Raw genomic sequence first — 72,089 nt, 5'->3', positions numbered from 1 at the left:
CTCTAACCCAAGGATAGACAGATACGAGGAGGCCAATCCTTCCCTATCCCCGGGTACTTTGTGAGGGAGCATTCAAATGTTATTAAATCATTGTATGATGATTGCACTATCGACCTCAATATGTAGACGCCGTGCGGCCTGGAAGGTGCACTGTATTAGCAGCAGGGCCTGCTACTTGATCAACATGGAGAAGGTAACAAGGAGAAAGGTGGGAGACACAAGGTTGTTCCCTCTCGGCCCCTTATATATATGTTTACATTACTGCACTATATCCATAATTTCAATCATGGCATTTGTTTGATTTAAAACAATTTTCCCAAAATAAACCTAATGGAAATATCTCAACCCACCCATTCAAATTTTAACTTAAAACCTTCATTTCACTTCCAATCCATTTTCAATCCTACCTATGTCAAATCAAATGCTCAATTCCATTTTATCCAGTATAGGTGAGTTTTGTTTTGTTCAAGTTATTTTGTGATTCATCAGAGATAACTAGTTCATATTCATATATATAAATTCAGTATTATAGCGTGTGAGAAGTGTAGAACAAGAATCTTAGTGTGCAAAGAACATTAACATTAAAGCAAACATTCACAAACTAAAACTATGTTCACATATGAGATTAGACAAAAGAAACAATTAGAGAATGCAAACCCAAAAAAGGAAAAACTCCATGCTTCCTTGATTTTGTAGATGTGTCCTTTGATGTGGATGTATGCTTAAATGCTCAAAGTTGCTTCAATGGTGGAGATGGATAATAGAAAATTGGTAGCTTTGTGAGCTCTCAATTTGGTATTATAAGGGTATGGGTATGGCTTTTGGCTCTCAAAAGGGGCATGGTAACTTTAGCTCAAAGATTGTTGATGAAATGGCTTGGGATGGGATTCAATTTATAGGCTAAGGGGTAGAGGGATGGAGGGCTTAGATGCAAGGATGGATGAAGGCTTAAGGAGGGCTAGGATGCACTCAAAGGAGAGCAAATGGATTGTGCTTGTTTAGCACCAATGAGAAGGTGACACTTGTCACAAGGAGGATGAGTGTGAGAGGGTAGGGTAAAGGATTGGTTAAAGGCATGATGAGTGGGGTTGAGTATGTAAGAGGGATGTAAGAGGAATGAGTGTGGAAGAGGGAAGAGTGTGGAAGATGGGTGTAAGAGTCATGAGTGGGCTTGTAAGAGTCTTTTATGTTTTGTAAGAGCACTCATGACTTAGTGGTCAGGTTTTTTGAGGGGAGACTTTGGTTTGGATTAGGAAAGTCTTAAACTTGTTTAAGGAATGTGACAACATTAGGGGGTGGATTAGGCTTGGGTTTAGGATTAGATTAGGGATGTTAGAGATGTGCAAGTGGATGGCATTAATGAGGGTGGGTGAGTTAGTGGCTAAACTTGGTTAGTATGGGTGGATGGGGTGGATTAGGCTAAATGGAGGATTAGAGATAGGTTAGGGGTTTTTGAATTTGAGGATTTCATTTATCAAATAGATTTATTTAATAAATGGGGATTTTTGGAATTAGATAGGAGAAAAGGATTTAATTGATAAATAATAGATTATTTGATTTATCAATTAGGACTATAGATGATTAATTAAATTAATCAACTAGGGATGGCAAAGGATTAATTAAATAAGAATTTAATTAATGATGCCTTTAGAGATGGCTAAATTAGATTACCAAATCAGTGTAATCAAATTTAGGTGTCTACAAGAAGATCCTGGAAATCTTTGGAAGAAAGAAGAGTGGGACATTTTAATCCCAACATCATTTCAATTGCTTGATATATTAATAATAGGTTCCTCACCATATATGTGTTTACCGACAATTTGGATGGGAACTTTCTTGATCTATTATCGTCACTAAGTCCTCGAATCAAATAAAACAATGAAGCATATAAACTTCATTAATCTGTCTATTGTTACATCAGTTTCTGCTTAATTTGGGACTGTAGAGCAGTACTGTTGAGTACATCATTTAAAGCAATCACTTACATTCTCATAAACAATCAAGATGCATGACAGTTACGGGTCTATCCTAGATTCAGCAATACAAAGTTTCAATGAGTTGTTGGAAAAAGAAGACGTTCATCCCTTAATTTTCAATTCTATCTTAAATTCATTCTTGATTTATTTCACCAATTCGAATTCTACTCATGGAATGATAAGATAATAGATACATATATATTTTAATTTTCCTATAACCAACAATATCATGAAATCTAAAGAGTCATTCACAAAGATTTATTCTACCAACACTAACAGACATGAAGAAGGTAGAAGGAGAGAGAGAGTAATAGAATATGTAGAATGATCATGGGTACTTAGCTGGACTCTGATGCTAAACCACTATGCCTTCGGAGTCCATAGGTAAATCCCCTCCTTCAACATTCACAATTCCTTCAGCAACCGAACCTCCTTCTGAGTACCTAGGAGTGCTTGTAGAAGCATATGTTCTTCTCGAATGCATATAAGCTTTGACGCTTGTCCAAACACACTAGGAGAGCCTCTATTTAAAGGCCTCTAAGATGCATCTAGAATGTGTCTAGAAACAACTAGAAGATTAGCATGACAACCAAGCATGAGTCTTCTCCAACCTTCTAGATGAGTCATAAGGTTGTAGACACCATGTGCTCAAATAAAATGCTAACTCCTAATTGTAGACAACTTATGCATTCTTAAAGTGCAAACTCCTGTGTTGTCTACATGACAACTCTTGAGAATTTGCAAACTCCTATGTGAGAAAACATTAAAATAATGCACATTAATTAATATAATATTTACTTTTACTCTTTCCAATTTAATTTATTAATTTATTAAATCTCATGCACTAACTTTAATAATTCCACTTTTCAATCTTAATATATTTATATTTAATGACATGAAATCTAGAATCTTTTAATAATTTTAAATATATTTTCCACTTTTAATTTTATTTTCAAAACTTAATTGCTAAAATATTTATTAGCTTTAATAATAATATCATTTAGTCATTTATTTAAACATGAACTCCAAATATATTATTATTATTAAAATAAATATTGTCACATTCCAAATTTAAACTTATAACTTTTATTTTCAAATTTAATTATTTTATTTAATTAATTTTTCAATTAATTAAATTAAATAAAAATTATAATATCATATTAATTTTCCATTAAATTAAACCATTAATTAAATCTTTTAATTAGGCTTAATTAATAGAAAATACATCAAAGACTCATAAAATAAAATACGAAAAATCCATCATAGCCAAAATACATGCAAAATCAAACCAAGGGTTAATATCATGAATTACATCATCTGATGCATTCGGAGGGTACTCAACTTAGATACTTGTCCTAATTTCTAATTAGGACAAATGGTTTAAAGGGTTGGAATTTGGACTTGAGAATTTATCTCCCCTCTCTTATCATTGAGATGATGTGATAGGGTACGCTCATCCTAGCAATTCAGGGAAGTTGATACTCGATACCTGCAACCTGCATAAAAACCATGCATGTACAAGCATAATATATACTAAACTAAACAGGCAATGGCAGGAAGTGGTGCATCATGTAGATCCTGACTAGCAGGTGACTATGACTCCCTTCCTTAACCACATCAGACATGCCATACATAATAACAAGCATGCACACCATACACATGCAAGTACGGGGTAAGTATCCATAAGAACACACATATGATAATAAATCATCAATAATTGAAAACACTGTAATAATCATCATGCATACATGAAATGTAAAGTACCAAGTAATCTCATCACATATCAACTGAATCCATAGCACATATCTGATAGTCTCAAAACAATGCTGCTAACCATCAACATAGAACTAGCCCTAAAAGAGCTTGACAATGATAACAAAAATGTGACCTAGGGGTAGGCACTACACTAGCTTCTTCATTGGAGCGGCTTTCACTTGTTAGCATTCTTCTTTTGGGGGGGGGGGCCTATTTTTTCTCTCTTCCTTCTTTTATTCTCTTATGTATATACATGATGTATGTCATAATGGGGGGGGTCTTGATTACTCCATCCATCGATGCATCCTTATTTATCTCTCTTTTTGGGGGAGGGTTTTTCCCGTGAGGTTTTCCCTCTTTCCCTGCTTTATGGGAGATTTGCATCTTCATTATGTACATGGGTACCTAACATGGCCTACTAGCCAAGACCCATTATGCATCTTCATCCTAGATCATAAGCTTAAGGGCATTCCCCTAAGTTTCACTTAAGGGGGGGTATTGGTGTAAATAAGTATTCAATTATTACACTTACTTAAGTTTACTTAGGTTAATGCATTATTTAATTATTTTGCATTATTTAATTATTTTTATTTGTGAGACACTTAGGAGTTTGCGCACCTTTATGAGTTGTCATGTAGACAACATAGGAGTATGCAACTCTATTTTACCACATGGTGTCTACAACACTGTTTTGCATGTCACACCCTTGTAGGCTTATCCTTTCATCACCACACTTACTTCCTTGCTTAATGGAGGATAACCCATATCTGGTGGACATGTGCTTGGTTGTATGACACATCATGATACTAACTTCTATGCATTCTAGAACCTCTCCTGAGGCTTTTATATTTAGGCAGTCTTGGTGTACTATAAGGAACAAGTTATTGAATACATTGTTATTCTGATCATACTCTCTCTCTCTCTCTTTGGTCTACTGTGTGCTTATGTTTGAGTTCTTAGTTCCTGGGTGAATTTTACCCCTAGGCAAATTCTTACACTCTTCTTAAATTCTTGTAGCTTTCCAAAAAAAAAAAATTGTTAAAATTTGGTGTAAAAGTAATAATTTCCTCAACAACTATTACCTTCTTCACATAAAAAGGGGGAAATAACTTCAAGATCTTCCATACTACATCTTTTGTAATGGTTCTTGCACAACTTTTTATCTCTATCGCAATATCTAATATCCTTTAAAACTATAATCTTATAGATTCATCTTCTTGCATTTGAGAACTATCAAACATGTATTTCCAATTTTGCAACATTGATTTCTTTGCATACTCATCACCTTAAAAAAGGACTTCTAATGTAACCCATATTTAATGAGTTGATTATAAACTATTTACCTCTAAAATTGATATTTAGGTAGTATACTAATGAATTCTTCCCTTGCATACATGTTAACCATGAATTGTTCCTTTTATTCAACATCACTCTTTTCCAAATTTTCTTTTTTCACCATAGTCTTTGCATCTCTAGTAATAAACTAATAGTCAATCCTCATGCATAGAAAATGTTTCTTCATCTTCTTCTTATAGTTTTCATATCTCTCTACATAACACTTCAAGTTTTCCTTGTTGAATTCCATGGATCTCCATAAGTTGATAAAATTCTTGATCAAGGTCATGATGCTTTGATATCGAATGTTAGAAAGTAAAGTCCACCAACACAAGTGAGAAGAGGGGGGTATGGGGAGGGGGTAGGTGGTGGGTTGAATCAGTTGATCTCTTAACTAACTTAAATTAACTTTTTCAAATAAAAAACTTATCACTAATATATGAGATAACAATAGGATAACAACCATGCATTATGATACAATATTTTTTTAAACTAGAAAAACACTTGGTTAGAAGGAAACCCTCAGTGGTATTGATACCCATAAGATGATGTTCTAATAGGAGACTCAAAATCCATAGTCCCTATTAGGAAACTCAAAATCCATACTAAGATAATCAAACCATATTAGGAGTTTCTTCAACCCTAATAGGAGCTAATAGGAAGTCAACTAAATCCACTATCTAAATGTCTTTAAAATTTCTTGCACTAAATAAATCTTAGGATGACATATCCAAGATTTAAATAACTAATAAAATAACTTTCCTTGCTAATATAATTTGTTTTAAGTTCTCAACACATCACAAACATCTTCCTCTTCTCATCAAATTTGCATCCAAAGTTTGCATACGTTCATGGCTACACAATGAGACAATTACAACCAATGGATACATCTTCCTCTATACCAAGTCCTAACAACTAATTAAGTCATCCTTGAGGCTTCCCCAATGTATAATTCATAATAAATGACCACAATAAGATTAAAAACTACACATTACATTAGAATTATACATCCCAAAACAAATTTGTACCCATAGTCGACCTATTAGTGAATATATAACATGTTACACTTTAATGAAAATGAAAAATCATCACCATCATTTTCTACCTCAAACATATCAACATGAACCTATCTTCAACTGAAATATAAGCCTACTCAACCATATTTCACCTCACTAAATAACTATAATCCAATTACCAGTAGACTATTCCCTGCATAGTAGCTTGCAACCAATCATCAAGAATTCTACCATAGATCACACAAACCTCCAAACTACTTTCCTTCAACATAGATATATCATCATGATATATCAAATATCATGAATATAAGATCATAGAAGAGAACTCTATACTGGCTGATTGCACTGAGAAAAACTCTCTTTGTGTCTCTATTGTTCATAACAAGAAAGCATATATGTTGACATTCGTTACAATCCATGTCATGAATGCAACACATTAAAACTTAATCATATCTCTAAACTTGCTAATAGACTCCCCTAATGGAATACCATTATCATTTATGTGAACACATCTTTGTGATAGTAGTGATCCCTATCAAATGTTGATAATTAGCCAAACTACCAGTGAGCATACAAACAATGATCCTAACCTATAGATTGAAAATGGAAAATATTCCATTTATATAAATCACCTTAACTAATTTTATTTTCCTCGATAGTTAGTTTCTCCATTTATTTTCCCATCTTGGGTTTCTAGTTAATGGTGTTTGGTATTTTGTTCCTCCATGTTCATATCTTGTATAGGTTTTTAATTCCTTGAACTATTCATTAGATTAGATAAAGTGAATAAAACTATTTAATTATAAGTAATTCACCAAATTCTTAGTTATATAACTTGTTCAATAAAGAGTTTGAATATGCTTACAATCATGATAATTATTTTGATACCTATATAGAAGATGAAAGCATGTGGATTCTATAGTTTATTTTTTTATTTTTTTATTTGTGAGCTCCAATCTCTAATTTTTTGTCTTCCTTGGATTCGTTAAATCTTTTGGACATTCTTCTACAATCATTTATTATTAAGAACTTTTGATGTTTAGTTTTTAGCTTATGGATAGGATATCTAGGACAAAAGTAAGTATGTGAAATATAATTGGTTTATGAATTTGATATTATCCATGGTAACCCAAGAGACTTGGTGACCAATATCCGTTAACCATCTAGGGAAATCCAAGATGAAGGACTAAATCATGACACTTTACTTAATGTGTTATAAGTCTCCTCTATTTGTTTTGGTTTCCTCTATAAATTTTGATTTTATTTTATTTTGAGAGCTTGTACCACTTGAATCCTTTCAAATTATGCTTTGATCACCTTGGATGGTTGCATAATAGTGTGCTCCACTTTTGCACCAAATTTGATAATAAAATGGATATTCTAGAAATATCTTCACATTCAAACACCTATAACCACAATTTTTTTGGAATTTGAACATGATGCAATGTATTGATTTATATAATTTATATTGTGTAGATTCTAAATATATTTATATTCAATATTGGGGATTAATATGTATCCAATTTTTCATCCCCAACAATATTTTTTAATTATAAACTAATTTTGAAAACAATGATACTTATGATATGAAACATATCATTTTTTATAAAAGGGATAAATTTATGATTCTTTTTATGTTAAATTTCTAATATAGATATCTAGTAATTTACATTTGGATTCTTTTAATTTTGTTAAATAATTTTTTATTTTATTAAGTTTTCAAATTGAGTAAATTATATAATTAAGATTTAGGTTTACTAGATATCATGATTTTTTTTGTATAAATTGAATTTTACTTTTTCTTTTTCTTTTTGGAAAGATAGCACCAATATCTTGTGCCTATATATTTTTCACATTTTTTGGGACTTAGTCTATTATTGTATTGTAAGAACATAATAGATAAATATGGAAAAAGCCTATGTTTAATTAAACTAAAAATATTAACCCCTAAAAAATTCAATAAATATTAAAATCATAAAATTGAAAAGCTCATTTCAAATAGCATTAGGATAAAAATTAAACATTAAAAACCAATCCATTCATTTCCCCAATAGATAGTATTAAGTGTTTTTCTTTGTCAGCATTTTGATAGGTTCATGGGAGACTCCATTGTAGGTTTTATTTAATAATATAGAGGTTCAATCGAAGAGATTTTTATCTGAGAGACTTTGATATAATTATTGTTAATTATTTCCTTAAAATGAGACCTTTCAATGATTGAATTATTGTGTATCCTCAAAATGTTTGATTTCACCAAAAATATAGATGTGAAAAAATGTGGGAGACACTATAATGAGACCATCCTCTTCCTTTTTCTTAATGTGTATGTCTATTTATCTTGACATCTATCTCCTTTGTAAGATGGTGTGGGCCTCAGGATTACATGCAACTGGGTGATAATGATTCTTCTTCTATTTAGGTGCAGTGGTTGTGTTCATGTTCATGGCAATTCATTATTATTTGATTCCTATTATTGGCTCTTAGAGATGTATCATCACATAATACCATGTCATGTATATTGTAACATTGTATTTATTGATGTATTGAGATATCCCTTGAGAAAAGATGTAATTTTAAATTTGATGGTTATGATGTTAAAAATGTATGTGATTGGGATAGCTAACTTTGATGTAATAATTATGATCATGTAATGAATAGGGTTTTTGTAGATGAAATCTATGTAAAATTCCATTCATTTATGATTATGTAATCAAATTGATATGTTGAAAATAAATTATTAAGGAATTTGAATTGGTGCTCTAAAATAATTTTAAAAATGTCAATTGTTAATTTTAATGGTTTTTTCTATATATAATTCTTCATATTTTTACTTAGATCAATGGAATTATAATTTTTTTTGTAGGTAACAATGTTGAGGGAACCCAATAAGCCATAGTTTATAAGGTGGTTTAATCTTTCTTTAATGACTAAATAATTTAGTGATTTTAATGTTATGTGTTTAATTAATTTACTTCCACATTCATTATAGTATACATGAAAAAATTTATGGCACTCTATTACATTAAATTTCATAATTTACAAAATAAAAAATTTATCTTAGTTGTTGGTTTTATAATTTTTCCCAATAGGTTCCCTAATAGGATATTACAATACTAATCTAGATCTTTTTTTACAATAAATCTCTTCCCTTGCTAGATTCTCATTCTTTTGAGTATGGATCCATCCCCCTTAGCTATTGAATATTCTACAAATTCAAGTTTAGAGATAATTCTCTTTTTCTAGTTTAAGATGTCACAAAAGGAAGATTTGTTCCAATATTTCATTTCATAAAATATCCAATTTTTGTGACACCTAGAAGTCTAGTGAGCCTTGCGTTGTAGTATTCATGCAATATAAATAAAACCTTTGAAATCAATATGAGATGCTTACATAAGTTTAAAGACAAGGGAAGAGGTTTACTTGGGGTTCTATCAATTTGATGCAAAATAATATTATTATGATCTAAGAGTACTTTTGGGAAATATTTAAGAGTGGAAATATCATAATTTATGTAGAATTTCCATTTTTATGAAACCTATCCAATTTAACCAAAATTAGGTTATTCCATTCCCTATAATTTGACCAAGTAAATGATTGTCTCATAAATTCAAAGTCAAAATCCTTGTATTGTTTATAAATTCTACCAAATTTGGCATGTTATCAGAGTAATATGTTGTCCCTGCCCTTTTTTTATAATGAAATATGATGAATCAAAGTATCTAACCAGAAATTATAGGAGATCAAGTTATCATGAATAAAGAAGATGTTATCATGAATAAAGCAGATATATCATCCAAAACATCCTTGGTTCTAGAGTGAGCATTAGGAGAAGACACATTAAATAAATACTATGAATTGTTAGGTGAGGTGAAACTAAAAATGAGGCTGTCAAAAAAAGTTAATAACTTGATAAAAAAAAATAGATGTTGTTTTCCTATAAAACTAGACACCCTAATATGCAAGGAAATCAGTCAAGACTTTGATAAGTTCCTTAAAAGCTTAAATTAATAAGTCAAAAAAATTCAAGATAATTTTATTTCATTTGTAGTCTTATATTAAAAAGAAATGAAAATATGGTCATTTATTCCTCACATATATTTCTCTATTAAAGATAAATGCAAAAATCGAGAAATATAATGTACTTCGAGTATAATGTGTTACACTATAATTTCCTTGTATTATGAACTAAAAGTTTCATGTACTTTACATTTGACTATTTATTAAATATAGTTAGTTATCTAATAATTTATCCCAAAAAATTACATTATAATTAATAGATGTTATAAATTATATAGTAGTTTATATTTTTTTATCTTTTATAGTATATATACATACAAATAAGAAATCTAGAATAATCATTTTGCTTATAGACCTATAAGTATCTTTTTAATGTTTCAAAAAAAGTGTTTCAATTACTATTTTTTATTTGATAAGAATTTATCTAGAAGTATATTGGAATATTAGAGTTGGCAAAAATAGATTTAATGAAAGGTGAAAACCCTTTACATGTCATTTTATATTTTTATAAAATTGCAATTATAATATTATAAATTTAATAAACAAAAAAATTCTTTTGTTGTTGGAATACCCAAAAATTCCATATGTGGACTTTCTTAATAAAAATGGCTCTTGTTTGGGTTAGACTTCCTTGTCTATCCTTAGATTTTTGGGATAAGAACATCTTCAAATGGGCATGTGACTCTTTTGGTCATTTCATCAAGGATAATGATGTTACCCTCCATAAATATTTCCTTGGATTTGCTAGATTTGTGTCAAGGTGGATATTAATAAAACCCTCACAAGAACTATTCTTTTAAATCAAAATGTAGGATGTGGAAGCAATCAATTAGCTATGAGAATGTAAACTTTTTCTGGCAAAAATGAAGGAAGTGTGGGCATGTTGTCATTGAATGGAAATCCTCTATGGAGGAAGATGGGAAAATGAAAGGGGAGGATGTTGTTGTTCTAGAAAGTATGCCTAGTGAAGAATTGGGTTACTCCTTCGGGATGGCCCAAGGACCACCTAACCCCTTGTGGGGCATGTGAAGAAGTAGATTAATCAGTTGGATGGCACCCATTTACAAAAAATATTGAGAATCTTGTTTTCCCTCTTGAGAGGAATGGGGAAAACCCTAGTGGTCATTTGGAGGAAGGAGAGATACCATCTAAGGTTGGTGGAGGAGATATGGTTTGGGATTTTCCCAATCAGGATTCCAAAGCATTATTGGGAAATCTTTATCCTTGCAAAAAAATGATAGGCTTCTAAAGGAAACCATTTCCTTTGCAACCCCATGGACTTTTGTAGAGAACACATAGTAATGGTCACATATGTCCACCAGATGGGCTGATTGTCCATCTTCGAAGAGTACTCTAATGGTCTTCATACTATGTGAGTAGGACTCTTTGCTAACCTCCAACCTCTCTCCACCAATTTCTCAAGATGGATGTTGGTAGGAACCCAACAAGATAACTTGCAGATAACCAAAGGTGGATGTGGGCCCTGAGATGAGAATTAGAAGGCTACCAACATGGGTGTAAACAATAAGGGAGACTTCTTGAGAAATTTCTCAGCAAAATTAAAGGACCTTGGAGGATATTCAAGAAGGTAAAAAATGAAATTTATCACATGGAATATAAGGGGCCCTAGTAACTTGAGAAAATAATTTTCTCTAAAAATATATGATCTATGATTATAAGGTAGATATTATCCTCATTCAAGAGGTGAAGATGAATAAACATAAATTTATAAAATAGCAAGATATATTTGGCAGGATGCTAAGTATGCCTATAGTGAAGCGATCAGTGCCTCTAGAGAAATTATGACCATGTGGAATCCTGATAGGATTGGTGAGGTTGAGTTCCATTGCCACCCTCATTTTTTGCCTATGTCCTCTGACAAGGTCGGTAATTGGGTTCTCATTAATTTGTATGCTCCTAATACTAGGGGGAGACTAAATTTTTGGGAGGATGTCTCTTTATGTATTGACAACTATAAGGGGTCTAAAGTCATATGTGGGTAAAAGCACAAACATGTGTCACCCTTTTACAAAGGAAAAGGCTAACAAAAGTATAACTATTCACCTTCAATGACATAAAACTGGTATTATTATTTAGAATTCAAAAGTGAGGTAAACTAATGAAATGTATAGAAATGGATGAAGCCTAGGATTATAATTTCTAATAATTATTTGGAGTAATAATTGATATATTTTCCTACTTTTTAAAGAAAACTTTTTAGTTGCAAAAAAATGCTAAAAATTAAGGGTCTAGTTCCCACCACAAAACTATATGGGAATAAATTTATTTCCCTTTGACCTTAGATTATGTTAAAGATAACATATTTATCTAGAAAAATCAAAAATAAAAATTGGATTTAGACCTATTTTTTCTCTTTTATAGTGATACAAATTTCAACTCACCTGAAATTGATAGTTTTCATCTCCCACCACATTTTTCAAAATAAATCTATTCCAAGCAAAAGAACAATTATACATACTTGAAGAGGACTCTCTCCTCTAGAATGTCATATAATTTTTAATTTTTTTTATATGATTCAATATTTTTTTCTTTCTCAAAATTGACATCTTCTCAAGTGTTAAAATACATGCTTGTAGAATTGTTTAATTACAATATACTATATCTAATTAAAACACTATGAACTCTATATGATAATATTCTTGACTTTGAGATCTATAAAATGATGTTTATATGTTATTAAAAAAATATTAGAAAAATAAGTAAGAGTTATTGAAACATCAGTTTTCTAAAATAATTTTATTTCTATAGTAATTGGATACAAACTAGTATAAAACATGCATTTAATAGACATTTCCAATTGGAAATGTGTGAGACCATATATAAATTAGCTAGATTAAATTTATCAAAGATCATATGTTTGAACAAAATTAATTTTTAGATAGAAATAGAAAAATGTATTCGTTCTATTAAGTCAGTCTAAATTGTAACACAACTTTGTACTTTTACCCATGTATGTGGGATTTAAATACTCCTCTATACCCCTCAAACAATCTAGGTGGACTTGATGACTTCTAAGAGAGTATGCACAATCCAGATGGGTTCCTCATGAGGAATGATATTTTTATATTAATTTACATAGAGTCTCATCCACCTGTCTAATAACTATCTAGTAAAAAATCTTATCAAGGTCAAACTTGATAGGGTGCTTCTATCAACTGACTAGGACATTCTACCTTACACCTCTCTTCATGGGTTTCCCAGAACTATCTCAAACAACTCTATGTTGTTTCTTAACTGATTGAGTACGCATGTCCCAACAAGATGAAATAATTTAGGTATGAGATAATGTTGCATTTCCATTCTTAATCTATGAAATGTATATCTCAATGGTGGAATATAAAGGTCTAGGGTATAGCTATGTTTTTCATAGCCAAGAAACTTGATAATATTAGAAGGGAAGTTATGCCTTGGAACAAGTTATCCTTTCAAGATATTTTCAAGAAGAAGAAAATAGATAGTAAATTAGAGGAGACTTAGCAGGGCATGGAAAAGAGAGACCAATCCCTAGCTACTCATGAGGGGCAATAGATTTGGTAAAGGAAATGGAAGCAAGTGACTAAAAGAGAAAAAATCTTCTGGAAATAGAGGTCTATATTTAAGTGGCTTATTGAAGGGGATAGGAATACAAATTTCTTCAACAAATTAGCCTATAAACATAAGAAGAGGAAAACCATTCTGAAGCTTTTTGATAGTAACATTGTTGAGCTTACCAATGAGGAAGATATTGGGGTTTTGAAAACTAGATATTTTTAGGAAATATATAACCTCCCTCTGATGTAGGTGAATCAAAATACAAATAATTCCTTATTGGAAGTTATCAATCCAATGGTTGATCATAGAACAAACAAGGATTTTATCATAAAACTATCTAAAGAAGAGGTTAGAGAGGTAGTTTTTTTTCCAAGGGAACATTTAAAGTACCAAGTTTAGATGGCTTCCCCTTGACCTTCTTCCAAGAGTTTTGGCACATCATTAAATATGATTGGGTGCATGCAACACATGATTTATCAGGATGAGTGGAATTCTAAAAGATTTGAATCAGACCTATATTGGTATGGTCCCCAACATTGGAAATCCCACTTGGTTGGAGGAGATTAAACAAATAAGCTTGTGCAATACCATATACAAGATTCTATCCAAGGTTGTGGTGAATCACATTAAGCCTATTTTAAACAAAACATTAGCCCCATTAAGAAATTTTTTTTTCTTTTGAGTCAAATTATGGATGTGGTGATAACCTTCCATGAGGTTCTCCATTCTATAAAAAAGAGCAGAAAGCTAGGTATGGAAATGAAACTTGATATTTCAAAAGCCTGTGATAAAGTTAGGATAGGGTTTTTACTCAAGATTTTGGGAAGGTTTGGTTTTGGGGGTAGTTTATTTCCTTGATTAAGGAAATGATTCATAAGGTTCAATTCTCAGTTCTGGTCAATGGATCTATAGGAGAATTCTTTAAATCAAAGAAGAGACTTCAACAGGGGGACCCTCTGTCACATTATTTTTTTTATTATGGTGGCATAAATTCTAGGGAGAAATCTTCTTTGTATGGCTTCTTAGGGAAAGATTGTGGGAGTTGAATTGGCTACAAATATTCTGCTAAAGGTGCTACAATAATTTTTTTATGATACCTTTCCATATTATTTATTCTCTATAAGGGAATCCAAATCATAGAAGAAAATCTTGAATCAATATGTGGAGGTCTCTAGACAACATATCAACTACAAGAAAAGCAAGTTATATTTGTTCAAGATGTAGATGGAGCTACAATAGAGAATAAAAAGATAATTAAACTATCAAGTGGCTACCATCTCTAACACCTATTTGGGTCTCCCCCTCATGATGAATGAAGTTACCACAAAAATATGGAATATGGTGGTGGAAAGAATGCAGAAGGAGATGGTGGGTTGGAAAGGTAAGGTGGTGAGTAATGCCAGGAAAATAAAACTCATTGTTGTCTCTCTCCAAGGGATCTTGATCTAATTCTTGTCCTTATTTAAGATATCATGTCATTTCAAAGACATTGTGGAAAAAATTTAGAGGAACTTTCTGTGGTCAAAAATGAAGGAAAATTTGAAAATGAGCATCTGTGTTGGGAGAAAGTGTGTAGACCAAAATCACAAGGGAGTTTGAACCTAAGGAGAATAGGGGATTTAAAAATGGCTCTCATTAGTAAAAGACGATGGAGAGTGGTACATGATTCTATTGGATGAAGCAAAATTATGAGAGCTAAATACCTAGATGGAAGGCCTTTTATCTAGGTTTTATATAATGAAAATCTCATAGTGGAATCAAGGATAAAGGCCAATATTATTAATATTAGGAAGAATATAAGAGGAGGGATTAGGTAGAAAATTGGGTATGGGAATTTAGTAAGATTTTAGAAAGATAGACGGCTTAGAAATTCTCCTCGAATCTATACTAAATTTTTTATTCTAAATAATCATGTAGTGGCTAACTATGGAAGCAAGGTGGTCAATTACACTAAAAGTGGAAAATGGAAAGAGCCCATCATGGTCAATCTTAAGCTAGCATAGAAAGTTCATAGATAGATTAATTTATTTGGGACAAGAAATTTTGTGGGGACTCTAGTGTTAAGTCAACCTATTTTAGTATTATCAATGAAGTAGGCTCCTTGGGTTGGAGATATGTTTGGCAGTCTCATCTCCTGCCCAAAATTAATTTCTTTTGGTGGTCTATTATGGACAATAGTATTCTCATGATTGATAATCTTCAAAGGTGTGGCTTCCAACTGGTTAAATGGTTTGTGTTGTGTAATTATGACAAGGAGACTATCCCTCGCCTCCTAATTTGTTGGTCCTACTCTATTTAGATCTGGGAAAAGTTATCTAATCAGATGGAGATTTCTTGAATCTTGAATAGTGATGCTTAGAAATTCATTTTAGGCTAGAAGTGTCCCTTCCATCACCCCCTAATTAAATTGATATCAAAAGTGATCTCCCCTTATATTTGTTGGAACATATGGAAAGAGGGTAATAACCATATACTCAAGGAGATATTTACCACACCCTATAAGTGGTCTTCCAAATAACTATGGCCTTAATTAGAGAGTGTACTCTAAATTGGAAATGGGGACCTCCCACCCACCCTCTAGTACAAGTGGACAAATACTAGAAGGAAGTATGAGATATATTTCATATAGTGCAAAGAATGGATAACACGAAGCCAAAAAAAGGAAGAACATTAGATGGAAGTCACCCCTCCCCCCACCCTTGAATTGGTGGAAACACAATTTCAATGGATCTAGGATAAACGACATGGTGGCTAATAGAGGGATTATCCAAGATGAATAGGTGAATTGCATAAGTGTTATACACACAACTATGGAAAAAATTCTATTAATGAGGTAGAAATGATGGTGCTTCTTATCTATGGAAAAGATTCTAGCAGTACAACAGATGTGATGGGGCTTCTTAGGGGTAGGATATTTCTTGTAATTTGGGCATTCAAAAGCTTGTGGTGGAGGGCGACTCCTTATTAAATAGGTTTATAACCAAAATCCAACATGTGTACCATGAAGGGAACCAAGTGGTGGACAGCTTGGTGGGGTCTGGACATCGAGTTATCAATAACCACATTTGGGAAAGGGAGTATGATCTACCAGTGTCGATTTTATCACTCATTCAAAAATATAGTCTTTTTAATTAATGATGGACATTTTAACTATGTGGTTTGTGTGAGTCATCTTAATTATGGAACCTTATAAGGTGAGGGATTTTTTGATAATGATTTTAAACTTTCCCACCTTTTTATTAATTATCCTAATTATGACTAGTCATGCTAAGCATAGGCATGTAACCCCAAACAAGATTTCAAATAATTTTTTGCAATCCTGAAGAATGAAACTTTCCAAATATCAATAGCCATTTTTAGGGAAAGGTTATAGAAAAGGAGATGAGGTGGCATGAAATAAATAAATATTATTCTAGTTTCACATATATAAATCCCAAGTGTAATCAATACACCATAGCCTATTTTATTAACAACTTGTGCTATTAGGAAAGAAACAATTTTTCTCTTCTTTCTCTATGCATACTTCTTGAACTTGTTGGTAGTATGGTTGTGAAGATGAACATAGTTGTGGATGATTTTGTGGGTTGAGCTTGGGGAAGAAGAACTAATGGAGAGTGTCAATGCTTCGATTGAGCCACCTTGAATTAAAGATTCTATTAAGGATGATAAGGATGTGTGGGCTTATTTGAAGGAAGGAGGGATAATTTGATTTACCAACTACATTGAAGGCCATGTTGAGAATGTTACTTGACAATTTTTTGGCTCTTAGAAGAACCAATGCATGAATATTAATGGGGTTTCATTTTAAATCAAACAAGAGCTAATAGAAAAAGAACCTAATCTTGCTTTAGATGTAAAAAAATAGAGAGAACAACTGAGAGTCATGGAGAAGATAAGCTTTAGATTTTTTTTCAAACTAACAAAGCTCTGGTTTGATTCCATGGCAATTTTTCTTGTGAGGATGTTCCAGAACCTTGGGATATGGTTTTGTATGTGATAATGAGGTATATTACCATCGAAGACTGGTAAAAGATGATTTATTATTACCAATTCCTCATTCTCAACCATTTTAGGAATATAGAATGTATCTCTTTTCCTTACTTGTTATTGCAATCAATGGAATATTTTGTTTGGCACATTTAAAAGAAGAGAGAATAGAGTAAAAGTTTCATTATTTTACATCAAGCCTTAATTGTTCACCTATTTAACTTTTGTAAAGGTCTGTGCCCTCATATTCCTAATCTAGCCCCCTCCCCTCTAAAAATTACTAAGGTTTCCCATACTTCATCCCCTTCTAGTAAAATCTAGATTGGTAAGAAGTCCTTTGTTATGGACAGGAAGTTTACAATGGAGAAAATTGAGATATTTGATTTAGAAAGTACTGGAGCTACAACCAAAAAGGGTACTAGAAATTCTAGAGACTAAGAGAGAAAAATCCCTCAACCACTCTTGGTAAAGAGAAACCCATTAATTTTGACTATATACAGAACTTTGAAAAGAAAGGTTTCCCTAGGCCCAAAAGAAAAGCCCCTAGGAGAAACTATGGAGATCAATATGAGGAAGAGATACCTAGTGAGGATAAAAATGAGGAGGCACTTGGTGGGTTTCTAGATAGTCCTTTGCCTTCTTGTGTGTCTGGTAATTTTAAAATAAGACTAATACCCCAGATTCTATATAAGGTGGTGACATGGGTGAAAAAGGGATGGTAACTTTCCCCTATTATGATGCTTAATGTGGAATGGATGAACCAAGGGGTGGACAAGAAAATGGAGGCTCAAGGATTTAAACTTATGGGGGGTGATATTCAAATGGAAGGGAATATGGTAGGGGTGATAACTAGATGAAGGGGAATACTATGGGGTGGGATATCATTGTCAAACAACCTCTACTTAATGTGGATCTTACCAAATTGGTGGAATCCATCACTAGTCTCATGAAGAAAAAATAAGGACCTAGAAGACAAATTCGACAAGGTGGCCAACTTTTTAATTCATGTGATGCATTCTACTATAAGGACCCTTGATCTCCTACATGTTGGGAAAGAGGAGAGAAATGATGCCAAGGCAATGGAGACAACCTATTTGCTATATCAATTTTTGGCACACGATCAGTTACAACTATTAATAGAGAATCCAAATAACAAGAAGGAGAGTTAGCTCCTAGTCTCTTTCTTTACCTTTTAGTTTATGTTTACTAGTTACTACCCATCTCATGGGGCTTTCTCTATTATTAAGCAATGAACTTGTTTCATGCCCATAGATGTTAATTGGGCTACTTTTCAACTATAATAAGTTATTTTTATGGAAATTTTTTAGTTTGGGGGTTTTTGATATGAAGAAAGGGGGTTGGTTAATCATATGGTAATTACTTGTGGCTGATCTACAACATCTTTTCTATTTTGGGTCAATCCCCATTTTGGCTGCTTATTAATATCAAAAACACTAATCTCATTTTTTAGTATATGTTGGAAAATGTATAGGAATCTATTCCATAACTTTTTCCAGATAGTAAATGTGACCTTTTGAGTTTTGGTAGAAGTAAAGGGAAGGGGAAATAGATCATGGAAAAGATGGAAGATATTACCTCAAAGGGGACCAAAAGAAAGAAGTAGACTATTAAAGAGGAAAAGGAAACATAATCAAAAAGTAGAAAGCATTGAAGAAGATCTTAAAGACACTTTTGCAGATAAGAGTTTGAAGAGTGTGGAGTAGACAAAGGTGGGAGTGTGGATTCTTTTGTATCCATGGAAAGGCTTTACAAGCCATCAAATATTGCTTAGTCGCTGATGTTTGTATGTTCCCAATAGAGGGATAACCCCTCCCCTTTTGAGGAGAGTGATGTTAAATTTTTTAAATTTTTTTTTTAACTAGATGAGAATTAAAAGGACATTGAAATAGAGGCCATCCACCAAGTTGATTATGTAGAATTTATTGAGCATGATATCTTGATTTCTCCTTATGCCTCTATAGAGAATGTAAATAAAAGTGGAGAATAGAAGGAAGTTGAGGAGGGTGGCGGGGTTAAGAATAAGGATAACAATGAGAAAATCTACCCTATGCTCCAAATGGTGGACCCAAATGAGGCTAACATTAAACTATTGGAGGATTATTTGAGGGATGTTAAGGTTGAACCTCCCCTTAAACTCTTGCAAATGGAAAAATACATTTCTCTTTACAGTTTTTAGATGGATAAGTCGACTTTAAACTCTATTAAGACTCTTAATCTAAAATGTTGAGCACTAGAGGTGAATATGGAAGAAATTCAAAGTTTTATGATGAATGGGAGTAAGAAGGATAAGGTAGGGGTGAGGGTAATATAGTTAAATGGTTTTAGTGCCTAAAGGAAAATGTTGAAAAAATGGAAAATCTAGTGAATTGTGCCACCAATAGTTATCATGCATTAATGGATGTGACTATGGATTGCCTAAATAGGCTTTTGCAAAGCTGGATCAAAATGTTAGAAAGTTTTTGGTTATGGATCAGAAGGTGTTTTATGTTATTGGGAACATATTAGGTCTAGGGAAATATACTAGAGTGAGCACGAGAAAGATGAAGTCATCTAGCCATGTTCCTAGTGAAGAAGAATTTAAAGAAGCCATTGGTAAAATCAAAGAGCTCAAGGAGGAGTTGGTTAAGAAATTAGTGTGACTCCATGCTTACTAGTAGATCTATTTTTCTTGTCTCTTGTGTAAGTTTTTGTTTTTGGTGCCCTAGTTGTTGGCTTCTTCTTGCTAGTTTTGGTTGTGCTTGTGTTGGTTTCATAAGGCACTAATTTTTTGGAGGGCTTAAATGCTTTATGAAATGTATTAACTCTTGGGGGTTTCAAGTCCTCTATTAAAAATAAAAAGTTATTTTAACCCTTAATCAAAAGGACTAATCTTATTTTTTCTGGTTTGGACCTACTTAAATTTATTATACATCACCCTAGATCATATATACACATTTTAATCAAGGCATTTCTACAATAAAATATTTAAATCTCACTCTCTAAAATTTTAAAAGTTAAATTTATCTTATGTCAACCATTTTATTAGTTGTTGTTATCCATTGTACTACACATTATGTTAAATTTTTTAATTAGGTTATTGTTAATAAGGAAACACATTGAATTTTATATTGGACATGTAAAAATAGATAAGAATCAATATATAATATTATTTCAATGGTTTAATTATATTCACACATGTTGGAACAATGTTGTTCAATAAAAAGAATGCAATGATTTAGTTTAGTCTTTCTGTGACATAAATATATGAGAAATAAAATAAGCATAACAAAAAATAATCATTTAATGTCAATTACAAGAATATTATGATAATTTATCAATCAAAATAATGTATAAATATGATATTTTGTGATCTAATTTAACTGCATTCCTCTAATGGTAAGTATGCTAGTTGATAAATTATAGAGAATAACATTCTAACAAATTGTATCAAACCATTCTTTACAAAAATGAAGCTATTCATGAAGGTGAAAAACATCTCTTAGTACAAATTGGAGATATTTAATTTAACATTTTTATGAAATTCAAAGAAGAAGAAGAAAAAATTTGATTATTTTATTATAAAATGACATTAATAATCTTAAATAGTGTATATGTAGTATTTGAAAACTATGACATCCCTTTCAAACTAGATCCTAGTAATATTCCTATTATTCAAATCCCAAACATCATGAGCGATATTTGTATAGATCCTATTTTGAGTAGGAGATGACAAGTTAACTATTGCATGCAAAGTAGATGGTACAAAGAGTTAGTGAGTGGTCTTCCCCAAGATTTCTTAAGGTAATATGGATGGTTTCTCTTGTGAAAATCTAGTGTAGGCAATAATTGGAGGCATTTGTAGCGATAGTTTTGAAATTTTGATCTTTAAATATTTTCTACTTATAAGGGGCATTGCAAAAATAATCTTATGTAAACTTTGGCTATTCTTATTGTTGTTGAATATGTTTTCACTCATGGATACTTGCATGAATATTTGTGAGTTTGACTCTAAAGTTATGATAGACAAGTTGAATAAAGAAGAACTAGAGCATATTGGTTGGCATCTAGATGTGGTAGGTAGATTTATTTATGTTTTGACATTTTTTTGGAGTGATTTATTTCTGCTATATCTAAAAGGAGAGGAATAAAGTAGTCAATTATTGGACTAAGTTGGCCTCTAAGAAGATGGTTGGTTAGAGTAAAGAGAGTAGAGATAATTTGCCTCAAGATTGTGCTTAAACTCTTGATAAGATTGTTGACCATAATATGAAAGGGTAATATGGGACCTTTGAGTCATATAGTATATGATTCTTGTTATGTTTGTGTATCCATGATCTTTTAAGATTGAACTTAAAATATACATATTTGATATTAAATCATAATCTACTCCATATTTAATATCAAAAGATTACTCATATGGTTGCCATCGCAAAATTTTGCAAATGTCATGTATAAATTACATTGTAATATATATTTATTAAGTCGATAGGCTTATTATGGGAGCTTTGCTCCCAAATTTTAGTTTTTTGCCAGAAAATTTGCAAGACTGTGTTAGTTTTTTAATTTTTTGATTGATTTTTTAGCATGAGTTTAAAATCCATTTTAAAATATTTCTAAAAAGAACTATTCTTTTATGATACTTTCCTTTTAACATTATAATTTATCTCATTTAAAAAACTTTCCTATATTTCAAATATATATTGTTGTAGTTTTTTTCAAAACATTGTAAGATAGGAACTCTATTAAAAAGGAATTTTTGTGGAGACATAACACATGAGATATAAAATATGTAAATTTTTTAAAATCTTATTAATATTATATTTTAAGTAACTTTAAATAAAAAAGTTTAATATTAAAATTAGATTTAACATTAAATATCATAGAGTTAATTAAATGTAAAAAGAAACAAATCATTTAACTGAAAGTTTGATGTAAAAGAAACTTTATTAATTTTTATGATAATTATATATTTTAAAAAATTATGCTCATTTTCAATGAATTTAGTTCTAAACTTTGATTTTCCCTAGAATTAATTTGTTACTTACTTCAAATTTAAGTAAATATATATGAGATATATAATATGTAATTGATTTTTTAATTTTATTAATATTATATTTTGAGTAACTTTAAAAATAAAAGTTTAATATTAAAATTAGATTTAACATTAGGCAAAAGCCTACAACACAATGGTAACTTGCGAGCCTCTCATGTGGGAGGTCTTGGGTTCAAATCTATCTTCGCTTAACATATAATAATAATTAATTCCACCAAATAATAATTAATCTAGGCTTCGACCGTTTACAGATCAAAATAAATAAATTAATTAATTGTTATTTAAATGTAATAAGAAATAAATCATATCATTAAGGTTTTGATGTAAATACAATTTTTCCTTTTATATGATAAAATTATATATCTAAAAAAACATGCTCCTTTTCAATAATTTAGTTTGAACTTTGATTTTCCTTAGAAAGAATTTGTTACATACTTCAATTTTAAGTAAATATATATGAGATATAAAATATGTAACTATTTTTAAAATTTTATTAATATTATATTTTGAGTAATTTTAAATATAAACTTTTAATATTAAAATTAGATTTAATATTAAATATTATAGATTTATTTAAATGTAATATGGAACTAGTATAGATATCTTGAATAAATCTATCTAAAAAAATGTCGATGGATATCCACTACAAAATAATTATAATTTGATTTACTACATCTAAAATTATTTATATTTCCTTTATCTCCATTTATTTATTTTTTACTAATTTAAGCTTTTTATTTGAATTCTTAAAAATGGATGATTTATATTTACAAATATTATTTTTAATGGATATTTTATGTTATATTTATTTAATTATTTTTAAAAATATATTCTATTTATAATAAGATTTCAACTTTTGACATGTAGATGGTTGTCAAATTTAATCTAGAAGAATAAAAGTTAACATTAACACACTCACACCATCCCACTCCGCCCATTCTGCCATTGTAGAATGACTATCGGCATTAATGAATTATATTTACAAATATTGTTTTAAACGGATATTTTATGTTCTATTTATTAAATTGTTTTTAAAAGTATATTTTATGTATAATAAGATTAAACTTTTGACATATAGATGGTTGTCAAATTTAATCTAGAAGAATAAAGTTAACATTAGCATGCTCACACCATCGCACTCCACCCATTATGCCATTGCAGAATGCTTATCAGCATTAATAAAACATATAATTAAAATCTTAATGTGAATGTGAATGTTAATTTATTTGTCTTCATAATAATTATATATAAAAAATATATATGATCCTTTTCAATTAGTTTAATTTCTAAATTTTTAGAATGACATATTTTTAACAATCATTTTACATGTAAATTCATTAAAGACGATAATCTTTAAAAGTTCTATGATACTTTTTATAAAATAAATTTGATAATTTGTATTACATGCCACAACCTATTGACTCATCTTTGCTCTTAGAGAAGACATTTAAGTCCACAAAGTCTAGTCCCATATCAGATAATCTAACAGCCCTCATTAAACTAATATGCTCGTGATCATTACCCTACTGAACTACCACAGTCATAATATCAAACCTTAACCTCGCATGCCCTATCATTTGGGAAAACTACTCTTATGTTCTCCACACTTCAACAGCCATTCTCTCAGCAATAACAGTGCTTAAAATATCAACTAGACATTACTTTACTAAAACTGGGCCCCGCAGCCTCCATCGCGGTATATATAGTAATAATACACGGTGAGTAGAAGCTAGGGGAAAAGCCTCAATTTGTTAGTGTGAGTTTGTAGGCTGCAAGGAAAAAAAAATGCAGCGAACAGAGTTGTTGGAGTTTGTGAGGTCTCAATTTGGCGAGACTAATGGCCTTTTGATGACCATGGGCTTATCAGCAGCACTGATACTTGCCTGGAGTTTGTTAAAAGCTAGCAATGTATCAGCTGGGCGTAAGAGGCTGCCTCCGGGACCTGTGGCGCTACCCGTGGTGGGAAGTCTCCATCTTTTGGGAAAGCTTCCCCACAGAGGACTCGCTCAGCTTTCGCGTAAATACGGGCCCGTTATGTTCCTCCGCATGGGCTCTGTGCCCTCTCTCATCTTCTCTTCTCCCGAGATGGCCAAGCTTGTTCTCAAGACTCACGACCAATCTTTCGCTACTAGGCCCGCGCTGAGTTTTGGGCGCAACGTCTTGTACGGCTCGAAGAGCTTGGGTTTCTCCTTCTATGGTACTTACTGGAAGCAAATCCGTAAAGTTGTGTCGTCCCAGCTGTTGGGTCCCAAGAGCCTCGATTCGTTGAAATATATGAGAGAAGAAGAGATGCAAGCCATGGTGGATGCGATTATGGAGCACTGCAATGGCTCTGCCGCTTCCTGTCCTGTGAATGTGAGTAAGCTGGCGATGGACGTGACGATGTATATGTCGTCGAGGATGACGCTGGGCAGGAAGTACTCGGAGGACGAGCTGATCAGTAGCAGCACCGGTGGCTCCATGTTCAATTTGAACCAGATGGTCAAAGAGTTTTTCTACCTGGCCGGTGTTTTTAACATCTCCGACTTCATTCCCTGGCTGCAGTGGCTGGATGTGCAGGGCCTTTACCGTCGCCAGAAGAAACTTCACCTGATGATCGATGGGTTTCTTGAGAAGATATTAGAGGAGCACCTGTCCGCCATGGCCACTGGTCAATCCATCAGAGACTTTACCGCGGACTTGGCCGAACTCCTGCTTAATAAAGGCAACGCCGAGGAGAAGTTCACAAGAGCAGAAGTCAAAGCGAACATGCTTGTACCATAACTCATTTCCTCTCCGTTTTCTATCTCATATTCCTCCATGTATCTATACCTTAATTTCTTAATTTCTTCCTCAGTGTGAGATGTTTAAGGATGGTCTATTCATATGTTCCATTCATGATTGTCAGGAAATGCTGGTCGCGGCAATTGACACGTCTAGTGTGACAGTGGAGTGGGCAATGTCCGAGCTGCTGTCAAACGATCCATCGATCATGAAGAAAGTCCAGGAGGAGCTGGAAAGAGTGGTGGGATTGAAGAATAAGTACGTGCAAGAGTCCGTTTTGGGAGATCTGGAATTCTTACGGGCAGTAGTGAAGGAAACGCTTAGGCTCCATCCGCCGGTGCCCTTGATGATTCCACGAGAGAATATTGAGGAGTGCGAGATAGGCGGTTATCACATTTCCCGTGGGTGTCGAGTCACTGTGAACGTGTGGGCTGTTTCCAGGGATCGCAATGCGTGGGGCGATGATGCTGACGTCTTCAGACCGGAGAGGTTCATGGAGATGGATGCTGATGTTGACGTGAGAGGGCATCATTTTCAGATCCTGCCCTTCGGAGCAGGGAGGCGACTGTGCCCCGGCATGCCGCTAGCTTTCAAAGTAGTGCCGCTTATGCTGGCCAATCTCTTACACTCCTTTAATTGGAGTCTTCCAGATGGAATCTCAGCCAATGATTTGGATATGGAAGAAGAATTCGGACTGTCGACGCCCAGAGCGGTTCCCCTTCGTGCTGTCCCCACTCTTCGCCTCCTTTCATAATAATTTCACAGACTAATCAAGTGTGTGTCTATTTTTTGTTGAGTGTGGCCCTTGTTGTTTTTCTTATCAAGAATAATATAAATTTGTGCCTGTTCAGTTTAGTTGTCAAACATCCATCATCTTTGTAACTTTCAATTATGATATAGGTAGTCTGAAAGCTGTGAAGTGATTTGCAACCATTGTGGCAGATTCGTAATGCCTCTCAAAGCCTTTAGTGGGAGGAATGAACATAGATTGTAATGAATCCGATTTTGCAATATAACTAACTATTTTTCCTCTGCTTTGGTAAAAATCTGAAATGTTTTCTTATCTTGTTGTTCATTTCTCGCGTCATTATGAATAGAACTTGATCACCATTTGCAGATGCTTTCAACCAATATTTTATGTTCCAAATTCATTTGTACAGAAGGAAGAATTAATTGTCCTCAAGAGGCATTGACTTGTCAAGTTTACATTGGTTTTAGTTTAAAAAATAAGTTGATCCATTCCACTCATGCGACTGATGTTGCTTCTGGAATGGATCCAATAAGTTGTATTATACGTTCTCTTGACCCTGTGTTTATAGGAAGATCATTTTAAAGGGATGGAGTTCATAGATTGCAATAATTTCATATTAATGAAGGGTATAGGTATATGGCACCAAGTATTGAATGTAAGAATTTCTCTTAATGAGTGTGTGATTTCTTGCTCGATTATGTTTGGAAATGTTTCGAAGGCTCATTTTGGGGAATCCATAGTTCCAGGTTCCTAAAAAGGAGTGTTTGGTGTTTGACTGATAAAATGGGAATGGTACCTCAAAAGGGTATGATAATATTTTATATAGAAGGTAAAGAAAGACTGTTTCATGATTTGCGGTCTTGGGAATAAATATCTCTTGTAGTTGTTTGGTAAAAGGGGCATAATTTGGTCTAATCCTAATAGAACAACTTGCTGGAACGATATATCTTTCCAAAATCACTGTACGCGGTTCTAAGATATACAGTTAATATTTTAAATGGGTGTCCAAATCTATGATTCTTTTCCCTAGTGCTTTGGAAGACGTTTGTGAAAAATGCAAAATACGCAATCTTAAGGGCTAATGGAGAATAGGCCTAATGTGGATAGTTTGGTGCTCGATGTTTGATTTAAGGTTTTTGGGAATGTAGAACCTCGTGACATGCTTTATTTGACATATTAAGATCATTACTCGGGTTGGATCTAGCCTCGGAAGGTGTAACCTAAGTTGGTCACTTGGAGGAGCCTACATAAGGTCTATGGAAAAGACAATTTGTGATCAAACTTTGTTAGATATTTCAAACCCATCATGAAAGCTTTGAAGTGAATGAGTTGTTTTTAATGAATCTTTGCATCATAGCGGTACCAAAGAGAGGGAATAGGTCTTTGTATGGGAAATAGTTGAAGTTAGAGTGAAGTTGATTCAAGATGTCTCCTAAGAATGTGGGCGCAGCTAGAGAGATGCAAGAGTTGAACGATTAGAATTTAATGTTGCATGAATCTTATAATACCATTTTGATGAGGGTGAGAGAGTTGGAGTCAAACCAAACAATGGGTGTACAAGTTCGGATGTGAGTAGTGATGAACCTGATGAGGAGAAGGAAGAATTATTAGGGGATCCTAAAGAACAAACTACAATTAGACCTCTTAGGGAACTGAAAGAAAATAATAAGAAGGCAATGGGTGAAATACCTATTTATGATGGGAGTTTTAAATAAGAAGATTTATGGATTGAATTGCATCCATGGATGTCTACCTTTAAAGTGAAGAGGTACATGATGTTCAGAAGGTCAGATTGGTTAAGAAAAATATCAAGGGACATGCACTTCCATTGTGGGACCATGAAGAAGCCAAGATAAGGGAGAGATGAAAGAGCAAGATTACTTCTTGGGATTGAATGGTAGCCAAACTCAAAGGTAGTTTTCTTCCTATAAATTATGATCTAGATGGTAAAGGAAAATGATCTAGATATCAAGACATACACTAATGAACTTTTTAAGTTGAATATATGATCTGGTTGGGAGTGAGATGAAATTGTTAAAGTTGAAAGGTACCTAAGAAATGAGAGATTGAATATATAGAACACACTTATTTCTTCTAATACAAATACTATAAGGGAATGTTATGTATTGGCTATTAGGAGAGGAAAAGAAGAAAAAAACATGAGAAATATTCAAGAAAGAAGAAGAAACAATAATAAGGGTAGAGGAAAATTCTCACATAAAAGAGAACCAATGAAGAATTTGGAGTCATGAACAAATGAAAAGAGAAATCATTTTCTAGTTCTAGAGATGCTTTTGGTAGGAATAGAGGCAAACATTTTAGAGATAATAATCAAATTTTAGAAAGATTTTATAACTGCAATGAATATGATAATCCTTCTTTTAAATGTCCTGAGAAGACAACAACTTCATAATCCATGACCATCTATAGATGTTATGCTAGCATAATCATGACCATGTATAAACATTTAGGTGACATAATAGAGAATCCATTTTTAAGAAAGATTCCCAAATCTATATGAACCACCTTTTGTAATACTATTACACTCCTATCCTCTTATAATACTATTACACTCTTACCCTTGAGTCTCTATAAAACACTATTGTTTAGGTCTACACAGTTATATTTTGTTCATGTGACTTGTTGTCCACTAGTTATGGTAATTATTTTGGGCATGTTGTAGCACTATTCAATTATATGAACTTACAAGGAATAAGCATTAGCATTATATTCCTTGTGCGCATCATCGTTGTATAGGTAATGAGAGAAGAATTAAGCTTGGAAAAAAAAGTCAACTTTGACTATTTAACACTTTTGGTCTAGGAATTAAGCTTTGTGTGTGATGTTTAAGCCATTCCTAGGTAATGTGACTATCTACATTAGAATGGTAGCGTGGGCCTAACAGTCTAAATGGGTGGCACGACACAGCACAATGGGAACCATTATATAGGTGGTAGCCCAGATTCAATGGTACACATCCAACATTTTCTACTCATTTACATCCTTAATATTTTACTTGCATTAATTATATTCTTATGATACCATGCATTAAATATAGATATCAAAAACTGCAAATGACCCCACGTTTCAACGATATTCTTGAATACAAACATTACAGAAGCTCTAATCAATATTATGAGTTTCCTGTCATATCTAGTACTAGAGGATGTAGCTGCAAGAATTAAGACAGAAAAAGAAGAATGGAGGCAGTTATAATTCCTTTCGGACATTAACAAAGACAGTCAAACAAGCAAAAAGAGAGGAACGAGAAAACAAATGGTAAGTAAAGCATAAAGCTGATCAACTTTATCTTCAATCAGATTAAAATCCATACTCGAGAAGCCCAAATTGGTCTCTAGAAGAGAATGAATGACGAGCTAGATGCGAATAGGATTTTTTAAAGTTTTCTTCTTCAAAGTAAGCTGTCTATATTTACCTCTGAAATAATCAAGAGAAAGAGCTACGGAGGGAACCGCTAAATGCTCGATAAGTTATCAGATCTTTTTTTCATAGTGTCCTAGTGGTGGTCTTAAATTAGACCAACTTTGTTTCCCTTTAAATTCTGCAAGATAATTGGTTGCATAATTGTTAGAGAAAGTAAGACAACCCACAAAGGCGGCTAAGTATTATTAATCCTATATTAACATAAAAACGAATCAAAAATAGAGTTACCGACCGAACCAACTACAAAATCACAAACCAGCCAAGCACCAACTCGGCAAAGACATGAGTATTCAGGTGCCTAACAAGAGAATGACCCACCATGCAAATCATAGAGATAGGAAACCAAGGAGAGAAAAAGCGAATGAGTATATTTCTAGAGCATAGTTTTGGTAGCTTTGAAAATAAAGGCATGATCAGAAACACAGAATGTTGTTTCACGAACACACAAAAGAAACCTGTGTCTCACAAACACACAAAAGAAACCTCTATTTATTTAGAACGGATTACAGTATGCCTCAGTCATGAGGTTTTCTCTCTGCATTTCAAACTTTAGAGTGCGTTCAAAACATTTCAAACTTGATGGATATAATCGATCAAGGAAAAACAAATTATCGAGATATGATTTTAGTGAGAAGGTGAAGCAGCGGCATCAAGGAGGGCAAGAAAGTTGTGAAGATTGTTAAAAGAGGAGACCCCGGCGCTCAACGCGCTCCTTCCGCTCTCCTTGAAGTACCGCGCTTGTTTTCTTATTTCCTCGGATATCGTTCCGGGCACCATGAGCCTGCGCATCTGCGCTACCACGTCAGCTCGAGAGATGGGGCTCTCTTGCATCTCCAATCCGATCTTCCAGATGTCAGTCACAAATCTGTGGTTGGTGGACTGTTCGGCGTGGAAGGGGCGGCAGCTCATACCCACGCCCTCCGCTATGCTCTCCAGCGTCGAATTCCATCCGCTGTGTGTCAAAAACCTTCCCACGGAGGGATGGGCCAGCACTTTCCTCTGCGCCGTCCAACTCACGAAACAGCTCCGCTCCTTCACTGTAGGATTCAAACAACAGCAGCAACACAAATTTTAAAAAGAATGATAATATTCAAAACAAGGAAGGTTCTGTTTTACTGCAGAGAAAAAAAAAACTGATATATTATTCCACCAACAAATTGTTGTTCAGCCAATACATTTATTCAAATAAAAATTGTTAAAACTAATTCCTAACACATAGATCAAAATATAGATCAGGAGTTCTGACAGTAGTTTTAGCATTATTCCATTCCTATGATTAAGGATGGGAGAAGAAGTAACTAAGACTAGACAAAAATGCATCCAAAAATATCATCTAATGCATGCCATATGTACAGCATGCTTCTTGTTTAAACTACTCCTAAACTGAAGTATTCTAAAAATTATTTATAGAATGGTGGAAATGGAGCAATGGAGTTGGAGTTTGAAGTGAAGATCTCAGCATCAATCTTCATACTCCCCCTTGATGCTGAGAGGACTCACAATCTGATCTCTGAGTACCAAAAACTGATCTTTTGTAACTGCCTTTGTGAAGATGTCTGCAATTTGCTCCTTTGTGCTGATGTACTTCAACTCAACCGCTTTATTTTGTACCAAATCTCTAATAAAATGTTGTTTAAGATCAAAGTGTTTGGTCCTGCTGTGATGAACCGGATTCTTGGCCAATTTAATGGCACTTATGTTGTCACAAAAAATCACAGTAGGCTGAACCTGTATCTCTCCAATTTCTTCAAGAAGCTTTCTAAGCCATAAAGCTTGTGTGCCAGCTGAAGTGACCGCAACATATTCCGCTTCTGTAGAAGAGAGAGCAACCATACTTTTCTTTTTTGAACTCTATGTAATTAAACCGGAACCCAAAGAAAAACAATTACCAGATATAGATTTTCGGTCATCCAAACAACCTCCCCAATCTAAATCACTAAAGACAACAAGCTCAAACTTATTAGAAGAATAGTGAATGCCAAAATCTACCGTGCTTTTCACATATCTCAAAATTCTCTTGGCTGCCTTCATATGTTCCTCTGATGGATTTGTCATATACCTTGAAACCAATGAAACTGAATAAGCAATATCAGGCCTTGTGTGAGTTAAAAACATCAAACTCCCCACAATGCTTCTGTATAATGTCTCATCAACAATTTTAGCACCATCATCTCTACATAATGTAACTCCATGAGCAATTGGAGTGGAAAGAGGTTTACAATCAGCCATATCAAATTTTTTCAACATATCTTTTGCATACTTTTCTTGACAAATAAAAATTTCATCTTTACCTTGATAAACCTCCATGCTAAGAAAGTACTTCATGAGACCTAAATCTTTCATCTCAAACTCATTCATCATAGCAACTTTAAATTCATCTTTCATCTTTGAACTACTACCCATATATAACAAATCATCAACAAACAAACTCACAATGAGAATATCATTACCTTCTTGTTTGTAGTAAAGGGTAAGTTCACTCTTACTTCTTTGAAAGCCATTCTACTGAAAATATCCATCAATTCTTCCATACCATGCACGTGGTGCTTGCTTAAGGCCATACAAAGCCTTCTTCAACTTGTAGACATAATCTTCTTTGCCTTGAATCTCAAAACCTTGTGGCTGTCCCACATATACCTCTTCTTCTAAGTACCCATTCAAGAAAGCACTTTTCACATCCATGTGATGAATACTCCATTTCTTTTGAGCTGCAAGAGAGATTAGCATCCTAATAGTTTCTTGTCTTGCTACTGGTGCAAAAGTTTCTTCATAATCAATGCCATACCTTTGAGTGAAACCTTTAGCAACCAATCTTGCTTTGTGTCTTTCAACACTCTCATCACTATTATACTTGGTCTTATAGACCCATTTTGTGCCAATCTTCTTCTTATGTGGAAGATCTACAAGCTCCCATGTTTCATTCCTATCAATGGAATCCATCTCTTTATTCATTGCTTGCATCCAAACCTCATTAGCACATGCATCTTCAAAACATGATGGCTCAAAATCAGCTTTAGCAAGTAATGCAAAATTTACTGTCTCACCTATTGGATCTTCTTCATGTGCTTGATTTTGACACCTCTCATAAATATCACTCAATCTTTTTACCTTCCTTGGAGGACTAGAGGATGGACTTGCTCTTGGTATTGGTGAGAGGTTTTTTGGTGGGCTTGGTGATCTTGAATTAGAACCATTAGCTAGCTGCTCATTATCATTATCAGCAATATCATCATCATCCAAAACTGATTTTGGCTTTCCAACATGTTGTTTTTGATGACCATAAATTCCCCCTTCATCAAAAATCACATCTCTTGAAACAACAATCTTATTTCACTTGCTCTAGAAACTCTTGCGACAGAACGACAGACTTGCCGTGGAGGAGATTGGGGCGAATGGCCCAAAGGAAGCACTGCTCGCTCGCCCCTAAACCCCACGCAAATTCCACCAGATCCTCCTCCAACATCACCACCACGCTGCCGAAACACACGTAGAACACCGAAGATGCCTCCCTCGTGTCCAGCCACTCCAAGCAGCTATTCTCTTTGCTCCATATGCTCTCCTTCCCTTGGTTTAACAGATACCCGATGCCCATTACGGGAAAATACGTGGACAACTGATCGAGGACGGGCTGCTCCAGCTCATCGAACGTGTTGATCACAACTGCGGTGGCTTTCGCCGTGGCCTGTGCTTCCTTGTTCAGATGTTGGAACATGAAATCAGACGCCTCTTTTGCCTGTACAAAACAAGGCAGATCTCTCATCCTCAACATTGGCATTGCTGGAATGCAACTTATCACTTGCTCCTCTCGCACTTCACCTATGTAGAATATATAATGACCTAATTAATAAACACAGGTTACAAACTCCTGCATTGGGACTCTTAGCCTGTCTCTGATACAAAAGAACAAACGAAATAAATGCTTTATTTTCTATGAGAATGTTCTATCTACTGAGCTACTGCCCTCTCTTCATCCAACTCCTCTATGACTTATACCCAACAAGACAGAAGCCAGACACTAAAAAGTTCATAAACTTTACTCTAAATTCTTAGGGCCCGTTTGGTTGCAAGCATAGGAATAGAATATTAGAATGCGTATGTGGAATAGGAATGGCAATGAGGAATGGGAATGTAAAAGAGTAATCCCACTCTTTTTTGGTTCACCTAGTATTTGACTAGGAATATGTTACTCTCCTGTTTGGTTGAGAGAAATTGGAATTAAAATACAGTTAAGTTTCAGCCAAGCTGTTGCCCACAATTCCTGTGACTCCAATAACGAGGGCTACTCTTTGCTTGTCAGATTGTATTTCTACCCGCCATCGAACCCCACTCAATTTAAACCATATTTACATACAGAGCAAGCCAATCTCTGAGATGCGCTGCTTACTGAATTTCGATTGCTCTGAGCTGTGAATAGAGGGAACATGGCTAAGCTAGAGGCCAAAGGAGCTGAATATGAGATTGTTGCAGAGAAGAAAATGACAGGATGGGCGTTTTGGGGTTACAAATATGATGATGCAGCCGACTTATTTCAAAAAGCTGCCAATTCGTACAAGCTTGGAAAATTCTGTACGTAGTTTATTTCAAGCCCTATGTGCTATCGCTGAAATCAATCTTAATGAGTTTCACCTTTTGCAATGTCGTTAACATATACGTCTTTGCACATTTTCTATATAAAGAAAACTATGGTTTTGTACCCATTTGTTTTGATTTGAAAACAATGTCGCCAGGAGTTGTTTCCTGTTCTCAGTCTACTGAGAATCGTCACGAGAGACAAACGCACCTGAGAATCGCTGTGGAGCCCGAAAAAACCCTGCCGATAAAATCTTGCCAAAATGCACACATATGCAAATGGACCCTGCCCTTATGCGCTCGCTCACGGACCTGAAAATTTATTAAATTTGAGATAATGGGATTGAGAATAGGAATGGTCTATTCTAATAATAGGTTTTTTTTTGACATAGACTTATGTTCGTTTTAGGGGTTAAATTGGAATTCGAAACCCTATTCTCTATTCCAATTTAGTCAACCAAACGAAAAACTGAAAACATATTCCGAAATGTCTATTCCTATTCCAACAACCAAAAGGACCCTTACATCTCAATTTTAATGAGTGCAGGCTCATCTCTTGCATTACCATTGAACCGAGTGCAGACCCAGATGAAAAACATTGAGAGATTTGAACACTGTCAAACGAACAACAAACAGGAAACTTTTGTAAGACTTTACAGAAAATTCCGAAATAGACCTAACGAAATAGATGACGAACCGGAGAGTGGAATATATCCATTGTCGAGCAAGAGTGGCATATGGAAATAAGCAGAAAAGCCGCAAGCGCTAGTGGTCCAGAAGGCGACTCTGGGAATGTTGTACTTGTCGGTGGTGTCCAGCGCAAAGGAGAGGACGCCATCAGCGACAATGAAGGTGAGTGGAGGGAGGGTTTGGGAATGCATGAGCTTGTGAACCATTTTATCGAAATGAGGTGGGCACATTTCTGCTACAGATTTCACAAACTCCGACAGTCTGAGGGTACGCCCATGGTCGGGAGGGAGACCATTAGATATAACCTCGTACCTCAACTCCGCCGCAAGACCAGATTTGCTCATCCGCCCGTGGGTGAATTCGGTGTCTACCAACGTTACCAGAAAGCCTTGCTCTACCAGAAGCTTCCTAAATTATATAATGGGATTAATGTGGCCCTGTGCTGGGAATGGAAATAACAATGCATGGTGTCTCCTTGTACAGCCTTCCATTGAATTTGATATCAAACTCCCTACTAAAATTCAGCTGGAGTATGATGTAGCAGAAGATTTAACCAGCACTCTAAATAATTGCGCGAGTTTTAAACATCACATACTAAGGAAGAAATTAAGCTTGGAAAAGTAAGTCAAACTTTGACTATTTAACACTTTGCACTAGAATCAAGCCTTAGTGCATGATGTTTAAGCAGTTTGAAATAAATGTAGTATGGGATTCATTGCTTTTGAAAGAAATGAGTAATTCTCAGCCATAAAACTGGAGAGGCTATTGAAGGCAATCCTCGGGTACCAAACATGATTCACGTGATGAACAAAACCTGTCGTACTGCAAAATGTCATCTAAAACTATTATTTTGTTTCCCTTCTCACACGATGGAAGGTGATGATTCATCATTGGGTGCTTGGAACGCACGCCATCCCCTCTTTAATTAGTACATTGTTCCATGTATTCATTTTTTTTAGGGAATTTATTTTCAAATTGGGTTATTTCCACATCCGATAAGAGTCATTCAACCTCAGATAGGGGAGAGAAGCCAATAAATGTGTGGGTGGCCAATGGTTATGGAGTTGATAGTGAAGAAACACATAAAATACCATACAATAAAATGCAGCAGAACACTTCAAATTGGAAGGCTGAAAAATCAGACCGGGTCATTGAATTTATAATTAAAGGTATGTACATTCTAATTTAAAACATTTATGAGGATAAGTGACAAAAAAAAACAGCTAGGTGGTGCTGAACATTTTTAATGTGAAATATATGCACTTTGAAAAGTACTTGGTCTATGTGATCTTATTTCTAAGATCTAGGACTATTGCATAGAAATGCTAACCAATTATATAAAGTTAATTTAAAACTTTAACATAATTGTAATAAAAAAATAACACATAATAAAATGATAGAGGGAGAAAAGAGAGATAGAGACACAACACATTTGATTTCTGAGTTCGTCCGATATGGACTACATCTCTCGGTCCAACTCCAATAGGGGGACCGATCTGATTAACTCCAAGAAATCAATTCAAGTGATTTGTAATAATTTTCTTCAAGCACATGCAGCAATATTCTCCAATGTGTAGGAATCATCACCATGCCTCCAACATCACAATCTCCTTCTCATCATCTAGTTGTTCAGACTAATTTCATGCCTTGAAAAGGCTCCTAACCCCTCTTTTTATACAAAACAATTTTCTAAAATAGGCCAAAACAAAATAATATAAGAATAGAGCCATAACTAATTACCCCTTTGAAAATACCCCTTTGCCATTTTACCATTTTGGCATTTATCAATTTTTGGGACTTAGCAATTAATATAATAACCACAAAACCTTATTTAATAGGGTGATCAGCTATTTAGTATAACTTAAATACCAACTTTCACCCTTGTATATTAAATTGATGCTTTGGTGTAACGGTGGCATGTCTTTTGCAAAGGCCCACTAGTTGGGGGTTCAAACCCCGCCAGTGGCCTTTAGCTAAGATTAGGCAGCAGTTGAAATTTAAATATTGAATTTATTATGTTTTTTTTTTTTTTTTTCCCACCTCATCATCTTGGACTTCGGTTGGGCATATCTTTCACATACGAGCTCCGTTTTCAATGAAACAAATGCCACTAGAAAGCTCTCGATGAGATCTTCAATTTGAAATCCATTGTTGACCACTTTTGAGATATTTTTTCACCTTTTGATGACCTTTGTATCGGGTTTGACCAAACTTTTACTTACCATAACTTTTGCATACAAACTTCATTTTCTCTCATTTGAATTGTGTTGGGTCCAAAATTTTGAGAACTTTAACTTGATACTGATTATTGGAATTTTGGAGATACTTCAATTTTGATGAAAATATCCCCTGGATCACTATGCTGACCAGAACATACAATTCCTATAGTTAATTAATTTCAACATCCCCCATGTAATTATATTATCTAAATACTCCCCATAATCTATAGATATGGTGGGTCCCAACATAAAGCCTTGTTAGGTACCCATTTACAATCATGTATTTCCTAAAAAGAATGGTTGGAATTCACAAGAATCCTCGCTGAATGACAACCATGAGATAGTCATGTCACTACTCATAAGCCCAAAAAATGTCAAAGAGATACAAACTTTACTTCACATAATGCCTTGGTGAATAAAATGATAATTTGATCTTTTGTTTTGCAATATTGTAGATGAATCACCTCTTGGTGGATCATATGTTAGATATAATGATGATAGACCTCAATATGTTTGGTGCGAGCATAAAATACTAGATTCTTTGACAATAAAATTGCACTTTGATTATCACAACGAAGTAAAATTGACCCTACATTATGTTGCTTGAGGATTGATAGAATAGCTCATAGCCAAGTGATGTCTTTCACTTCTTCATTTACCATAGGATATTAAGATTTTGTGGTAGATAAAGAAATGGTTGATTTCTTTTTATTGCACTGAGAAATAGGACCTGCACCAAGATAGACAATATAACCTGTCGTGGACTTATGACCATCTACACATCCTGCCCAATCAAAATGTGAATAACTAATGAGGGAAAGATCTCAATGAGATGAATAATAGATGCCCATTGTTAAAGTCCCTTTCGCACATCTTAGCATTATTTTGACTACTATCCAATGTGGGACATTAGGGGAACTCAAAAATATGAAAACCACACTAACTACAAAAGAAATATCTAGGTAAGAGTGCATTTAATATACAAGACTACCAACCAATTACCTATATAAGGCAGGATCAACATATTTACCTTCCATGTCCTTTATTAACTTTAATCTTGGAGCAACTAGAGTAGACATAGGCTTTCAATCTTCCATTTTAAACTTTCTCAACAAGTCTAGAGAAAACTTTGTTTGAGAAAGGTAAATACCATCATCCTTTTTCCATACTTGTATGCCAGGAAAATAGTGTAGAAAACCAAGATCTATCATCTCAAATGTATCTTGCAAGTTTAACTCTATGTTACCAATTTGATCCATGTTGTGTCTTGTAGTAATAAGATTGTTAACATAAAGCATAATAATAATGATACCACCATCATCCAATTCATTCACATACAAATTTGGATCATGAGGACTATTATGGAAGCCTTGAGTTTGAATTTTTTTTATCAATTTTAGCTTACCAAGCCCTTGGAGCTTGTTTCAAACCATATAGAGACTTCCTTAATTTGCAAACCATGTGTTCTTGTCCTAGAATTTTAAATCCTTATGGTTGAGGCATAGATCTCTTCGTCAATTTCACCATTCAAAAACACATTTTTGACATCCATTTGGTGAAGAGACCACTTGAAATGAACCACTAATGGAATAATAGTCCTCGCAATATTAATCTTTTCTATTGGGGCAAAAGTTTCTATAAATTCAATTTCCTCTTTTTGTGAATACCCTTTGGCCACTAGTCTTGCCATCTATTTTTCAATACTCCCTTCTGACTTAAAATTAGTCTTATAAACACACTTATTGTTAACCACATTCGTACCCTTTAAAAACTCTACCAATTCCCAAGTTTTGTTCTTTATCAATGAATCATACTCATTTTGCATAGCTTTCTCCCACTCGTGTTTTCCTTTAGCATCTTCATATGTTTGAGGATCATTGGTCTTCATTATGGTGGTCATTAAGGCATGGTTAATATGTTGATTCCTTTGATAAATATCTCGAATACTCTTGGTCTTTGGAGGAGGACTAGATTCATCAACTATATCAAAGGTTTCCTTAGCACTTTTACCAATTTTAGAATTATTAGGAGCTTGATGACTCTCTATTGGCCACTTGTGGAATAGGAGAAGATTTTTCCATATGATGCAAGAGCATCCAAAGTGGAAGAGCAATCTTGCATCACCCAAAAATATTTCATTTTAATTGTTTGAATAAGGATTGTATTAATGCAGAGTTGATGTTTGTGGAGGCTTGTTGCTTAGTAAGTCAATCATACAAGCTTGAAATGTCCTAATTTTAGAACTAGATGTTCATCTTGGATATATCAACCTACTAGTTGAGGTTCACTATCATATCATGAGTATTCATAGATTTAATTATAAATTTTTGGTGTGCAATTTTGGTATAAAAACTTCAGAATCACTATTTGAAGGCCTAAATGTACCTGGATGAGGCCCAAGAACTCTACTAATGGGTGCTTGTGCAAATTTGGAGCCTTAGATTAGAAGCCGAGGATTCCAAAATGTGGCTATGATAGCCAATCAGAGCAACAGTTCAAAATTTATGGACTTTTAAAGTTTGGCAGACCAAAACATCCAAAATAAATGTCAAAAATGTATATAGCCAACTCTATTTATATTGTTAAGGTCTATCCACCTTAGGTATTAAGTCTCATTGTCTAGAACCTCCTCAGGTAACATAAAATTGTCTATTTAAGAAATGCACATACATTGTCTAGGACAACTTTGGGTGATAGTTCACAATTTTGTTTTACAAATTACTATAATAAAGGCACCCATATAGGTTAGCATATTATAATTTTGAATTATGTAATTTCACATGTGTGGCAATAATAAGAAGCTGATATTTTGTTCTCACAAATTGTTGTTATTTCTTTGTTTTTGTTATGTGTTTATGGTATTAAGGGGAGCACCCTTCATCAAGTGGTATTAGAGATGGATGTCTTGAGTGTGTGGACCAATTGCTAATTGTGAGGTAGTTCGTACTAAGACCATGGTTTGGGCTAAGCATGTAGACCAACGATTGTGACCCAATTTGCACTAGGGTTTTAGCAGAAGCACAAAAATGCCTCTATAAAGAGATGATTGTCGAAGAGTCGTAGGTGTTACATCTGAGGGTTTTAGAGCCCTCTGGAGGAAAATACAAGCATTGCAAGAACAAATGCACAAAGGAATGAATCTTTTCGCATTAGATAATGAAAGTAAGTATGAAAGAGAAGAAGAAGGAAATGTTCATCAAGCAGTAGTAGAGAAAGTTCTTAACCCAGAGGAAGAGAGATTTTTAAGGCCATCTCAAAGATTGGAAAAAAAACCTAAGTTTGATGCTCACACATTTTCAAGATATCTTAACCCAAATTAATCAATCAATTGGATCAATGAGTTGGAAGATTACTTTGAATATGAAGATACTGAAGATCTAGACACGGTCAAGTTTACAAAGACCAAATTGAAGGGTCACACAAAGATCTGGTGGTAGGAGATCCAATTGGAGTGAAATAGAGGAGGAAAGGATAAATCCACCAAATGGGATAAAATGATAGCTAAAATGAAGTGAAAATTCATTACGATGGATTATGTGATTAATCTACCAAAGAAAATGCAAGGGTTGAAAAAGGCAGGAAGATCCATTCAAGAGTATACCGAAGAGTTCTATTGAGTTCTCATTAGAACCATCCATGTAGAAGATGATAAGGAGAAAGTTGTTCATTATCTTAATGGGTTAAGGCCAAGCATTCAAGAGGAGCTAAGTCTAGTTTGAATGACTAGTATTGAGAAGATGTATCATTTTTCCCTAAAATTTGAGGAGAAATTGAAGAAAAAGTTTAATAACAAGAATAGTGGAAGAGATCATGATGGAAGATCTAGTGGATGGTCTTACAGAGGCCAAAATGATTATTAGAACAACAAGGGTAAGGCTAGTAGTAGCAATCAAAACCAAAGGAGACATAATTCTAATTGTTTCCATGATCAAAAAATTCAAGATTGGTGAGGAAGAGGTAGAGGGCAAGGATATGGAAGAGGAGGCTTCCATGGGAAATGTTTTCAAATGGAGAAGAATGAAATAGAGCATTTAAATGTTCCCAGTACCAAAGAAGGATAGATGAAAGAACAAAGGCAATGCTAGAATCAAACATGTTGATGAAGATACCAAATCATCACATTCTAAAGATGTTGAAAGAGTAGAAGTCCTAGTTAAGAGAAGAGTCCTGCTAAGTGGCTAGAATGAACATGATAAAAAATGGAGCTTCTTTTGCACAAGTTGAAAATTTGAGGATAAGTGTTGTGATGTGATCATTGATGGTGGAAATATTGACAATAGATAGTGTTAGAAAAGATGGATAGATTTTTTAATCTAAAGAGAAAGAGCACCTGTGTCTATACCATATTTCTTCTATACAAGATGACCACAAGGTCACGATCAGTGAGAAATGCTCAGTGACGTTCAAGATTGGAAGATACTAGGATGAGATGTTGTGTGATATTGGGTAGGTAGTGGTGGTTTGACTAGCATGTTGTACATGATGGGCGTGCAAGTTACTACACTCTAACAAATGATGGAGTGAAACTTAAGTTGAAGTCATTTAAGGAGAAAGAAGAGAAGTTATGTAGTGTTGCTAGAATATGTTTTTATTGATGGAAATGAGTTTCTTCAAGGTATGAAGAATGAGAATATGAATTTTGTTGTAATCCCAAAAGATGGTAAAGAAGAAGTAGAGAAGGTACTTTTAGAAGTTGCAGATTTGTTGGGGGAGTTTCTTGATATTGTTTTAGATAATGTACCTAATGGATTAACCCCAATAAGGAAGATCAAGCACTAGACGGATTTGATTCCAAAAGCCAGTTTTCCAAAAAGAGTAGCACACAAAATGACACCAGTAGAAAGCAAGAGTTGAATAGACAAGTGCATGAGTTGTTGTAGAAGAGGTTGATTCGGGAGAGTTTGAATCCATGTGTTATACTAGTAGTATTAGAACCTAATAAGAATGGAGAATGCAAGACGTGCATAGATTCACATGCTATCAACAAGATCACAATCAAGTATAGGTTTCGATTGCCAAGGATGGATGACATTATGAACTATTTGATTGGAGCTATGTATTTCACAAAGATAGATCTACAAAGTTGATACCATTAGATTCACATCAGAGAAGGCCATGAGTGGAAGACTTCTTTCAAGATAAGGGAAGGACAATAAAAATGGTTAGTCATGCCTTTTGGGATAACCAATGCACTAAGCACCTTAATGCAGTTCATGAATGAGGTACTGAAGGAATTTCTAGGTAAGTTTGTCATTGTTTACCTAGATGGTATATTGACCTTTAATAAGACATTAGAGGAGAATTTGATGCATATTTGAAAGGTCTATGTTAAGTTGAGGGAAGAAAAGTTGTTGATAAACCTAAAGAAGTGTTGTTTTGTGAAGGAGTTGTGGTACCTTGGATTTCTATTTTTCAAAGGTCTCAAAATTGGCCCAGACAAAGTGAAGGCTATCCTTGAATGGCCTACTCCAAAGAGTGCTACAGAGGTAAGATATTTTTATGGACTAAGTAGTTTTTACAAAAAATTTATAAGAGGTTTTAGCAGTATTTGTGGACCCTTGACTTAAACAATGAGAGGAGATAGGAAAGAATTTAAGTGGATTGTTAAGAGCATATAAGAGTTTTAATATGTTGAAATAGAAAGTTACAAAATAGCTTGTTTTAGCACTTCTTGATTTTAACAAGGCATTTGAAGTAGACTATGTTGCTAGTGGTACTACAATAGGAGTTATTTTGAGCCAAGAAGATAGACTTGGTTCTTATTTTAGTGAGAAGTTGAATGATGCCAAAAGAAAATATTATGTTTATGATCAAGAATTTTATGCTATAGTTTAGGCATTGAAGAAGTGGAGACATTATCTTCTTCCTAAAGAGTTTATTTTTTATACTAATCATCAAGCTTTGCAATATCTAAATAGTCAAGGAAAATGAAACCCAAGGCATTTGAACTGGGTTGAGATTTTAGAGAGTTGCACATTTTTTTTGAAACACCGAAATGAAAAGTTTGACAAAGTTGCAGATGCTCTTAGTAGAAGATAACTTTTGGTGACATAAATGTAGACTGAGGTGGTTGGGTTCAAGGAACTTAGTAATTTCTATCCAAAGGATCCTGATTTTGGTAAAGTGTGGAAGGCTTGTACAAAACTTGTTACACTTGATAGGATGAAATGGTTGGATTTCATAATCCAAGATGGTATGTTGTTCAGAGGAAGCCAATTGTGCATTCCAAGAAGTTCAATGAGAGAGAATCTCATCAAGGAAAAGCATAGAGGAGGATTGGCTGGACACTTTGGTAGATATAAGACCATTTCTTTGGTTGCTAAGAACTATTATTGGCTACAATAGAGTATGCCATATGGCGAAATGAGTGAAGCAGAATATGGGGTTGTATTAGCCATTACCTATACCAGAGAAGTCATGGAAGGATGTCAACATGGATTTCATTATTGGATTACCAAGGACTTAATGAGGGCATGATTCTATTTTTTTGGTGGTTGATAGATTCTCAAGATAGTGTCATTTAGGGTTCAAATGAGGCAATCTCAAAACACTCGTTGATTTGAATGGTTGCATCGACTAATAATGATGGAATGAGGAGAAACACTAAAGATAATAATGGGATTCCTAATGATAAGAATCTATCAAAATATGTAAACTTTGTTAAACTAGCTTACTAAGCTATGGCTGTAGAACAATTCTTAACCATCCTAGAATCAACAAAGTTTGAGTGCAAAATTGATAAAGTGGGTCAGGGAGGAAATGACACAAGAGAGCCTGACTCCAATGGAAATAGAGGAGGACCTAGAAGTAGAAATGATACAACCAACACAATGTCTAAAATCAATGGGGAAGTGAAAGACCCAATAGAGAATATGACCCTTATACTTGATTCAAATCATGACAGGATTCAAGCCATTAAATATGAACAAAGTAGTCTAAAAATCATTCCAATCTTCTTTGTTTGTATGGGTATTAAACTCCTTCTGCCTAGATATTTTTTGGATAACTAGATAAATAATACAAAGGATAAAAAGATGTGCATTATTGTGAGTATTAGTCATATGGTTCAAAAAGGTTTGTTTTTTATTTTCTTTAAAAATCATGATATGCAAGAGAAAGTTTTAAAGGAAGGAAATTGGGATGTTGGTCAAACTCTATTTAACGCCATTTTGTGGTCCCCAAAGAGTATGGTGGACAATATTCTCTCCCATGTCTCTCCATTTTGGATTGAACTCAAATTTTGTAATCCTAAATTTTGGAATTTTATTTCTTCAATGCTCAAACCATTAGGGTATCTTCTTTAAATGGAAGACCCAAAAGTTACACTCTTTCATTTGAAATCTTGTATCTTGATTTCTTTAAACCCAAATAATGTTTTTTGTGAAAGAATCCCTATCAATCTTGAAGTTGACTACTATAGTTTGGATTTGGTGTAAGTGGGGGATTTACGTACATGCTCTCCTTTCTACCATAACCGAAAGATTTCCCCTCTTTCAAGAGCATTCAAAAAGACTTTATTTTCCAATACCCTAGTTCAGGATTAAGTGCTTCCAAAGGGAATACCTCTAACAAACAAAAAAACCATGCCACTAAATCTAGCCCAAACTTGTTGAATGATAACTCTCATGCTATCAATAAAGTTGATAAAAGTGAAATCTTTGATGAAATTTTGAAGTTTGTATCTCTTATAGTGCCATTTTTTAAATATGAGTTTGAGGTAAGGCCTACTAGTTATTCAAAGAATTTGGATACCTTGAACCCTTTTACATGCCAACCAGTATGTATACAAATTGCAGGGAAAAAAGCTAATTCAAATAATGACTTGACTCTTGATGCTCAATAATTGCCTCTTTCTAGCATAAATGCTAAAGCTCTAAAAAAATAGTGATAAATATAAGAAATCTAATGAATAGGAAAAGACATATATTTACACCACCTCCCATGTTGTAGATGAAAAATTTGTGACCCAACTAATTTCATTAGAATAGTTGAACCATAAAGAAAAGGATGATAATTTCATTGAGTTGGTTGGTAAGAAAAACATAAAGACTTATGAAATAAGTAACTACACTGAAATCAATGAGAAACATAACAAATTAATTTATTTTGATTTTCCTACTTTTCATAATAGATTATGCAATAACTCTACCCCCAAAAAAATATAAATATGATGTTTAATGTCCACAATTAGAACATAAGAGGGCTAGAAATGTCAGATGAGAAATATGTTTTTATAAATAAGTGTAATAAGCTTGATAAGAAAGACTTTGTTTACTTTGGAGTTATCAAGGTTACTAGATATCATGCTTTCCATAACCTCAAGTTTGTTTGGGACAACGCTAAACTGTATCCTTTGGTCATGATAAAGGAAGGCGGGGGGGGGATTGCTCTAGTTGGGCCTCTGTGAAAAAAAAGGATTATCAACAATGTTGTTTCCCCTTGTCAAAGAGCTATTTGCATCCTTCTAAAATGCAATAATATTATTATAGGTATTTGCAATATATATGCCCCCAATGACTACAAAGACATAACCAATTTATGGGACTAGTTAGCTTAAAATATCTTGAATGCTTGTTTGATTTTTAATGGGGACTTTAATATGATTGAAAATAGCCAAGAAAAATCTAGAGATAACAAACATGAATGGCAAGGTAACAATTTCTACTTTTCCAACAAATTAAAGAGGAAGATTAACATCAATGACTCCTTGAAAAGGATGAATAAGGAATATGACAATATTTTGTGTGCATGGTGTAAAAACCAATCTAATATGAAGAGAATATTTCATAGAATTGACAGAATATATTTAAACTATGCACTGCTTGAATTTATTCAGCAAAGTGGAATTAATTCTATTTGCACTCAGTAAGCTAGTATCTCAGATATTCTCCATTGAGGTGTGCATTGCATTGAAAGAGTTAAACCCTCAAGACACAAGACATGATGCCTAGAAATATGAATTCTTTTAAACATTATTATTATGTTTTACATGATACAAACTCCCTTGAAACCATTAAAAATGTCACTATCCTTTCTAAATTATGCTCTCTTGAGGAAAATCCTAGACATGAGTGGGATCAAAAGGTGAAAGTGTGCAGAAATATGTTTCAAATGATGGGAACCAAATATGCTACTGATAGAAATTAGAAAAATAATTTCTATGAGAGAGAACTTAATTCGATAGAAAATGACTTCCCTACTAAAATGTTAAGTATTGACCATGTAGAAATTTCTTCATCCATGAAAACATCAATTAAATTGACAGGAATACTTTCCTTTATCACAATAGAGAAACATAGGAATAATTGTTTCTCTAGCTTTAAGGATCTAGTCATAACATATTAATGAGCCCAAGAAATTATACCCACCCTTCTAGAAAATTAAAATTCGTTGTTGAATTCAACATGGTTATAGGAACATGTGCCTCAAAAGTTTCAAAAAATTCATACCCTAACAAAGCCCTATTGGGATGGGCTGTTGATCCCCTTTTTCATTATATACATTTGTAGCCTAAGTAGCAATTATTTCAAAATACACACAATCTTCAATTCATTTGACTTGTATATGACCTCATGTTAAGTGATAAAGTTATGAACTTTATTTTATAAGTTGGTGTTAGTTAGATATCTCAATAAATTGGATCAATTTAGGTAAGTTTATTGTTGTAGTATCTTTTGTAGTCCTTGTAGATTACAACATTGCAATACATTGACTCTGTTGTGGACTATCATCCTTGAGGCAAGATGTTTTTGTTACTAGCATTCCCATTACACTGGATCTCATACTTTAGCTATCAATTTTCTTTTTCCTTTTCTCTTTCCTTCATTTTCCATTTTTAATATTTTTTGGGATCCAAAAATTAAGGTCCTAGCAAAGTTTTTAAGATTATATCTCAAAAGCTCAACTAGGTTAGTCATGTATCCCTTGAGGGTCATGCAACATTTGGCCACAATAATGTATCTTCTTGAATAGGAAATGGAGAGAAAGGAGCACATTGGTGGGGAAACTACTAGGAATATGTTCAGCTTCCTCACTAAAGACTAGACCCAACTATTGCGAATTAAGTTCAGGGACGAAAAAAATTATAAATCATGTTTTGTTTTTTACTTACTTCTTCTTTATACTGTTGGAGGATCTCTTGGATCCTAGTCTATATATCTATTACTAGCCCTATGTGGCAAAAAAATCTCTTTATTATTATTTTGACAAATACCATATGTATTCATAATGGTTTAGAAATTGTCACTCTTAGGATGTGGATGAATAATATCTTATTAAATTATGCTTAATGTTAATATATTGTCTCAGGGTAGCAAAAATAGTAAGTTTACTTTGTTGAACTTTTTCTGGTGGGTTGGGTTTTTCATATTAAGAGAAGGAATTGACTGACTACCTATTATTAGTTCTACTAATATTGTGTGGTTCCTTATATTAATGTACAATAATTGTATGATATGAAACTTGCTTATTGTTCCTCCATAAATCAGCCCGCAATTAATATTTAATTTACAATCAAATTACTTTCATTCCTATAGAATAGCAACACTTGAATAATTCTTCCTTTAGGGCCTATTTGGCTTGAGGAATTTTTGAATGTGGAAATCAACTATGCTAGAATAACCTCACTTCTAGAATTTGGGTATTCTTAAAATAATTTTTGGAATATCACTTGGACCTATTTGGTTGACCTGGAAGATGAGTGGGAAAATGCATTTTCTATGTTTGTTTGCAAGAATTGAAATTGGAATTTAGATGCATTTTCTACCAGTATCGCCTCTCTCTCAAGGTCTAGACCTATATCTACCACTCTCTCATATCCTTGTCCCTATTAACCTCCACTCTCCAATAATGGCTAATGACATTGCTTCATATTTCTAAGAAACAAAATCTCCAGTCAACTCAACAATCGGCGAGCTGACAAAAAGAGATGTGATAGGGCTAGGCAATATGTTGGTTTTTTTTCATTTGTTTCACTCACTGATTTGCCTTATTAAACAACTATGGGATTGACAGTTGGACATTATTCAATGATGTGTGTCCACTTATCTCTTCTTCTTTTTTTTATGTGAGTGTAGCCCATTCTTGCAACACCCATGAGGTGGCGGAAAGTTGGTGATAAATTAGTTGCTACTACCTTCACCCGACAAAATCTCAAATGATTGAGAAAGACTAGAAACCCCAAGGAAAGTCCACCACCGACAATCAAAGCTCCATGTACAGAGGAGCTACGGAGTATATACTCAAATCCTATGCTCAAACATTGCATAGATAGGGACTTCATAGGTAAGACCATGAAAAATACAAGCAGCCTCAAACACCACTTCACATCCCAGCAAAAGTTTAGCTCATGCGAGCAGAGTCAGCCACATATTAATTTGGTTTTAAAAAAATAGAATAGGAATAGGTTATTCCTATTCCACTTTTTAAGTGCAAAGTTTGCAATGCTCATTTTAGACTTAAATTAGAATTAATAAATTTAAATTCTACTTTTCACTTTTGCAACCAAACACTGAATTTTCCAGCAGTCAAATTTTCCAATTCCTACTACCAAATAGACCCTTAGCTTTCAAGGAGATAGTTATAACAAATTAATGTGCCCAAGAAGGTGGACCCACCCTGCATAAGAACACGCGCATAAAAGGTAGCAGAATTGGGATGAACTGCAGCATAAGCAGAAATTGTTTCAAGATACACACAAACTTCAATTCATTCAGCTTGTAGTTGTCCTCGTGTTAGGTGAGAAGGTTATGTACTCGGTTTTAGAAGTTGGGGACGGTCGAATACCTCAATAAATTGGACCGATTCAGGTAAGATTACCATTACGGCATCTTCAGCAATCCTTTTGCGTTGTAACATTGCAACATGTTGGCTAAGTTTGTAGACTATCATCCTTGAGGGTAGTTGTTGCTGTTACTAGCATTGCGATTACACTAGATCTGGTATTTCATCTATCGATTGTCATATTTGTTTTACATTTTCCTTCGTTTTGCGTTTGTTATATTTTATGGATCACAAAGTTAAGATCAATCTCCGAAAAATTAAAAATCGAATGTAGCATCGAAAACTGAATTTTTATTACATTTAACATTCAGTACAAAGAACCACATAAGTCAAGAGTGTAAACTAGCATGCATTTATGTGAATCAGAGTATTTAATTAAATTTTCTCCTGAATAGTAGAATCCTCAATGGAGTTAATGGATTTATCCTTTGCAATTATTTAGTTTTACAGGCAAATGTTTAGAGCAACAGAAGAGCAAATTTCTTTATTCACATCTACGTGAAGAACTCTGTAGCTGGATGGTAACTGCGTTACTTGCCTATTTCTCGGAGATAAATAAAAGCTTCTGAAAGAAATCAAATAATCTTGTACCGCTTCAACTTGTAAGTTACCACCGTTCGACTACACTGTTTATGTTGGTTTTCATGGTTGTTTCAATAGTTATTAATATGTTATTACCGGAGAGAGCTACGTTATGTTTTTATTTGTATGGTTGATTGGAATTTTTTAGCTGTTTGACATCCCCATTTGTTCATTTGGGTCTTCAGCATAAAGCAAGGAAGATGTTTGCAACGGCTGCTTCAATCCAACTATCTCCAAGTTCGTTTCTTCGCCCTGTGCATTGTTTGGGTATCAGACAGACTCCATGGCCGATAAGAATAGGACCCCCAAAGTCAATAGCCGCTGTTCTTCAGAAGGAGAAGATGGTCGAAAATGGAAGCCGACGTCGCCTCCCAAGGTACCCGGATGTTAGGGGTGCCATGAATCCAAGAAATCTTAATGGCGTTGAGCCATTTGATTATGAATCCAACAGACCCAAGGAAATCGAGAATGATAGTATGTTAAAGATCGGCATTCTAGGGTTTGGAAACTTTGGTCAGTTTCTTGCAAAGATCATTATCAGTCAGGGTCACACAGTATTGGCTTATTCTCGAACAGATCACAGTGAAGTTGCTTGCAAGATGGGAGTTTCCTTTTTCACGGATCAGCATGATTTCTGCGAGGAGCATCCCGATGTTGTTTTGCTTTGCTCATCTATCATATGCACGGAGTCTGTGTTGAGATCCCTTCCAATTCATAGATTGAAGAGAAATACATTGTTTGTAGATGTCCTCTCCGTTAAGGAGTTTCCCCGCAGTCTATTTTTAGAGCTGCTTCCCCCAGAATTTGATATAGTGTGCACCCATCCAATGTTTGGGCCTGAGAGCGGGAAAGGTGGGTGGACTGGTCTTCCGTTGGTGTATGATAAGGTTAGGGTTGGGGAAGGCTTAAGAGCTCATGAGCGCTGTGAGATGTTTCTCAAAATATTCGCTAAAGAAGGCTGCAGAATGGTTGAAATGTCATGTGCTGAACATGATCGCATTGCTGCTGAGACTCAATTCCTTACACACACTGTTGGAAGGATGTTAGGAGAACTGAACTTGAAATACACCACAATAGATACAAAGGGATATGAAGCTTTACTTCGAATTATAAACAACACTTGTGGTGACAGCTTTGATCTCTACTATGGCTTGTTCACCTATAATGTCAATGCAGCAGAGCAGCTGGAGAGATTGGAGATGGCTTTTGATTCTCTCAAGAAACAGCTTGTAGGGCCATTGCACAACAGTTTAAGATCAACAAAGGTATTCAATGGAATCAGCAGGGGACAAGTGTCTCAGCAGATTTTAGCTCCTATAGATCTGCAAAACTCTAGCCCATGCGACGCTATTGTTCCAGCAGCAACATCTAAATAAGTGGATTTATCCCTGGTTTTCTATATATTAATAAAAATAAATCGAGCACATCTCCCTGTTTCCTTGCTTATCGCAGCCCGAAGTGTTTTGCTTGTTTAATAAAATTGTTCAACCTTTATCGAGATACTTTCTCTCTTTCTTTTGGCTTGATATTGCAGTCGAGGTTACTAAAGCATAGCTACTCGAGAGGAACACGTGCGTGTCTATCTCTCTATGTTATATAGACACATGTAGATGTAGATTTCTATGTGTGTTGGATTGTTGCAGATCACTATTGAAGAGAGGGAAAAATGGTTAGCTTCAATACAGCTCCCTTTTAATTTAGAAGGGTTAATGATATAAAATATGCTATATTTGTTTCACATTTTTAGGAAATATATATATTTTTAATTAAATATTAATTAAAATATAATTTTGTGATATATATATGTGTATGTATATATTGAATATTCATCATAATTATGTTATCATGTCAATTATTTTCTATAATAAATTCTTTGATCTATGCAAAATTTTAATATTTTATCAATGTTATTATCTTATTAACGAGTTTGAATAGCTGAACTATTTTTTCCACCTTCGTATATTGTTTCTCATTTCCTATAAGCATCACGAAATCAAACAAATTTCATGGTCTTGATATGAATACCTTTTGGATAATCATGGCATCATTTAAAAATAACAACTCAATTGCAAAGCTAATTGTAATTTGTTGTGTAGAGATTGTAGTTGGAAAAATTCTTCCAAGTGGCTTCCCAAGATGGCTTTGACAATTTCACCTTGTCACAATGATAAAGATAGGGAGGAGATTATAGTTATGAGGGGTGGTACTTCCTTGACATAACCTCTAACTTTGCTAATGTATGTGGTAAGTTGTGTTAGAACTTCTAAATAATTCTAATTGCAATCCATAAAACAAACTTTTTTAAATCTTTGGAATCTATGTTATTTTTTTATGTTGAAGGATGCTCACTACTCAAGTGTTTTAAACCTTTTTTTATGAATAGCCCCTTTTCCTAGGGTTTTCCAATTTCAATGTCTATAGTTTTCTTTTTCATAAGTCATAGCTCATGCCATGTATTTTATTTCTTTAGATAAGTTTGATTTGATAAACATCGTTTGTAGTTTTAAAAAACATATCAAAATCCACTAGACTTGTCAAAATTCATGTCAAATTTAATATCATTTCTTTAGCTTGCTAATTTATTGATTAAAATAATTTAAGGTATTAATCCTTCAAAGTTAAACTTTTTTAGGGTGTAATGTACGTTTTGAAGCACATACTGTGCCCTAGCAAGTATTTCAATTTCATCAAAGCTTGCTTATTTTAAAAGGAATCTTTATTTGAAACTTGACATGGTATGTGATATGCCATAATGCTTTCTCTATAGTGAATCTTTGGACATTCAGTAGAGCACTTCTCCAACTCTAGCAAGGTAGCAAAATAGATAGTATATCTTAGATAAACATCTACATTACCACAACCAACAATTTTAAATAGAAACCACAATCCCATTGTAACTTTTTTAATGCTCCAATGACCTAGGAAAGATAAACTTTCTTGTACATGATGGCTAATGTGGTGAAGTTTTTCTTTCTATAAAGATTACTTATTTGTTGAAACCCTTGAAAGGATTCAACATTCTCGAGGTTAAAAAATATATAGTGAAGTGGATTCTTTTGTGGTCAAGTTGATAGTTTTTTCTATTGATTATTCATTTAGTTGGAGTTCAAAGATGGTTCTAGTAAAGTTGTATAGTTTTAATGAATGGGTGCATTACGTTGAATGTAGTGAAACAAGATAATGAATAGACACTATGTATAAAAGATAAGACATCTCAAGTTGATGTGCTAGCATTTTCTTGTAGCTTGTGCCTTTTTTAGAGCATTTTAGAGGCACTAATGAAGTAATAAAAACATGCTCAACATGGAAAGAGTTTCATGTGAGAAAGGAATTACAACTCAAGCTTATTTAAAAAATTTTGGGAACCATTGTAGAATTTCAAATATTTTTAGGACTTATTATTAAACTAATTCTATGGCTAAAAGTTAAATCAAAGTAAACCATGAATGAAAAAAATTAATTAATTAAAAAAAAAAAAAACTTATTTCTTGGCTAAACATTATCTATTAGTTGGATGATACGTACACAATCTCACATATATGGCATCAATCTTTAGGCACCTTAAATTTTATCATATTTTACATTATCTATAGTTTTCAGAAAGCGTAAATCATTAATGAGCTAGCCTTATTTCTGGAAAGAATATAATTGTATCAAATTTTTTTAGTTAGGTAGATGGTTTGAGCATAATCTCAAGTATATCAAGGAGCTATGTAGCATGATTTTAAATATCAAATAATATGATGTCTACTATTTATTTATATTATGGAGAGGGATTACAAGGCCTTAAAGAGAAACTATATATCTAGGAATTTTATGTTATTTATCTTTTGGATTCAAAAGTTATAATAATTGTTTCTTCTAATTTAAAGAAAATCAGTTTGAAGAAAGGATTACAGATGTCATACTCTTACAAGTGTAGACATTATTTCCTTTTAATATATTAAAAGATTTTTTGTTTTAAAAATTATTAGCAATAATATTTTTTTTTTTATATAGCTCTTGTTCAAAAGGTAACTAAAAAAATCTTTAAAAAAAATTCAAGAAATAATGTACTATGTTAGGATTTAGAAGCATTTTAAATATATTTCCATGAGATGGTTCATTATTATTAGGTAATAATAAATGAAAGCCATTAGTTTTTTTCTCATGCTTTTATTAGATGGGTTGCTTCATGGTAACTTTATGTATAGATAAGACCCTCATCTAGTTTGTTCATTTGAGAAAATCCTCAAAATAATCGAGTTCCAATTTGATAATATTTAAATTTCTTATTTTCAAGTTAGGTTTTTGCATTAGCCTCACCATATCATATTTTTTATGTTGATTTTTATATTAATGAGTTAGTTTGCTTAGATTATATGATTAGTACTATTAGAATAAAATAAATAGTAGGAGTAATTTGCATGCTTTATTTTTATAATTAAAATCAATATGAGGTGGAGAAATGCATCATTATATATAAATTCACTAGATAGAGTTTATTTGTATATAAGATAAGTTATATATTATAAAATATTAAGGTTTCATGTTGTGGAAGCAACAGGGTGTATGAATGGTTAAACACAAAATATATGAACTAAGTTTATGTAATCACAAATAAAATAAATTGATTCAATGCAATCAACCCTACATTATTCCAAAACAAATTCATGCTAAATAAATCTTTTATCTCTGCCAAAGAGGTTTTATTAATTAAACATATAGATACATAATTTTAAGTAATAGTTTTTTTTATTAAGAGATGTACTTTCATTGATTCCAACATATTTTTATATTGAGATAGTGTTGCATAGATAGGTTAGAAAAATATAGAGTAAAAAGAATGGATTGGTGTTTCTATTGTACTAGATGCTTAAAACTACATATTTTGAGAGAGATATATTTTTAGTACATGTCAGGTCATATGGGATTGATAGAAGATATGAGTGATCATAAGGGATTTATCAAAGAATGATATTTTATTTTTAGGAAGATTTGAGGAGGAGACAAAATGATAGTGCATTTTGGTTGTTGATTTTTGGTATGAAATAGGTAGTTGATGTCAATTTTGCATAGTTTTGAATACTTGGCTATGATTTCCTAATTGGATATGTGTGTAATTATGAGGAATGTTGATTAGGTCACGAGATAGATTTGAACAATTTAGGAAGAATAGCATCCATAGATGATCTTGTTGGTTCTAATTGGTATTGAGAGGGGGGTTGAATCAATATCTACTTGAAAATGAGTCATTCTATAAATATCTACCAAAATTTCATCACGGTTTAACAGATATAAAAGTTCATCAATTAAGAAGAGTATGAGTTCTTCAATGTAGATCTCCTCCCTCAATGGTGAAAAATAAGCTAGATCCTTAAGAGGAAACACTCACAAAGAATTTTCCAATTCTAGATAGAAAATTCCTTTCTTAAATTCTTTAAAAACTTGAATACTTGAACTCCTTGAATGCAAAAAGATAGAAATCTTCAAATGAGAATAAGAGCTTGAGTGCATGAACATGTTTGAGATGAGATATATGAATTGAAACCTCGAAGTCTCCTTATATATGAATCTTTGAGCAGGAAAAAAATACAAGTTGATTTTAAAATGATAAAAAAACTAATTAAACCCCTAAGGCCTTTCATGCCTCGAGCTCTAGAACTATTGGGGATTGGTCTACCTAGGTCAAGATGGTGTAGGAATAGGTCATCCTTCGAGGACTAGGTGAACCTAGTCTTGGAGGTCTAGTCCTAGGTGCCACATAAAGTAAAGTTAGGTGCCAGAAAGATAGGGTGGTGAGAGGAAGAATATAGGAGAAAAAAGAGATTGATCACATGCATATCCATGGTACAAATGGGGAATTATGAAGAGGGAAATAAAAGATCTTGAAAGGCAAGTGTTTCCATTTTAAGATAGTACAAATGTTACAAAAAAAATGTGTATGTCGATGAAGAGGCACTTAATACACTACGCGAGTTACATCAATGATCCACCGAGAATTAGTCAATAGCCCCCAAGTTACAGAATGCTTTACCCAAGAATCATACATTTCAAGTTGAACACAAAGCTAAATCCCTACTGAGTGAAGAAATTGTTAGAAATCAAAGAACATAAACTATATTGGCCAAATATGTGATAAATAACCATTCACTTGAATAGATAATTGTAGGCAGAAGTGTTGGGGTACAAACAAGAAATAAGTTAAGAGATAGTACTTATTTGATTTCTTATTTTGAACCAAGAAAAATAAAGGCTATATTAGATAAAGAATGTTGGATAAATGCTACAAATGAGGGATTGAGTAGATTGAGATAAATAACACATGGACATTAGTTCTAGTACCTGGATAATTTCTCTACTATCATGGTGAAATTTGTTAATACAATTCATTGGTTGATATCACAATGGCATGTGTTCATGATGTTTACTTTGGGACATATCTCCCATAATATGTTTGGTCGTGCTATTGAATTTAATTCTCTTTACACCTCTGATACTCTAATGGTCTATCATTATTTTGATGCATCACTTTTGAATATCTATTTTAGTTGTCAATAGTTCCATGTTTTTTTTTCTATCAATATAGTTATCCTTTCAACTGACTCATGCAAATTCAATGGCTTGTACTTGTTGCGGTGAGAGACAATCTCATTAATGGTTACAACATGGTCTTTGTTGAAAGAATTAATTTAATGAATCTCTTTACTGCAGAATTTTTTTAGACAATATGGGTGTTTTTTTTTTTTTTTTTTGTACAGTGATGACCATCTTGGGCTCAAGATATCTTTGACTCGATGATAGCCCATTTTTTCCTTCAATATTTTTTTTTGTACTGTCTTGATACTATATTGAACATTAGTGCTCATTGTATTTTCTCTACCATTCTACTACAATATTTTCGTCTAGAACATGGTCTCTAATACTCATATAGATATATATTGCATATTACTATTACTAACTAATTTTAAATATCAAAGATGTACACTATCCATACCTCTTTATATATTTGAGTCATCCTTCTCCATGAGATTATATCTTCAGATGGTAATGTTTGTTATATGTTTCTTCAACTTCATCATTAATTTCGCAATCCATTTGTAATATTAATTTATTATATTTTCAATCAATGTGCATATTATTTCTTTCTTGTTTGCGTGTGTCTATATATATATATATATATATATATATATATATATATAATGTGATGGCAGAATCTTTACTCTGATACCACTATATCAAACCAAGCTTCTTCTATTATTGTTTTTTATTTATAATAGTCCCCTTTTAATAATATCATTCTCTATATTTCATTTAAAATTTATATATCTTATAGTTTGAAAAGTTGTGGTATTTCATCTTATATGATAATGTTAATTTATTTTATTTTATTTTTGTTTGAGGGCTAAATGCTTTGACCTGGAGCTATGAACCAGTGAGGCCACAAACAGGGGACCTCATCCTCATGAGATTTGAACCTTGATGGCAAGGATAACAACTCAACAACTTAACCATCACAACATGCCACTATTGGCTATTAATTAATATTATTTTATTATATAAGAATATTTTATATTATTAATTACATTTTTTTATTAATTAAAATTATATATCACATTTAATGTTTTAATGTTTATCAATTTAAAATAAATTTAATCTAATTTATATATGGTTAAAATTTAATTAATTTAATAATAATAATAAATTATATTTTATTTTATCGCTATTTAATATTTGTAGGTTATTTAATTGTTATAGATTATTATTAATATTACCATTATAACAATCATATTTATTAATTAATAATTTTGATAAGGTATTTAAATAGTGTAGAAGTATTTAAATATATTTTATTATAAACACTAATCTGGGCTCACCACATTATGAGGCAAAAAGTATAGTGATGGAGGGAGACTCTAAATTGGTAATAGAAATATTACATAACAAAGCCAAATGCTCATGGAACATACAAAGTTTGACTTCAAACTATAGAAGAAGAATTCTCTTGTTTAATAAGGTGATAATTCAACCCACCTTAACAGAAGGAAATTGTGATGCAGATTTCTTAGCTACAAAGGGTTGAGCTTATGAAGACTAGCAACATGTTACTACATTGGACTCCACAACTAAACTAGAAGATATTATTAATAATGAATGAATGAGAAATCAAGAAATTTGGAAAGATAGAAACAGGGGGTATTCCCAAGGGAAATAAATGTTGTGAAGATACTCTAAAAGTTCTTCATCAAATGACTATGTCAAATATGCACCAATAAAAGAGATTAAAGTGGTTAAGTATAATGTAAAAATCAACAAGTGAATTTAGCAAAAACAATGTTTTAAAGCTTTCCTATTTGTATATTAGAGGAGCTTTTTGAAGAGGAAAGTCAACTTTTTCTAAGGAGATGATTATTTTTGCATCAAAAAAGAAACCATATCAGGTAATAATGACTATTAAATTTAGTATTAATGCTAAAATCAAGAAAATCTACATGGAGAATGTGAAGTACCTTTTAAAAATAATGAAGTATGAACCAAGCTCATATCTTAATTACAAATGTCTCATTGTCAACTGGAAAGTTACTAAATTAGTTGATAGAAGTACCTCAAGAAATGAGGAAAGGAGATCTAGTGGGGATGGGTTGTTAATAAGTGTCATTTTAATTATCACCATTCACTTGATATCTTTTGTTGGCAATTGTAATGATCCCAAATCAAATCCTTACATTTTGAAGAGGAATTGAAAAATATTTATTTTGGATACCTCCCTCTCTCCTTGCTTTTCCCTTATTAAATATTCAATAATCCCAATGGTCATGTCCTTTGAAACTTATTTTAATAATAATGTTATAATTAGAATATAATTAATTTAATAATCTATTAAATTTCATTAATTTATTGTTATTATTTATGTTTAGTACATTAAGATTATAGTACATGACCATTATATGATATATTTGTATTATTATTACATCAACATAATTATAATTATTATTATTCACTCATAATATAATTATACTTTATTCTTTTATATTATTTTAATAATTACTTATTATTTAATCATATTAAAGTGGGGATATCAATATTTATTTCTTAGATTACTATATTTAATATTAAGCCTTATTTAATATTAAACCTTACTTTAGTGGGGATATCATAGTCCTCCCCTCTCGAGTTTTCTTGTCCTCAAGCAATTTATAACTCAAATTCATTCTTTCCCCTGCATATGTGCTAAAACATTTACAAAGTACACATGTTAGTATGTAATGGTCTATGAATGAAGACACAAAGCAGACACATTAATGCAAGAAGACACAATGCAAACATGAGGTAGACATACCGATGCATGAAGACATGAAGAAGACACAAAGAAAACACATTGATGCATGAAGACATGATGTAGACACATAGTATACATGTTAGAATCTTGCTTACAAATTGAAATAAGAAAAGGTAAGGAAACATTTTACCACTTTGATCATGAATGTTGTGCTCCTTTCCCTTGTCTCGAAATCAAAAGTTCTTGAAAATGCATATTTTAAACAACTTTTCTATAGCTAGTACTATAATAGGGTGTATCATTCCATAGTGGAGGGTAGATTTACTAATGCTCAAGGTTGGACATGCTTAGCTTGGGGCTCCCTTAGATTTTTAATCCATATTGGGATTCTCTTACCCCAACATGATCAATTTACTCCTCCCCTTGTACACACTCCCTACCCAATAGGAACATGCTTAATTTAGATGTGGATGGTAGGTTTACTACTTCTCGAGGTTGGACATGCTCAGCTTGGGGCTCCCTTAAATCTTTATCCATATTGGGAATTTTTTGTGCCCCAATGCGATCGATTTACTCCTCACCTTGTGCACACTCCCTATCCATCATGAATTTAAGCACAAAGATTTTGAATAATGTCTCCTTTTGAGACCCAAAAGGGATTTCTATCCATTTTTCTTATAGTTCTATCTTTCACTTTAAGCAAAAAATTAGTTTAGATATGTTTCACAAACATTATGCCCACATATATATAATTATATATAATCATGATGTACAATACATCAAAATTATTATTCCAATAATTTATAATTTTTATTGATAAATTATCATACAATTCTAAAATATAAATGTAATATGAAATAAGTGAAATTGAAGTACTTATTTCAGATAAATAACTAACAAGTAACATCTCATAATCCTTAAAATATAAGAAAATCCATTATATAGTCTTACCTCATTAAATTATGAACATACCTTCATTCCAGTTTCTCCTTAGTGGCATTATATAAATACACATGTTATATGGGGTCTGAATATTATAATGTAGTCACAGACTATTTGTACTACTAACTTGGTGGAATCATTACATTAAAAATCCCTATTCTCCTTTGATACCCATATATCTCTACATTGTTTCCACTTTATACCTTGGGTGGTACATGGTGTGACCATATTTATTAATGCACATGTGTATATATGGGATCTAATGTCATGTACTTCACTTCATACTTGATATCTTTTACATGCCCAAATGGTTTACCCATTTTCTTCTAACATGCTATTAGGTGTGTATGACTTGTTCTCTTGAGCTTCAACACATTGGTACTTGGGTGACATGGCTTGAATAATACCTATTATAAATTTTTTTGTATTATTTATTTATCCTTAAATATTCTCATTATTTATCATTATTTTTCCCTTATCTCTTTGCTCGTGGGTTTCTATTGGTTGTTTCTCCCATCTTTGTCCAATTGATGGTGCCTAAATGTAATGTCCCATAAGATATATTTTTGTGAGTGGTGTACTATTAATCTGAAGTATATGTGAGAAAAGACCACAACATTATATTTATAAAACCTATAATCATATGTTAAGATATTTGAGCATCATAGGTCTCCCACCACAGCCCTCAAAGCTCTGCCTTTGGCACTTATGCTAGGTCCCTTATTGATCCATGCTTGGAGCACTGATCACTTTTTGGAGATTCATTATTCAATTTCCCAATCATTCATTGGAATGTTTCTTTTTCTGATTATATGGACACTATGTGAAGTTATTGAAATCCTTCTCCAAATGCCTACTTTATACAATATAAGGGAAATGTAGATATATGAATCACTTTAATTGTGAATGCAACAACAGTGAAATGTGAATAATGATAATGAACTATACATGACTGGTATTTCCAAGTCTTACAATATGGGGTATGAGTGTGATAATAAGTAAAATGTATGACCGATAGTTCCAAATGCAATGACAGTGTAATAACAATGTTATCATATAAATGCACTGATAATGAATTATATCAGAATGTGCATATGACTGGTAATTGTAAATGCAATAATGAATCATCTTAATATGGGTGATGAACAGATCTAAGCAATGCTACAATCCTAGAATGTAGTTTATGTAAGATGGTTGTTTCTAATTTTACATTATATCATATGGACTATATCATGTATAGCTATAGTGAAATGCGAATAATGATGATAAACTATATATGACTAGTATTTCCAAGTCTTACAATATGGGGTATGAGTGTGATAATAAATAAAATGTATGACCAATAGTTCCAAATGCAATGACAATGTTATCAAATAAATGTAGTGATAATGAATTATATCAGAATGTGCATATGACTAGTAATTGCAAACACAATAATGAATCCTCTTAATATGGGTGATGGATAGATCTAAGCAATGTTGTAGTCCTAGAGTGTAGTTTATGTACAATGGTTGTTTCTAATTTGACATTATATTATATGCACTTTATCCTGTATAGCTGCAAGTTACATGATAACAAGTAATCTTGATAGAGATCCACTATTTGTGATATTTAGAATTATACATGCAATCTTCTCTATCACACTAGCCATCTCAGATTTATCTCTATTGATATATGCTCTTATATGAATGTCATCTTTGATATACAATTATGATACTTACACCATCTATTGCAATCACAACCTTTCTATGCTTTATACATGAGTGACTCCTTAAAGGGAAATATACGTGATAATACCAAATCTTTTTCTCTAGTACACGCAATTACAAGCCTTCCATTGATATTTGAGACTCAAAGTCAAAACCATTATAGATTTTTCTTCATTGGATATATTGTTTGCATTATCATTTACAGGATGACAGAATTGTTATTCTACTTCTAATTGTAATGATCCCAAATCAAATCCTTATATTTTGGAGAGGAACTAAAAATTATTATTTTTGGATACCTCCCTCTCTCCTTGCTTCTCCCTTATTAAATATCCAATATTCCCAATGGCCATGTCCTTTGAAAATGTTTTTAATAATAATATTATAATTAATTAAATAATCTATTAAATTTTATTAATTTATTGTTATTAGTTATGTTTAATACATAAATATTATAGTATATGATCATTATATGATATATATTTTTAAATTATTACATCAAAATAACTATATTTATTATTATTCACTCATAATATAATTATATTTTATTCTTTTATATTATTTTAATAATTACTTATTATTTAATCCTATTAAAGTGGGGATATCAATATTTATTCAATATTTATTTCTTAGATTACTATATTTTAATAATTATTTAGTATTAAACCTTATTATAGTGGGGATATCATAGTAAATCTCAATTCTTTGCAAAAAAATAGAGACACTGTGTTCAGTATCTTGGCTTGAGTGTTTTATTTATATCATGTAGAGAAAAAATTTGGAGCAAAGTATTGTGAGGATTGATCCTAACTTGGAGAAAGGTTGTGCCAAATTTTAAACAAAGTAGACATTACGAGAAGTGCTATAAAATAAGTAGAACCGAGAAGTTGTGTGAAATTAATGCAAAACAAAGAAATTTGGAGCTATTTCAAAAACATGGGGTATGATAATTATATCATTGTGATGCATAGCCATAACACTCTATTATCCTTAAAATATGTTAATTCTTGGCACAAAGGCTAGGTGACCTTTGGGAGTGTGAAGTTTGTGGTTACTTCGAAAATTATGAGCAAAGCTACTGGTATAGCTTGTGCAAGAGTGAAAGTTGAAAGGAAGGGCTTGGTTATGTACAACAAGTTCAGGCATCCATTTTACAAAGGCACAAAAGAGTTGGTAAGGGTTAAATCAAATAATGGGTACGAGTGCCTCTCTCTTTGCCCTAAAAGGTCACTTCATAACCTACCATCAGTACCATTTCCCTATTTTGAATATTTTAAGGCAATATGAGAGAGCATTGATAATGGGGATAATGTGCCCATACATTAAGGTTTAATTTTCATCTTGCATCACCAATTATTCTCACCATCCTGGGTTGGGTAGGTGTCTACCTTGAAATGCTTTTTCTCCCCATAAACCTAAGTCCTTTTGATGCAGAGGTATATCTTTCAAAGATCTCTTTTGGGATTAAAACTCAAGAGGCATTAATAATGGACATTTTCAAGCATAATATCAAAACACTTCCAATATTTGCTCTAAATTTTACAAATGAAAATATTTCAGAAATTAATTTTGTGAGATGAATTATGTATGAGTTAAATATATTTTTTCCAATTTACAGCTCAAAATGATAGCTGGAATAAAAGTTATTAAACTTTTCCTAAAACTACTAACTCTAGGACAAATTCAGACCTATAATCACCAAATCGGCCATAACTTCTGCAAAACTTAATATAATTTGGTCAAACCAATACCAAAAGATAGATAACTCAAATAACTTTTTAAAAATTTAAGTTAGAGTCTGTATCTTTTCAAATGAATTTTTACCAATAGAAACAATAGTCAAATTTTAAAAATTTTACATAGAAATTTATCATAAAACTCACAAATACAACCTTCTCGTTATTCCACTTCTTCTTTCAGCTTTCCCAGCAATTGAATTCTAAAAATCATAAAAACTAGCTTATATATACCTTTATATATATTATGCCAAGAGTAATCATTCTCGAGGCACCTATTTTTATTTTCATAAATCCCAACTCTAATTAAAATAACTTTGGGATTAAATAAAAATAAGTGCCTCGAGAACGATTACTCTTGGCATAATATATATAAGCTAGTGGTAGTCGTGGTGCAATAGGAAAAATATTTACTTTTTATTTTTTATTTTGATAAGGTTACTATAAAATTGTTAATTAATTTTTAATTAGAGTTGCATGAAGTTACTATAAAATTATGCTTTAAAATATTTTTAAAAATTTAATATAAGGAGTTTAATTTAGATTAAGAAAATATATTTAGTTTTTGGGATATTGTAATGTAATCTATTATAGTCATACGTAGATATATGGTTAGGGACAAAGTTACCATTACCATATAAGGAGTTTAATTTAGATATATATATATATATATATATATATTATTTTTGGGATATTGTAATGTAAACTATTATAGTCATATGTAGATATATGGTTAGGGACAAAGTTACCATTACAGTTAATGTTAACCTTAGGGATAGAATTAGGGTTAGGGTTAGCATTAGGGTTAGGGTTGGAGTTAGGGTTAGGGTTTGAGCTATAGTTAAGGTTAGGGATAGAGTTATGGTTATGGTTATTGTTAGAGTTATGGTTAAGGTTCAAATTAGAGTTATGTTTATGGTTAAGTTTAGGGTTAGAGTTATGGTCATGGTTAAGGTTAGGGTTAGAGTTATGGTTATGGTTATGATTAGGGTTAAGGTTAGGGTTATAGTAAGGCTAAGGTTAGGGTTAGGGTTAAGGTTTGAGTCAAGGTTAAGGTTAGAGTTAGGGTTAGGGTTTGAACCAGGATTAAAATTAAGGTTAGGGTTAGGGTTTGAGCCAAGATTAAAATTAAGGTTAGGGTTAGGGTTAGAGTCCAATTATGGTAGAGTCAAATCTAGGGTTAGAGTTATATTCATGGTTAAGGTTAGGGTTAGAGTTATGCTTATAGTTAGGGTTAGGGTTAGGGTTAAGGTTAGAGCCCAATTATGGTAGAGTTAGAATTAGGGTTGGAGTTAGGGCCAGAGTTATGTTTATGGTTAAGGTTAGGGTTAGAGTAATGCTCATGGTTAAGGTTAGGGTTAGAATTATTGTTATAGTTATGGTTAGGGTTATAGTGGGGAGAGGGTTAGGGTTAGGGTTAGGGTTTGAGTCAAATATTTTTTTTAATTTAATATAAAGAATTTAATTTACATAAAAATATTTTTATTTTTTATTTTTGGGATATTGTAATGTAAAATGTTATAGTCATACATAGATATATGGTTAGGGACAAAGTTACCATTATATTTAATGTTAACCTTAGGGATAGAATTAGGGTTAGGGTTAGCATTAGGGTTAGGGTTGGAGTTAGGGCTAGGATTTGAGCTATGGTTAAGTTTAGGGATCGAGTTATGGTTATGGTTATTGTTAGAGTTATGGTTAAGGTTTGGATTAGAGTTATGTTTATGGTTAAGGTTAGGGTTAGAGTTATGGTCATGGTTAAGGTTTGGGTCAGAGTTATGGTTATGGTTAAGGTTAGGGTTAGAGTTATGGTTATGGTTATGGTTAGGGTTAGGGTTATGGTTATAGTAAGGCTAGGGTTAGGGTTAGGGTTAGGGTTAGGGTTTGAGTCAAGATTAAAATAAAGGTTAGGGTTAGGGTTAGAGTTATGGTCATTGTTAAGGCTAGGGTTAGAGATATGGTCATGGTTAAGGTTAGGGTTAGAGTTATGGTTATGGTTATGATTAGGGCTAGGGTTAGGGTTATAGTAAGGCTAGGGTTAGGGTTAGGGTTAGGGTTTGAGTCAAGGTTAAGGTTAGAGTTAGGGTTAGGGTTTAAGTTAGGATTAAAATTAAGGTTAGGGTTAGGGTTAGAGTCCAATTATGGTAGATTCAAATCTAGGGTTAGAGTTATGCTCATGGTTAAGGTTAGGGTTAGAGTTATGCTTATAGTTAGGGTTAGGGTTAGGGTTAGGGTTAGGGTTAGGTTTAGGGTTAGAGTCAAATTATGGTAGAGTTAGAATTAGGGTTAGAGTTAGGGGTAGAGTTATGTTTATGGTCAAGGTTAGGGTTAGAGTAATGCTCATGGTTAAGGTTAGCATAAGAGTTATCATTATGGTTATGGATAGGGTTAGGGTTAGGGTTAGGGTTTGAGTTAGGGTTAAGGTTAGAGTTATGGTTAGGGTTAAGGTTTGAGATAGGATTAAAGTTAGGGTTAGGGTTATGGTTAGAGTCCAATTATAGTAGAGTTAGATTTAGAGTTAGAGTTAGGGATAGAGTTATGTTTATGGTTAAGGTTAGTGTTAGGGTTAGGGTTAGAGTTAGAGTTAAGGTCAGGGTTAAGGTTAGAATTAGGGTTAGGGATAGTGTAAAGGTTAGGATTAGGGTTAGAGTTAGAGTTAGGATTAAAATTATGGTGATGAATAGGGTTTGAATTAGCGTTAGGATTAGATTTAGGGTTATTGTTAGGGTTAAGTTTACAATTAGAGCTAGAGTTAGGGTGAGGGCTAGACTTAGGGTTAGGGTTAGAGTTAGGGTTAGGTTTAGAATTAGAGTTAGAGTTAGGATTAGGGTTAGAATTAGGATTATAAATATAGTTAAGATTAACATTAGATTTAGGGTTAGGGTAAGGGTAAGAATTAGGGCAAGGGTTAGAATTAGGGTTACAAATACAGTTAGGGTTAGAAAAAACTTAGGGTTAGAGTTAGAGTTAGGGTTAGGGTTTATATTTAGGGTTAGAAATAAAGTTAGGGTTAGAGTTAGGGTTAGAGTTAGGGTTAGGGTTAGTATTAGGGTTATGGTTAGTGTTAGGGTTAGCATTAGGGTTAGGGTTACAATTAGAGTTAGAGTTAAAATTAGAGGTAGTAATAGTGTTAGTGTTAGTATAAGAGTTAGACTTAGAGTTAGAGTTAGGTTTAGAATTGGGGATAGGATTAGGGTTAGGGTTAGGGTTAGGGTTAGGGTTAGAATTAGAGTTAGAGTTAGGGTTCAAGTTAGAGATAAAGCTAGAGATAGAGTTGGGGTTAGGGTTAGATTTAGGGTTAGGGTTAGAGTTAGGGTTGGAATTAGGATTAAATTAGGGTTAGGGTTGGAGTTAAAGTTATATATAGTGTTAAGGTTAGGATTAGGGGTAGGTTTAGAGTTAAAGTCAAGGTTAGGGTTAATGTTATGGTTAGGGGTACAATTAGAGTTAGAGTTAGAGGTATAGTTAGGGTTAGAATTAGAGATAAAGTTAGAGTTAGAATTAGAGTTAGAGTTAGAGTTAGGATAAGAGATAGAGATAGATTTAGGGTTAGAATTAGGGTTATGATTAGAATTAGCATTAGAGTTTTAGTTAGAGTTAGAGTGAGGGTTAGAATTAGTGTTAGGGTTAGGGTTAGGGTGAGAATTAGAGTTATTGTTAGGGTTAGAGTTAGGATTAGAATTATGGTTAAGGTTAAAATTAGGTTAGGGTTAGGGCTAGAATTGGGATTAGGGTTAGAATTAGGATTAGAGTTAGGATATATAGGTTAGGGTTAGGGGTAGAATTAGAGCTACAATTAGAGTTAGACTTAGGATAAGAGTTAGGGTTACAAATATAATTAGGGTTAGAGATTGAGTTATAGTTAGGGTAAGGGTAAGAATTAGTGTTAGGGCTAGAATTAAAGTATCAAATCAAGTTAGGGTTAGAATTAGGGTTAGGGTTAGGGTTAGATTTAGAGTTAGGGTTTGAGCTAGAGTTAGAGTTAGAGTTAGAATTAGAGTTAGAAGAAGGGTTCTAAAAGAGAGTTAGGGTCAAAATTAGGGTTAGGGTTAGCACAAGGGTTACAGTTAGAGTTAGGGTTGACATTAGGCTTAGGGTTATAATTAGTCTTAGTGTTAGTGTTAGTGTTAGTGTTAGGGTTAGTGTTAGTGTTAGAATTAGGGCTAGAATTGAGGCTAGGGTTAGGGTTAGGGTTAGGATTAGAATTAGAGTTAGAGTTAGGGATCAAGTTAGAGTTACAATTAAAGTTGGAGATAGAGTTGGAGTTAGGGTTAGATTTAGGGTTAGAGTTAGGGTTAGAATTAGGGTTGGGGTTAGGATTAGAACTAGTGTTAGGGTTAGAGTTAGAATTACATATAGTGTTAGGGTTAGGATTAGCATTATTTATAGTGCTAGGGTTAGGATGAGGGTTAGGGTTAGGGTTAGGGTTGGGGTTAGGGTTAGGGTTACAATTAGAGTTAGAGTTATAGTTATAATAAGGGTTAGAGTTAGAGTTAGTCTTAGGGTTAGAATTAGGGTTAGGGTTAGGGTTAGAGATAAAGTTTGAGTTAGAGTTAGGGTTAAATTTAGAATATGGGTTAAAATTAGGGTTAGGTTTAGGGTTAGAATTAGCATTAGAGTTAGAATAACAATTAGGATTAGGGTTATAGTAAGGCTTAGGGTTAGGGTTAGAATTAGGTATAGAGTTAAGGTTATAAAGGGTTAAGGTTAGGGTTAGGGGTAAAATTAGAGTTAGAGTTAGAGTCACGGTAAGGGTTAGGGTTAGGGTTAGGGTTAGGGTTAGAGTTAGAGTCAGAGTTAGGGATAGAGTTAGAATTAGAGTTAGAGTTAGGATCTGTGTCATTATTGTAGTTAAGGTTATTTCTAGGTTATTAATCATATTATAGCTGATGTTAGTGCTATTATTACAATTTACCTTAGTGTTAAGGTAATTGTCAGGTTAAATTTTTATGTGGGTTAGTTCTATTATAGTGCCCATGATTAGTGCTATTGTGATACAAGTTATTAACCTTTTTAATAATGTAATCTCTCTCTCTCTCTCTCTCTCTCTCTCCCTACTCTCTAGATACACCCACTAATCTCTCTCTCTCTCTCTCTCTCTCTCTCTCTCTCTCTCTCTCTCTCTCTCTCTCTCTCTTTATATATATATATTCTAGTTATAAAAAATATAATATTATTTCTAGTTTCTAGTACATATAGGGTTAGGTTAAGTTATATAATTTACTAAATGGTTAGTACACTCATATATAGAGTAAGAGTTGGAGTTAGGATCCAAGGTTTACAATTTCATTTATATGACACTCGATGTTATGGTTAGGGTTAATAAGTAGCTAAATGTTACACTAAAATAAGGGACATGGTTGAGGGAAGTATGAGATTTAGGTGTAGTGTTGGAGTATCTGGAGTACAACTATGGTCAAATTTGGGATATATGTTATACAAATGACTCAAATAGTGGAAAAATTTAATTCATGAAAGGGAAATTATAAGTCCCAATACAACTATTTAGATGATGTAAAAAGTGTGAAAGAATATATAAGAATCAATTTTATTGAAATTATTTCTCCATGATAATGTGAGAACATTATATATTGTTGAATTTTTAATAATTCTAATGCAATGATTAAGAATTATAATTGATAAATATACTTATCATTAAGGACATCTATTTAGACTTATGATTTTCTTTCTTAATTAACATATTTAGTAGCCACATCCATTAAAAAAATATTTTGTATGATAATACATTTATTTTTTCTTGTTCTCTTCTTCATGAAAGTTACATAGAACAATGGGGAAACAAATTTGCCGATACAACTAATTAGAAGTAAAATTCTAAAATTGGAGACAAGAATGAACCATATACAAAAAATAAAAATCTTTGTAATGGTGTAAATACATGTCACATTCTTCAATGATTAGGATTCTTTTGTGACCTTTTTTTGAACAATGGTCATGAAAGACGTCTTTCATCATTGAGGGAAACCCATCCACTTTTGTAGATGTGTCACACATGAATTTTTATGCATCTTTCATATGCATTACTTCCATTTCCTCAACATAGTCAATTGGAAATATTGCGTTCTCCACAACTTTAATTATAGTTGTGCACATCTCTTTAATTATTTGTAGGCATTTGTCAAACTTGGTCTCAAAGAAATCATTTGAGGTCACTGAAGTAGTCAGGCTAGTAGATCAAATAATGTTTGATTCTTTGTTCGAGGCATCCATAACTCAAATAGTAACCTGCAAACTTATAAACAAACATCAACATATAGAAATTATTAGAATAAAAAGGTATCATAATTAACACAAATTCTTTCAAATGAATAATTTTAAAAATAATATAGATAAAAATCAAAACTATTTCAAATGAAATAATTAGATTGTAATGCTTGAAATATGGTGACATTGTCTTCCACTTTTCAAACATTACAAACATAAATATTAATAAAAAATTATATATACTATGAAAAATATTTAAATAACACACATAATTAATCTAATTAAATAATGATAAAATATAAACTAAGTATATGATTAATTTATTTTTAATTAATCATTAAATTTAATAAAATACAAATTTTATTGATAAGGTGACCTTGCCATCCACATTAATGATAAAATTTAATTATGAAACATGAAAAATATAAATATTTTGAGACATGCAAATATAAAACTATTATGAAACATACAAATCTAAAACATATAAACCAAAAGCATTTTGAAATATGCAAATCTAAAACTAATATGCAAATATGCAAATATTATTCTAAATTGAAACATGCACATTAAAAATGTACAAATGAAATATATTATCAAATTTCTAAATTAAATAGATTTTGATTCAATTTGAATTCTAGATCTAAATCAAAGATGCAAGGCTAAACTATGTGAAACTTATTGAAACTAAAATCTAAATCAAAGGAGAATATTAGAACTAATTTTGAAATTAAATCTACATTTAAATATAAATACATAACTAAATTTAAATCTAAATGCAAAACTAAATTAAAAATAGAAATCTCACATGCAAAAAATTACTCCAAAACTTTAATCTACTCCTCTTCAAAAACTCTAATCCGCTCCAATAATCTCCACCTCTTCCTCCCTGTAAAAACACAAAATGAAAATGAAATGTGGAGCATTTTTTTTATAACCTATGAGAGACTCCTCATATCCCCCAATAGATATCTTTTGACATTCCACGAATTTGTTTCAAATTCCCCCACTCCCCACAAAAAATAACCATGAATGTGCATGCAAAAATAAATTTAACAAAAGGAAAATATTTTATATTTAAAAATTTAATGAAATTATTTCAGCCCTATTTCTTTGGGTTCTAGTTTTTCAGCCTTATTTTTTTGGGTCCTATTTTTTGGCCCTATTTTTCGGGTCCTATTTTTGGCCCCTTTTTTCAGGCCCTATTATTTTAGCATCCATTTGGCTTCATATTATTTTGCCAAGCTATTATTTCAAGAATTTTTTTATAATCTAATAATGATAAAATGTATGCTAAATATATGAATCATGTACTTTAAATAAATCATTAACTTTAATAAAATATAAATTGTATTGATATTGTGACATTGTCATCCACATAAATGATAAAGTGAGACTTTGAAACATGAAAATATAAATACTTTGAAACATGCAAATGTAAAACTATTATGGAACATTCAAATCTAAAACATGCAAACTAAAACTATTTTGAAATATGCAAATCTAAAACTAATTTGAAACATGCAAATTTAAAACTAATTTGAAACATGCACTTTTAAAATATGTAAATGAAAAGTATTATAAAATATATAACTCGAAAGATTTTGAGTGTAAATATAAATCTAAATCAAACATGCAAGACTGAACTACTAAATGCAAGTGTAAACAATTTCTATTATAATTCTAAATCTAAATGGAAATAATTCAAATTGAAATCTAAATCAAGTGGAATATTATAACTAATTTTGAATCTGAATCTACATCTACATCTAAATCTAAATAAAAAATAGAAATCTCACCAAAATTCCAAAACTTGTAAAAATTACTCCAAAACTTCAATCTACTCCTGTTCAAAAAATCCAATCTAATCCTCCAATAATCCCCATCTCTTCCTTCCTGCAAAAACATAAAATGAAAATAAAATGAGGAGCCTCTATTTTATAGCTTGTGAGAGACTCCTCATCTCCCCCAATTTACATCTCTTCGCATTCCACAAATTTATTTCAAATTCTCCCACTCCCCACAAAAAAAAAGCATTAATCTGCATGCAAAATTATATTTAACAAAAAAAAAATCATATTTAAATTGTTTTGCCCCTATTTTTTCGAGCCCTAATTTTTTGGCTGCTATTTTTTCAGGCCCTATTTTTTTAGGCCTATTATTTTAGCCTCCATTTGGCTTCCTATTATTTTGGCCAGCTATTATTTCAGGAATGCATTTTTATTTTATGATTTAATAATTTAATATTTAATTTAGAAGTTTGTAACTACTACCTTTTCTTTTTTATTGACAAGGAATCTTGGCATATGCCTATGCTGGCCATTTGTGTTGCCATTGTATAGAACTCCTCTTGCCTTAAATACATGATATTTTAATTCATTTTCACTCCCTTTAACCTATTGTCTACTTGCTATGACTCTTGACCTTCTTCTTTACATCAACTCTACATATTGTCAACTTTTTATGACAATATTTTATTACATATTTGAAAACTTTTGCATTTTCTCATAAATGACCATGAAACTTTATAAAAACCCTACTAATATATCAAAATAAAATATATATGACATTTTATGATATTTTACCCTTCTATGGGTTTATTTACATAATTTGACCATGCTAGACAAGTTGGACAATTTATTACAAATGACTTTATTTAGCCATCCATACTGACTCAAATAGATTCAAAATACAATTAAAAATTAAAATATTTCATCCTCATGAATCCACT

The 72,089-nt window shown here is 32.7% G+C and overlaps 3 pseudogenes; 2 read left to right on the top strand and 1 right to left on the bottom strand.

The window, feature by feature from the left end:
- The first annotated feature begins 24,476 nt into the window (after positions 1–24,476).
- Positions 24,477–26,208, top strand: LOC149533860 (cytochrome P450 71AU50 pseudogene; annotated as a pseudogene).
- Positions 26,209–30,273: 4,065 nt separating this feature from the next.
- Positions 30,274–35,399, bottom strand: LOC149533859 (linamarin synthase 1-like; annotated as a pseudogene).
- Positions 35,400–49,879: 14,480 nt separating this feature from the next.
- On the top strand, positions 49,880–50,866 carry LOC149533858 (arogenate dehydrogenase 2, chloroplastic pseudogene; annotated as a pseudogene).
- The last annotated feature ends 21,223 nt before the right edge of the window (positions 50,867–72,089 follow it).

The sequence above is a fragment of the Cupressus sempervirens genome, chromosome 10 (genome assembly GCF_028749045.1).
Source record: "Cupressus sempervirens isolate cs-2001-9-10 chromosome 10, ASM2874904v1, whole genome shotgun sequence".
Taxonomy (NCBI): Eukaryota; Viridiplantae; Streptophyta; class Pinopsida; order Cupressales; family Cupressaceae; genus Cupressus; species Cupressus sempervirens.
Note: the sequence above shows the minus strand (reverse complement) of the source record. Positions and strands in the feature narration are given on the sequence as shown.